The 51,441-nt window shown below is 43.9% G+C and overlaps 2 protein-coding genes across 4 annotated transcripts; one reads left to right on the top strand and one right to left on the bottom strand.

Annotated features, from left to right (window-relative positions):
- Positions 1-25,863: 25,863 nt before the first annotated feature.
- Positions 25,864-35,861, top strand: LOC128175959 (uncharacterized). Of its 2 annotated transcripts, XM_052841893.1 has the most exons (19): positions 25,864-26,257; positions 27,150-27,167; positions 28,262-28,306; positions 28,421-28,528; positions 30,977-31,015; positions 31,226-31,297; positions 31,511-31,638; positions 32,175-32,335; positions 32,632-32,722; positions 32,886-33,037; positions 33,338-33,381; positions 33,475-33,585; positions 33,705-33,791; positions 33,887-33,995; positions 34,087-34,229; positions 34,424-34,824; positions 35,047-35,144; positions 35,332-35,391; positions 35,499-35,861. In XM_052841893.1, exons 1-19 carry the CDS (start codon positions 26,078-26,080, stop codon positions 35,522-35,524), a joined length of 2,073 nt encoding a protein of 690 aa, XP_052697853.1. In that variant the 5' UTR covers positions 25,864-26,077; the 3' UTR covers positions 35,525-35,861. The 2 variants fall into 2 exon arrangements, with proteins under 2 accessions (XP_052697853.1, XP_052697854.1); XM_052841894.1 differs by lacking the exon at positions 27,150-27,167.
- A 98-nt stretch (positions 35,862-35,959) lies between these two features.
- On the bottom strand, positions 35,960-49,015 carry LOC128175958 (protein dispatched homolog 1-like). Of its 2 annotated transcripts, XM_052841892.1 has the most exons (5): positions 48,849-49,015; positions 48,161-48,312; positions 41,843-41,966; positions 40,260-40,518; positions 35,960-40,108 (listed from the first exon to the last, which is right to left on the bottom strand). In XM_052841892.1, exons 2-5 carry the CDS (start codon positions 48,163-48,165, stop codon positions 37,143-37,145), a joined length of 3,354 nt encoding a protein of 1,117 aa, XP_052697852.1. In that variant the 5' UTR covers positions 48,166-48,312; positions 48,849-49,015; the 3' UTR covers positions 35,960-37,142. The 2 variants fall into 2 exon arrangements, with proteins under 2 accessions (XP_052697852.1, XP_052697851.1); XM_052841891.1 differs by lacking the exons at positions 48,161-48,312; positions 48,849-49,015 and adding an exon at positions 45,000-46,643.
- Between the last annotated feature and the right edge of the window lie 2,426 nt (positions 49,016-51,441).

The following is a 51,441-nucleotide window of genomic DNA, read 5'->3' as shown; positions in this document are numbered from 1 at the left end:
TTTCCGGCGCGAGGGCGCTGAGTTGACCCTATCATACAGGTTCCATACGTTATTGTAGGGTCTCTATACAGGGCGCCTAGCGCCCAAACTGGGAGGTGTGCCATCAGGCCGAGACCGGATCCTCGGGGGTACGGGTGTCCCCTGACGGAATCCGGTCTCAAAAGGGGCCCAATTGACACCGATTTCCGGCGCCAGGGTGCTGAGTTGACCCTATCATACAGGTTCCATACATTATTGTAGGGTCTCTATACAGGGCGCCTAGCGCCCAAACTGGGAGGTGTGCCATCTAGCTGAGACCGGTTCTTTGGGGGTACGGGTGTTCCCTGACGGAATCCGGTCTCAAAAGAGGCGATATAAGCACCGATTTCCGGCGCGAGGGCGCTGAGTTGACCCTATCATACAGGTTCCATACGTTATTGTAGGGTCTCTATACAGGGCGCCTAGCGCCCAAACTGGGAGGTGTGCCATCAGGCCGAGACCGGATCCTCGGGGGTACGGGTGTCCCCTGACGGAATCCGGTCTCAAAAGGGGCCCAATTGACACCGATTTCCGGCGCCAGGGTGCTGAGTTGACCCTATCATACAGGTTCCATACATTATTGTAGGGTCTCTATACAGGGCGCCTAGCGCCCAAACTGGGAGGTGTGCCATCTAGCTGAGACCGGTTCTTTGGGGGTACGGGTGTTCCCTGACGGAATCCGGTCTCAAAAGAGGCGATATAAGCACCGATTTCCGGCGCGAGGGCGCTGAGTTGACCCTATCATACAGGTTCCATACGTTATTGTAGGGTCTCTATACAGGGCGCCTAGCGCCCAAACTGGGAGGTGTGCCATCAGGCCGAGACCGGATCCTCGGGGGTACGGGTGTCCCCTGACGGAATCCGGTCTCAAAAGGGGCCCAATTGACACCGATTTCCGGCGCCAGGGTGCTGAGTTGACCCTATCATACAGGTTCCATACATTATTGTAGGGTCTCTATACAGGGCGCCTAGCGCCCAAACTGGGAGGTGTGCCATCTAGCTGAGACCGGTTCTTTGGGGGTACGGGTGTTCCCTGACGGAATCCGGTCTCAAAAGAGGCGATATAAGCACCGATTTCCGGCGCGAGGGCGCTGAGTTGACCCTATCATACAGGTTCCATACGTTATTGTAGGGTCTCTATACAGGGCGCCTAGCGCCCAAACTGGGAGGTGTGCCATCTAGCTGAGACCGGTTCTTTGGGGGTACGGGTGTTCCCTGACGGAATCCGGTCTCAAAAGAGGCGATATAAGCACCGATTTCCGGCGCGAGGGCGCTGAGTTGACCCTATCATACAGGTTCCATACGTTATTGTAGGGTCTCTATACAGGGCGCCTAGCGCCCAAACTGGGAGGTGTGCCATCAGGCCGAGACCGGATCCTCGGGGGTACGGGTGTCCCCTGACGGAATCCGGTCTCAAAAGGGGCCCAATTGACACCGATTTCCGGCGCCAGGGTGCTGAGTTGACCCTATCATACAGGTTCCATACATTATTGTAGGGTCTCTATACAGGGCGCCTAGCGCCCAAACTGGGAGGTGTGCCATCTAGCTGAGACCGGTTCTTTGGGGGTACGGGTGTTCCCTGACGGAATCCGGTCTCAAAAGAGGCGATATAAGCACCGATTTCCGGCGCGAGGGCGCTGAGTTGACCCTATCATACAGGTTCCATACGTTATTGTAGGGTCTCTATACAGGGCGCCTAGCGCCCAAACTGGGAGGTGTGCCATCAGGCCGAGACCGGATCCTCGGGGGTACGGGTGTCCCCTGACGGAATCCGGTCTCAAAAGGGGCCCAATTGACACCGATTTCCGGCGCCAGGGTGCTGAGTTGACCCTATCATACAGGTTCCATACATTATTGTAGGGTCTCTATACAGGGCGCCTAGCGCCCAAACTGGGAGGTGTGCCATCTAGCTGAGACCGGTTCTTTGGGGGTACGGGTGTTCCCTGACGGAATCCGGTCTCAAAAGAGGCGATATAAGCACCGATTTCCGGCGCGAGGGCGCTGAGTTGACCCTATCATACAGGTTCCATACGTTATTGTAGGGTCTCTATACAGGGCGCCTAGCGCCCAAACTGGGAGGTGTGCCATCAGGCCGAGACCGGATCCTCGGGGGTACGGGTGTCCCCTGACGGAATCCGGTCTCAAAAGGGGCCCAATTGACACCGATTTCCGGCGCCAGGGTGCTGAGTTGACCCTATCATACAGGTTCCATACATTATTGTAGGGTCTCTATACAGGGCGCCTAGCGCCCAAACTGGGAGGTGTGCCATCTAGCTGAGACCGGTTCTTTGGGGGTACGGGTGTTCCCTGACGGAATCCGGTCTCAAAAGAGGCGATATAAGCACCGATTTCCGGCGCGAGGGCGCTGAGTTGACCCTATCATACAGGTTCCATACGTTATTGTAGGGTCTCTATACAGGGCGCCTAGCGCCCAAACTGGGAGGTGTGCCATCTAGCTGAGACCGGTTCTTTGGGGGTACGGGTGTTCCCTGACGGAATCCGGTCTCAAAAGAGGCGATATAAGCACCGATTTCCGGCGCGAGGGCGCTGAGTTGACCCTATCATACAGGTTCCATACGTTATTGTAGGGTCTCTATACAGGGCGCCTAGCGCCCAAACTGGGAGGTGTGCCATCAGGCCGAGACCGGATCCTCGGGGGTACGGGTGTCCCCTGACGGAATCCGGTCTCAAAAGGGGCCCAATTGACACCGATTTCCGGCGCCAGGGTGCTGAGTTGACCCTATCATACAGGTTCCATACATTATTGTAGGGTCTCTATACAGGGCGCCTAGCGCCCAAACTGGGAGGTGTGCCATCTAGCTGAGACCGGTTCTTTGGGGGTACGGGTGTTCCCTGACGGAATCCGGTCTCAAAAGAGGCGATATAAGCACCGATTTCCGGCGCGAGGGCGCTGAGTTGACCCTATCATACAGGTTCCATACGTTATTGTAGGGTCTCTATACAGGGCGCCTAGCGCCCAAACTGGGAGGTGTGCCATCAGGCCGAGACCGGATCCTCGGGGGTACGGGTGTCCCCTGACGGAATCCGGTCTCAAAAGGGGCCCAATTGACACCGATTTCCGGCGCCAGGGTGCTGAGTTGACCCTATCATACAGGTTCCATACATTATTGTAGGGTCTCTATACAGGGCGCCTAGCGCCCAAACTGGGAGGTGTGCCATCTAGCTGAGACCGGTTCTTTGGGGGTACGGGTGTTCCCTGACGGAATCCGGTCTCAAAAGAGGCGATATAAGCACCGATTTCCGGCGCGAGGGCGCTGAGTTGACCCTATCATACAGGTTCCATACGTTATTGTAGGGTCTCTATACAGGGCGCCTAGCGCCCAAACTGGGAGGTGTGCCATCAGGCCGAGACCGGATCCTCGGGGGTACGGGTGTCCCCTGACGGAATCCGGTCTCAAAAGGGGCCCAATTGACACCGATTTCCGGCGCCAGGGTGCTGAGTTGACCCTATCATACAGGTTCCATACATTATTGTAGGGTCTCTATACAGGGCGCCTAGCGCCCAAACTGGGAGGTGTGCCATCTAGCTGAGACCGGTTCTTTGGGGGTACGGGTGTTCCCTGACGGAATCCGGTCTCAAAAGAGGCGATATAAGCACCGATTTCCGGCGCGAGGGCGCTGAGTTGACCCTATCATACAGGTTCCATACGTTATTGTAGGGTCTCTATACAGGGCGCCTAGCGCCCAAACTGGGAGGTGTGCCATCTAGCTGAGACCGGTTCTTTGGGGGTACGGGTGTTCCCTGACGGAATCCGGTCTCAAAAGAGGCGATATAAGCACCGATTTCCGGCGCGAGGGCGCTGAGTTGACCCTATCATACAGGTTCCATACGTTATTGTAGGGTCTCTATACAGGGCGCCTAGCGCCCAAACTGGGAGGTGTGCCATCAGGCCGAGACCGGATCCTCGGGGGTACGGGTGTCCCCTGACGGAATCCGGTCTCAAAAGGGGCCCAATTGACACCGATTTCCGGCGCCAGGGTGCTGAGTTGACCCTATCATACAGGTTCCATACGTTATTGTAGGGTCTCTATACAGGGCGCCTAGCGCCCAAACTGGGAGGTGTGCCATCTAGCTGAGACCGGTTCTTTGGGGGTACGGGTGTTCCCTGACGGAATCCGGTCTCAAAAGAGGCGATATAAGCACCGATTTCCGGCGCGAGGGCGCTGAGTTGACCCTATCATACAGGTTCCATACGTTATTGTAGGGTCTCTATACAGGGCGCCTAGCGCCCAAACTGGGAGGTGTGCCATCAGGCCGAGACCGGATCCTCGGGGGTACGGGTGTCCCCTGACGGAATCCGGTCTCAAAAGGGGCCCAATTGACACCGATTTCCGGCGCCAGGGTGCTGAGTTGACCCTATCATACAGGTTCCATACATTATTGTAGGGTCTCTATACAGGGCGCCTAGCGCCCAAACTGGGAGGTGTGCCATCTAGCTGAGACCGGTTCTTTGGGGGTACGGGTGTTCCCTGACGGAATCCGGTCTCAAAAGAGGCGATATAAGCACCGATTTCCGGCGCGAGGGCGCTGAGTTGACCCTATCATACAGGTTCCATACGTTATTGTAGGGTCTCTATACAGGGCGCCTAGCGCCCAAACTGGGAGGTGTGCCATCAGGCCGAGACCGGATCCTCGGGGGTACGGGTGTCCCCTGACGGAATCCGGTCTCAAAAGGGGCCCAATTGACACCGATTTCCGGCGCCAGGGTGCTGAGTTGACCCTATCATACAGGTTCCATACATTATTGTAGGGTCTCTATACAGGGCGCCTAGCGCCCAAACTGGGAGGTGTGCCATCTAGCTGAGACCGGTTCTTTGGGGGTACGGGTGTTCCCTGACGGAATCCGGTCTCAAAAGAGGCGATATAAGCACCGATTTCCGGCGCGAGGGCGCTGAGTTGACCCTATCATACAGGTTCCATACGTTATTGTAGGGTCTCTATACAGGGCGCCTAGCGCCCAAACTGGGAGGTGTGCCATCAGGCCGAGACCGGATCCTCGGGGGTACGGGTGTCCCCTGACGGAATCCGGTCTCAAAAGGGGCCCAATTGACACCGATTTCCGGCGCCAGGGTGCTGAGTTGACCCTATCATACAGGTTCCATACATTATTGTAGGGTCTCTATACAGGGCGCCTAGCGCCCAAACTGGGAGGTGTGCCATCTAGCTGAGACCGGTTCTTTGGGGGTACGGGTGTTCCCTGACGGAATCCGGTCTCAAAAGAGGCGATATAAGCACCGATTTCCGGCGCGAGGGCGCTGAGTTGACCCTATCATACAGGTTCCATACGTTATTGTAGGGTCTCTATACAGGGCGCCTAGCGCCCAAACTGGGAGGTGTGCCATCTAGCTGAGACCGGTTCTTTGGGGGTACGGGTGTTCCCTGACGGAATCCGGTCTCAAAAGAGGCGATATAAGCACCGATTTCCGGCGCGAGGGCGCTGAGTTGACCCTATCATACAGGTTCCATACGTTATTGTAGGGTCTCTATACAGGGCGCCTAGCGCCCAAACTGGGAGGTGTGCCATCAGGCCGAGACCGGATCCTCGGGGGTACGGGTGTCCCCTGACGGAATCCGGTCTCAAAAGGGGCCCAATTGACACCGATTTCCGGCGCCAGGGTGCTGAGTTGACCCTATCATACAGGTTCCATACATTATTGTAGGGTCTCTATACAGGGCGCCTAGCGCCCAAACTGGGAGGTGTGCCATCTAGCTGAGACCGGTTCTTTGGGGGTACGGGTGTTCCCTGACGGAATCCGGTCTCAAAAGAGGCGATATAAGCACCGATTTCCGGCGCGAGGGCGCTGAGTTGACCCTATCATACAGGTTCCATACGTTATTGTAGGGTCTCTATACAGGGCGCCTAGCGCCCAAACTGGGAGGTGTGCCATCAGGCCGAGACCGGATCCTCGGGGGTACGGGTGTCCCCTGACGGAATCCGGTCTCAAAAGGGGCCCAATTGACACCGATTTCCGGCGCCAGGGTGCTGAGTTGACCCTATCATACAGGTTCCATACATTATTGTAGGGTCTCTATACAGGGCGCCTAGCGCCCAAACTGGGAGGTGTGCCATCTAGCTGAGACCGGTTCTTTGGGGGTACGGGTGTTCCCTGACGGAATCCGGTCTCAAAAGAGGCGATATAAGCACCGATTTCCGGCGCGAGGGCGCTGAGTTGACCCTATCATACAGGTTCCATACGTTATTGTAGGGTCTCTATACAGGGCGCCTAGCGCCCAAACTGGGAGGTGTGCCATCAGGCCGAGACCGGATCCTCGGGGGTACGGGTGTCCCCTGACGGAATCCGGTCTCAAAAGGGGCCCAATTGACACCGATTTCCGGCGCCAGGGTGCTGAGTTGACCCTATCATACAGGTTCCATACATTATTGTAGGGTCTCTATACAGGGCGCCTAGCGCCCAAACTGGGAGGTGTGCCATCTAGCTGAGACCGGTTCTTTGGGGGTACGGGTGTTCCCTGACGGAATCCGGTCTCAAAAGAGGCGATATAAGCACCGATTTCCGGCGCGAGGGCGCTGAGTTGACCCTATCATACAGGTTCCATACGTTATTGTAGGGTCTCTATACAGGGCGCCTAGCGCCCAAACTGGGAGGTGTGCCATCTAGCTGAGACCGGTTCTTTGGGGGTACGGGTGTTCCCTGACGGAATCCGGTCTCAAAAGAGGCGATATAAGCACCGATTTCCGGCGCGAGGGCGCTGAGTTGACCCTATCATACAGGTTCCATACGTTATTGTAGGGTCTCTATACAGGGCGCCTAGCGCCCAAACTGGGAGGTGTGCCATCAGGCCGAGACCGGATCCTCGGGGGTACGGGTGTCCCCTGACGGAATCCGGTCTCAAAAGGGGCCCAATTGACACCGATTTCCGGCGCCAGGGTGCTGAGTTGACCCTATCATACAGGTTCCATACATTATTGTAGGGTCTCTATACAGGGCGCCTAGCGCCCAAACTGGGAGGTGTGCCATCTAGCTGAGACCGGTTCTTTGGGGGTACGGGTGTTCCCTGACGGAATCCGGTCTCAAAAGAGGCGATATAAGCACCGATTTCCGGCGCGAGGGCGCTGAGTTGACCCTATCATACAGGTTCCATACGTTATTGTAGGGTCTCTATACAGGGCGCCTAGCGCCCAAACTGGGAGGTGTGCCATCAGGCCGAGACCGGATCCTCGGGGGTACGGGTGTCCCCTGACGGAATCCGGTCTCAAAAGGGGCCCAATTGACACCGATTTCCGGCGCCAGGGTGCTGAGTTGACCCTATCATACAGGTTCCATACATTATTGTAGGGTCTCTATACAGGGCGCCTAGCGCCCAAACTGGGAGGTGTGCCATCTAGCTGAGACCGGTTCTTTGGGGGTACGGGTGTTCCCTGACGGAATCCGGTCTCAAAAGAGGCGATATAAGCACCGATTTCCGGCGCGAGGGCGCTGAGTTGACCCTATCATACAGGTTCCATACGTTATTGTAGGGTCTCTATACAGGGCGCCTAGCGCCCAAACTGGGAGGTGTGCCATCAGGCCGAGACCGGATCCTCGGGGGTACGGGTGTCCCCTGACGGAATCCGGTCTCAAAAGGGGCCCAATTGACACCGATTTCCGGCGCCAGGGTGCTGAGTTGACCCTATCATACAGGTTCCATACATTATTGTAGGGTCTCTATACAGGGCGCCTAGCGCCCAAACTGGGAGGTGTGCCATCTAGCTGAGACCGGTTCTTTGGGGGTACGGGTGTTCCCTGACGGAATCCGGTCTCAAAAGAGGCGATATAAGCACCGATTTCCGGCGCGAGGGCGCTGAGTTGACCCTATCATACAGGTTCCATACGTTATTGTAGGGTCTCTATACAGGGCGCCTAGCGCCCAAACTGGGAGGTGTGCCATCTAGCTGAGACCGGTTCTTTGGGGGTACGGGTGTTCCCTGACGGAATCCGGTCTCAAAAGAGGCGATATAAGCACCGATTTCCGGCGCGAGGGCGCTGAGTTGACCCTATCATACAGGTTCCATACGTTATTGTAGGGTCTCTATACAGGGCGCCTAGCGCCCAAACTGGGAGGTGTGCCATCAGGCCGAGACCGGATCCTCGGGGGTACGGGTGTCCCCTGACGGAATCCGGTCTCAAAAGGGGCCCAATTGACACCGATTTCCGGCGCCAGGGTGCTGAGTTGACCCTATCATACAGGTTCCATACGTTATTGTAGGGTCTCTATACAGGGCGCCTAGCGCCCAAACTGGGAGGTGTGCCATCTAGCTGAGACCGGTTCTTTGGGGGTACGGGTGTTCCCTGACGGAATCCGGTCTCAAAAGAGGCGATATAAGCACCGATTTCCGGCGCGAGGGCGCTGAGTTGACCCTATCATACAGGTTCCATACGTTATTGTAGGGTCTCTATACAGGGCGCCTAGCGCCCAAACTGGGAGGTGTGCCATCAGGCCGAGACCGGATCCTCGGGGGTACGGGTGTCCCCTGACGGAATCCGGTCTCAAAAGGGGCCCAATTGACACCGATTTCCGGCGCCAGGGTGCTGAGTTGACCCTATCATACAGGTTCCATACATTATTGTAGGGTCTCTATACAGGGCGCCTAGCGCCCAAACTGGGAGGTGTGCCATCTAGCTGAGACCGGTTCTTTGGGGGTACGGGTGTTCCCTGACGGAATCCGGTCTCAAAAGAGGCGATATAAGCACCGATTTCCGGCGCGAGGGCGCTGAGTTGACCCTATCATACAGGTTCCATACGTTATTGTAGGGTCTCTATACAGGGCGCCTAGCGCCCAAACTGGGAGGTGTGCCATCAGGCCGAGACCGGATCCTCGGGGGTACGGGTGTCCCCTGACGGAATCCGGTCTCAAAAGGGGCCCAATTGACACCGATTTCCGGCGCCAGGGTGCTGAGTTGACCCTATCATACAGGTTCCATACATTATTGTAGGGTCTCTATACAGGGCGCCTAGCGCCCAAACTGGGAGGTGTGCCATCTAGCTGAGACCGGTTCTTTGGGGGTACGGGTGTTCCCTGACGGAATCCGGTCTCAAAAGAGGCGATATAAGCACCGATTTCCGGCGCGAGGGCGCTGAGTTGACCCTATCATACAGGTTCCATACGTTATTGTAGGGTCTCTATACAGGGCGCCTAGCGCCCAAACTGGGAGGTGTGCCATCAGGCCGAGACCGGATCCTCGGGGGTACGGGTGTCCCCTGACGGAATCCGGTCTCAAAAGGGGCCCAATTGACACCGATTTCCGGCGCCAGGGTGCTGAGTTGACCCTATCATACAGGTTCCATACATTATTGTAGGGTCTCTATACAGGGCGCCTAGCGCCCAAACTGGGAGGTGTGCCATCTAGCTGAGACCGGTTCTTTGGGGGTACGGGTGTTCCCTGACGGAATCCGGTCTCAAAAGAGGCGATATAAGCACCGATTTCCGGCGCGAGGGCGCTGAGTTGACCCTATCATACAGGTTCCATACGTTATTGTAGGGTCTCTATACAGGGCGCCTAGCGCCCAAACTGGGAGGTGTGCCATCTAGCTGAGACCGGTTCTTTGGGGGTACGGGTGTTCCCTGACGGAATCCGGTCTCAAAAGAGGCGATATAAGCACCGATTTCCGGCGCGAGGGCGCTGAGTTGACCCTATCATACAGGTTCCATACGTTATTGTAGGGTCTCTATACAGGGCGCCTAGCGCCCAAACTGGGAGGTGTGCCATCAGGCCGAGACCGGATCCTCGGGGGTACGGGTGTCCCCTGACGGAATCCGGTCTCAAAAGGGGCCCAATTGACACCGATTTCCGGCGCCAGGGTGCTGAGTTGACCCTATCATACAGGTTCCATACATTATTGTAGGGTCTCTATACAGGGCGCCTAGCGCCCAAACTGGGAGGTGTGCCATCTAGCTGAGACCGGTTCTTTGGGGGTACGGGTGTTCCCTGACGGAATCCGGTCTCAAAAGAGGCGATATAAGCACCGATTTCCGGCGCGAGGGCGCTGAGTTGACCCTATCATACAGGTTCCATACGTTATTGTAGGGTCTCTATACAGGGCGCCTAGCGCCCAAACTGGGAGGTGTGCCATCAGGCCGAGACCGGATCCTCGGGGGTACGGGTGTCCCCTGACGGAATCCGGTCTCAAAAGGGGCCCAATTGACACCGATTTCCGGCGCCAGGGTGCTGAGTTGACCCTATCATACAGGTTCCATACATTATTGTAGGGTCTCTATACAGGGCGCCTAGCGCCCAAACTGGGAGGTGTGCCATCTAGCTGAGACCGGTTCTTTGGGGGTACGGGTGTTCCCTGACGGAATCCGGTCTCAAAAGAGGCGATATAAGCACCGATTTCCGGCGCGAGGGCGCTGAGTTGACCCTATCATACAGGTTCCATACGTTATTGTAGGGTCTCTATACAGGGCGCCTAGCGCCCAAACTGGGAGGTGTGCCATCAGGCCGAGACCGGATCCTCGGGGGTACGGGTGTCCCCTGACGGAATCCGGTCTCAAAAGGGGCCCAATTGACACCGATTTCCGGCGCCAGGGTGCTGAGTTGACCCTATCATACAGGTTCCATACATTATTGTAGGGTCTCTATACAGGGCGCCTAGCGCCCAAACTGGGAGGTGTGCCATCTAGCTGAGACCGGTTCTTTGGGGGTACGGGTGTTCCCTGACGGAATCCGGTCTCAAAAGAGGCGATATAAGCACCGATTTCCGGCGCGAGGGCGCTGAGTTGACCCTATCATACAGGTTCCATACGTTATTGTAGGGTCTCTATACAGGGCGCCTAGCGCCCAAACTGGGAGGTGTGCCATCTAGCTGAGACCGGTTCTTTGGGGGTACGGGTGTTCCCTGACGGAATCCGGTCTCAAAAGAGGCGATATAAGCACCGATTTCCGGCGCGAGGGCGCTGAGTTGACCCTATCATACAGGTTCCATACGTTATTGTAGGGTCTCTATACAGGGCGCCTAGCGCCCAAACTGGGAGGTGTGCCATCAGGCCGAGACCGGATCCTCGGGGGTACGGGTGTCCCCTGACGGAATCCGGTCTCAAAAGGGGCCCAATTGACACCGATTTCCGGCGCCAGGGTGCTGAGTTGACCCTATCATACAGGTTCCATACATTATTGTAGGGTCTCTATACAGGGCGCCTAGCGCCCAAACTGGGAGGTGTGCCATCTAGCTGAGACCGGTTCTTTGGGGGTACGGGTGTTCCCTGACGGAATCCGGTCTCAAAAGAGGCGATATAAGCACCGATTTCCGGCGCGAGGGCGCTGAGTTGACCCTATCATACAGGTTCCATACGTTATTGTAGGGTCTCTATACAGGGCGCCTAGCGCCCAAACTGGGAGGTGTGCCATCAGGCCGAGACCGGATCCTCGGGGGTACGGGTGTCCCCTGACGGAATCCGGTCTCAAAAGGGGCCCAATTGACACCGATTTCCGGCGCCAGGGTGCTGAGTTGACCCTATCATACAGGTTCCATACATTATTGTAGGGTCTCTATACAGGGCGCCTAGCGCCCAAACTGGGAGGTGTGCCATCTAGCTGAGACCGGTTCTTTGGGGGTACGGGTGTTCCCTGACGGAATCCGGTCTCAAAAGAGGCGATATAAGCACCGATTTCCGGCGCGAGGGCGCTGAGTTGACCCTATCATACAGGTTCCATACGTTATTGTAGGGTCTCTATACAGGGCGCCTAGCGCCCAAACTGGGAGGTGTGCCATCAGGCCGAGACCGGATCCTCGGGGGTACGGGTGTCCCCTGACGGAATCCGGTCTCAAAAGGGGCCCAATTGACACCGATTTCCGGCGCCAGGGTGCTGAGTTGACCCTATCATACAGGTTCCATACATTATTGTAGGGTCTCTATACAGGGCGCCTAGCGCCCAAACTGGGAGGTGTGCCATCTAGCTGAGACCGGTTCTTTGGGGGTACGGGTGTTCCCTGACGGAATCCGGTCTCAAAAGAGGCGATATAAGCACCGATTTCCGGCGCGAGGGCGCTGAGTTGACCCTATCATACAGGTTCCATACGTTATTGTAGGGTCTCTATACAGGGCGCCTAGCGCCCAAACTGGGAGGTGTGCCATCTAGCTGAGACCGGTTCTTTGGGGGTACGGGTGTTCCCTGACGGAATCCGGTCTCAAAAGAGGCGATATAAGCACCGATTTCCGGCGCGAGGGCGCTGAGTTGACCCTATCATACAGGTTCCATACGTTATTGTAGGGTCTCTATACAGGGCGCCTAGCGCCCAAACTGGGAGGTGTGCCATCAGGCCGAGACCGGATCCTCGGGGGTACGGGTGTCCCCTGACGGAATCCGGTCTCAAAAGGGGCCCAATTGACACCGATTTCCGGCGCCAGGGTGCTGAGTTGACCCTATCATACAGGTTCCATACATTATTGTAGGGTCTCTATACAGGGCGCCTAGCGCCCAAACTGGGAGGTGTGCCATCTAGCTGAGACCGGTTCTTTGGGGGTACGGGTGTTCCCTGACGGAATCCGGTCTCAAAAGAGGCGATATAAGCACCGATTTCCGGCGCGAGGGCGCTGAGTTGACCCTATCATACAGGTTCCATACGTTATTGTAGGGTCTCTATACAGGGCGCCTAGCGCCCAAACTGGGAGGTGTGCCATCAGGCCGAGACCGGATCCTCGGGGGTACGGGTGTCCCCTGACGGAATCCGGTCTCAAAAGGGGCCCAATTGACACCGATTTCCGGCGCCAGGGTGCTGAGTTGACCCTATCATACAGGTTCCATACATTATTGTAGGGTCTCTATACAGGGCGCCTAGCGCCCAAACTGGGAGGTGTGCCATCTAGCTGAGACCGGTTCTTTGGGGGTACGGGTGTTCCCTGACGGAATCCGGTCTCAAAAGAGGCGATATAAGCACCGATTTCCGGCGCGAGGGCGCTGAGTTGACCCTATCATACAGGTTCCATACGTTATTGTAGGGTCTCTATACAGGGCGCCTAGCGCCCAAACTGGGAGGTGTGCCATCAGGCCGAGACCGGATCCTCGGGGGTACGGGTGTCCCCTGACGGAATCCGGTCTCAAAAGGGGCCCAATTGACACCGATTTCCGGCGCCAGGGTGCTGAGTTGACCCTATCATACAGGTTCCATACATTATTGTAGGGTCTCTATACAGGGCGCCTAGCGCCCAAACTGGGAGGTGTGCCATCTAGCTGAGACCGGTTCTTTGGGGGTACGGGTGTTCCCTGACGGAATCCGGTCTCAAAAGAGGCGATATAAGCACCGATTTCCGGCGCGAGGGCGCTGAGTTGACCCTATCATACAGGTTCCATACGTTATTGTAGGGTCTCTATACAGGGCGCCTAGCGCCCAAACTGGGAGGTGTGCCATCTAGCTGAGACCGGTTCTTTGGGGGTACGGGTGTTCCCTGACGGAATCCGGTCTCAAAAGAGGCGATATAAGCACCGATTTCCGGCGCGAGGGCGCTGAGTTGACCCTATCATACAGGTTCCATACGTTATTGTAGGGTCTCTATACAGGGCGCCTAGCGCCCAAACTGGGAGGTGTGCCATCAGGCCGAGACCGGATCCTCGGGGGTACGGGTGTCCCCTGACGGAATCCGGTCTCAAAAGGGGCCCAATTGACACCGATTTCCGGCGCCAGGGTGCTGAGTTGACCCTATCATACAGGTTCCATACATTATTGTAGGGTCTCTATACAGGGCGCCTAGCGCCCAAACTGGGAGGTGTGCCATCTAGCTGAGACCGGTTCTTTGGGGGTACGGGTGTTCCCTGACGGAATCCGGTCTCAAAAGAGGCGATATAAGCACCGATTTCCGGCGCGAGGGCGCTGAGTTGACCCTATCATACAGGTTCCATACGTTATTGTAGGGTCTCTATACAGGGCGCCTAGCGCCCAAACTGGGAGGTGTGCCATCAGGCCGAGACCGGATCCTCGGGGGTACGGGTGTCCCCTGACGGAATCCGGTCTCAAAAGGGGCCCAATTGACACCGATTTCCGGCGCCAGGGTGCTGAGTTGACCCTATCATACAGGTTCCATACATTATTGTAGGGTCTCTATACAGGGCGCCTAGCGCCCAAACTGGGAGGTGTGCCATCTAGCTGAGACCGGTTCTTTGGGGGTACGGGTGTTCCCTGACGGAATCCGGTCTCAAAAGAGGCGATATAAGCACCGATTTCCGGCGCGAGGGCGCTGAGTTGACCCTATCATACAGGTTCCATACGTTATTGTAGGGTCTCTATACAGGGCGCCTAGCGCCCAAACTGGGAGGTGTGCCATCAGGCCGAGACCGGATCCTCGGGGGTACGGGTGTCCCCTGACGGAATCCGGTCTCAAAAGGGGCCCAATTGACACCGATTTCCGGCGCCAGGGTGCTGAGTTGACCCTATCATACAGGTTCCATACATTATTGTAGGGTCTCTATACAGGGCGCCTAGCGCCCAAACTGGGAGGTGTGCCATCTAGCTGAGACCGGTTCTTTGGGGGTACGGGTGTTCCCTGACGGAATCCGGTCTCAAAAGAGGCGATATAAGCACCGATTTCCGGCGCGAGGGCGCTGAGTTGACCCTATCATACAGGTTCCATACGTTATTGTAGGGTCTCTATACAGGGCGCCTAGCGCCCAAACTGGGAGGTGTGCCATCTAGCTGAGACCGGTTCTTTGGGGGTACGGGTGTTCCCTGACGGAATCCGGTCTCAAAAGAGGCGATATAAGCACCGATTTCCGGCGCGAGGGCGCTGAGTTGACCCTATCATACAGGTTCCATACGTTATTGTAGGGTCTCTATACAGGGCGCCTAGCGCCCAAACTGGGAGGTGTGCCATCAGGCCGAGACCGGATCCTCGGGGGTACGGGTGTCCCCTGACGGAATCCGGTCTCAAAAGGGGCCCAATTGACACCGATTTCCGGCGCCAGGGTGCTGAGTTGACCCTATCATACAGGTTCCATACATTATTGTAGGGTCTCTATACAGGGCGCCTAGCGCCCAAACTGGGAGGTGTGCCATCTAGCTGAGACCGGTTCTTTGGGGGTACGGGTGTTCCCTGACGGAATCCGGTCTCAAAAGAGGCGATATAAGCACCGATTTCCGGCGCGAGGGCGCTGAGTTGACCCTATCATACAGGTTCCATACGTTATTGTAGGGTCTCTATACAGGGCGCCTAGCGCCCAAACTGGGAGGTGTGCCATCAGGCCGAGACCGGATCCTCGGGGGTACGGGTGTCCCCTGACGGAATCCGGTCTCAAAAGGGGCCCAATTGACACCGATTTCCGGCGCCAGGGTGCTGAGTTGACCCTATCATACAGGTTCCATACATTATTGTAGGGTCTCTATACAGGGCGCCTAGCGCCCAAACTGGGAGGTGTGCCATCTAGCTGAGACCGGTTCTTTGGGGGTACGGGTGTTCCCTGACGGAATCCGGTCTCAAAAGAGGCGATATAAGCACCGATTTCCGGCGCGAGGGCGCTGAGTTGACCCTATCATACAGGTTCCATACGTTATTGTAGGGTCTCTATACAGGGCGCCTAGCGCCCAAACTGGGAGGTGTGCCATCAGGCCGAGACCGGATCCTCGGGGGTACGGGTGTCCCCTGACGGAATCCGGTCTCAAAAGGGGCCCAATTGACACCGATTTCCGGCGCCAGGGTGCTGAGTTGACCCTATCATACAGGTTCCATACATTATTGTAGGGTCTCTATACAGGGCGCCTAGCTGTAGGATTTTTTCAGAGAAAATATAGTACGTGATGTAATGTTTGTTTATTCGGATATTAAATTATTTTTGTTGGTTTGTTTGATTGGTTATCAAAGTATGACAGTCATAGTTCTGATTGTTTAACGTTAATTTCTTTGAAATGCTTTTCTACGATTTTTACGAACTTCTTTGTTGTCCTACCAATTCCAATTTTAGAAAGGGGGTTTCCGATGTTAACAGTTTCCACATGCCTCTTTAGCTAACCACGTCAAATATTGAGCGTATCTAATGGGGATATAATCATATTGTAGAAACAAATTATTTATTCTTATACTAAGAAATGGCTTGTAGTACGAAATTTAGAGTTTTGTTTTGTAGTGTGTGAATCTTAATTCGCTATTCTATAATCGTAATAGTTACTAGTTGAATTTACTCAATATTTTGTACACGATAATATATATGTAATATAATATTATTATTGGTGGACTGAAAATAAAGAGTTCGCAGGAAACCAATAGGCGTGGTTACAGTAAGATATTTTAAAATCAGATAAATTATTCTTGTTTTTAAGTAAATATCTATCAAATCTATCAATTTATAGCTAAGGTTATAATTATATCACCATAGACGTTGGAATCTTGGGGGGGGGGGGATAAGCTGCGCCCACCCCCTACCCCACCACCCAATTCCCTCGGTTTAGGATTTGCTTTGATGATTTGAGTTTTTTTTCTATTTTTCTTGATTGATTTCTGAAAAGTCGGTCCTTCTCAAATTTGCTACCATATTACACATTTCTGTTTCTAACTGTTTTAATTGAAAGATACGTCGGTCCTATCACACAACAGGCCGTGCAGACAAATTGAACACCGCGCGTATACGCGGTATAATAATTTGTTAGCTAAGAACAAGGGACGTTATTGACGGAATTTGGCCGAATCTTGAAAGACAATGAGGTTTATACGAGTCATAGTTGAGAATTTTCTCTTTCTAATGATATATAACTTGTTTATATCTGATCATGTTTAACAACACGGATTTAATGCTAAAAGGCGGTGTTAAGAATTCATTACGTTAGTTTTGACGTTCGTTCTATACGACACGACGTCAATTACGCATCTCATTTCCGTTATATAACCGTCAATTATCCAAAAATAAATGATAGTGCGTACAATTTTTCATAAAGAAAGTTAATTCTATCGCTATTTAGAATCATTATTCTTGATGTCCAGGGAGAATGAAAAAGTCGACTTGTTTACACATGAAAGTTTATGCTGCATCATAAAACGCTCGTATTCAAGTAACAAAAGTTAGATTATTTACGCACCCCCCCCCCCCTCTCTCTCTCTCTTTCGAATTCTCTCATTTACTTATTGTATACTTAATTTTTCCGTATATTCCAGTTAGAATATTTCATCTATTGGAAAAATATATGTTTATCTTTTACTACTGAGACATATTGAATGTATTTACATCAGATACTTTAATTTTTTAACACGGCCTGGTGTGAAATAGAACCGACGATATCCAAAAAAAAAATTTCATTCAATGCTTTTATTTATGTTTGTTTGATATGACATTGTATATTGTATAAACATTATTATTACGTTTTTTGTCAGGGATATTAATAATTGATAAGAACAGCCGTAAAACATGTTACGTGTATTTAGTGCGCTTCCGTGACTGAAAATATGGTGTTAGAAAACTTAGAAAAGATATGATTTAACAATTATATTACGAAAGTACATGTACGTATCAAAACAGTAATGTCCATGCAAGTTTCATTTATTGCACAATAATAAATATTTTCAAAATGCGTGGTGACGTTTACTTGTGTTTGTGCATAATTATGCTTATCCGTCGTGTGATTAATTGAAAATTGAACATCACAGACTTTCAATGCTAGCACAAGGGGAAATATACACCGAATTTAGATAAGCATAGATGAAATAAAAATAAAATTTAAAACAAGAACAACCCACTTTTAAAATCGCACTTAAATTGATTTGAATAAAATGCCATGCATGACTGCACAAGAACGTACAGCAGTTGGCATGGCCCAAGCAGGGCACAGTTCAAGATAGGTTTGTTTCTTTTAACAATATTATCCGGAAATTCCATAAAACCGGACGTGTTGGCGACCTACTTGCAGGCCAAAACGTCGTGTATTAATTGACACATCAACAGGGCCGCTACATTTTGGTAATTCACTTTCGGAATGGAAACTTTACAGCATGCGCAAATGCACGTCGTACTTTTGGAACGCATGAAGTCTCCAATATAAGTAACCAAACAGTGCGGGACAGACTGAGACAGGGAGGATTGCATGCAAGGGGAACTTATGTAGGCTTGTTGTTGTTAGCGGCTTAGCCAGACACAGACAACATTGGTTAGCTTAGGCAAGATGTCAACTGAGGTATACACGTGCTAAGTGGGGTCGATTTCTCTTTACTGATGGGTCCAAATTCAATTTGCAGCTATCAGATGGACAGATTCGTGTGTATTGTACGAGGTGGACGTTAGAACGACGCATGTGTTAAGAAAAGAGGGCAATTTGCTGGTGGCTCAGTATTGGTATATCATTAAACAGGCCGAGGAAAACTGCCATCTTCACCAAACCTAAATGGTGCGTGGTATCAAAACAAGATTATTCAGCCAGTTCTGATGCAATATAATGTCAAACTCCACACTGCCAGAACTACACAGCAGATGATACAGGAACATAACTTCCGCTTACTTGATTGGCCACCATGAAGTCCTGATTTTAACCTTATAGAGCATGTATGGGACGATATAGACAGGAGAATTAGACAGCTTCCCCAGCCACATAATTCTGCGGAACTTGAGAGAGACTTTATACACTCTTGGAATAACCTTCCACAAAGGTTTTCATTCAATTACGTTCCACAAAGGTTTTCATTGAATTACGTATATTCTATATATGGAAGCAGATGTCTTTGTGTTATTCGTGCGAATGAGGGAGACACACGAGGTATTAGTGCTGTGACTTTTACATTCCATATTACCTACTCGTTTCTTGATTTTGTAATAAAGCCCTTAAATAAAGTCAGATTGAGGTTTTAAAAATTGTTCACTTACTTTTTATTTTTTACACTTAATAATAGATATGGTCAAAATAAAATAAAAATAAGAATAGTGTACAACAAAAACATTCTCTTTTTATTCAGGAAATATTTCTAAATAGGCTTAGTGGTCTACAATTTAATCATCAAATCTACCTGAAAATTTTAGTTATGATTTGTTTGGTTATAAACTATAATACAGTAAAAAATTCTACATATTTTAGCTTCTAATTTTGGTTGTGATACTACATGTATATCATTATACAGAGATCTTCTTCCGAAGGAGACCAATAAGGTTTAAAAATTGGCACGACCATCCAATTGCAATAAAACGCAAAGTCAAAACGAAACTTATATTGCCAAATGAATTCTATATACGTCAGCCAACTATCAGCTGCCAATTGCTTACTGCCAAATGCTTACTCCCAAATGTTTTCTTTAACACTTTACTGGGTTAAGCGCATGTGCAGACATTCATTTGAGGATGGATGGATTGATAGATTGATTAGGCTAGCGTTTATTTTATTTTACACATATTAAACACATATTAACAACCATCTGCCAACCCTAAATCACCACATTCCATATCACCTGGCTGCCATTTTACCTTAAATCACAACTAGCGAGCGAGCTAGTGCACTGCATGATCCTACTATTTTTATTATACCTGATCACGTGACCCGAAACCTATGCAAGTACGTATGAAAACCCATCACGCAATTAGTTTTTTAAATACTTAAAAGTACATTAACTCATGATTACCACTTTTAAAAGACATGAGAGATAATAGAGTATACATGTAGAATGTTTCAGATTTTGTTTCATTCTTCTCATCCAGAATGACCTTGAAAAAGTAATGGATTCATGGAATAATCATAAATAATATGTATTACGGTACGACCGTTGGGGCGAGCGCAGCAGGTGATCAAAAAATGAATTATGATAAATCAATACAAATAAAAGTAGTGACGTAAAGTAAATGAATTTGAATGCAAAAAAAAATAAACATACCTATTTTTTCCAAAAAAATTTCATAATTCATAATTCATAAGATTTTTTATTTATTTATATACTGGTAACACGCCAGTATAGAATTTATCTCATATAAAAATTAAATGTTGTTGAATAATAAAGATTTTAACATAATGTACATTGCAGTTTATTTCCTCTTTTCCGAATTTTCTATTCACACACGCCTTGCCGGTAGAGCTCGCTTCGCGCCGGCGCTGCGCGCCGGCGAGCTGCGCTCGCTTTAAAACAAAATACACTTCTAGAACGCAGTTCGCTTTTCGATCGCGAAAAGGTCAAAATTTCAAAAAGTAGAGAAGACCACCTCACCAAATGTTCATGGTAGCAGTGGTATACCACCAGTAGATGCCCCTGAAAATTTCGAGCCCCAAATATGATTCTAAATTTTGAATTGCGAATTCAATTGGTATGCTTAGCCCTTTAAAAAATGAAAAGAGATGAATATTCAAAATGGCTAACATAGGCCACCAGACCTGTTCCGTTATTAGATCGAAATATAGTCAGTACGTAAGCCCTGCACATTAGATTCACAATTATTATAGCCGTTGCAGTGTCAATTGGGCCCCTTTTGAGACCGGATTCCGTCAGGGGACACCCGTACCCCCGAGGATCCGGTCTCGGCCTGATGGCACACCTCCCAGTTTGGGCGCTAGGCGCCCTGTATAGGGACCCTACAATAACGTATGGAACCTGTATGATAGGGTCAACTCAGCGCCCTCGCGCCGGAAATCGGTGCTTATATCGCCTCTTTTGAGACCGGATTCCGTCAGGGAACACCCGTGCCCCCAAAGAACCGGTCTCAGCTAGATGGCACACCTCCCAGTTTGGGCGCTAGGCGCCCTGTATAGAGACCCTACAATAATGTATGGAACCTGTATAATAGGGTCAACTCAGCGCCCTGGCGCCGGAAATCGGTGCTTATATCGCCCCTTTTGAGACTGGATTCCGTCAGGGGACACCCGTATCCCCGAGGATCCGGTCTCGGCCAGATGGCACACCTCCTAGTTTGGGCGCTAGGCGCCCTGTATAGAGACCCTACAATAATGTATAGAACCTGTATGATAGGGTCAAATCAGCGCCCTGGCGCCGGAAATCAGTGTCAATATGGCCACTTTTGAGATCGGATTCCGTCAGGGGACACCCGTATCCCCGAGGATCCGGTCTCGGCCAGATGGCACACCTCCTAGTTTGGGCGCTAGGCGCCCTGTATAGAGGACCTACAATAATGTATAGAACCTGTATGATAGGGTCAACTCAGCACACTGGCGCCGGAAATCGGTGCTTATATCGCCCCTGTTGAGACTGGATTCCGTCAGGGGACACCCGTACCTCCGAGGATCCAGTCTCGGCCTGATGGCACACCTCCTAGTTTGGGCGCTAGGCACCCTGTATAGAGACCCTACAATAATGTATAGAACCTGTATGATAGGGTCAAATCAGCGCCCTGGCGCCGGAAATCGGTGTCAATATGGCCACTTTTGAGACCGGATTCCGTCAGGGGACACCCGTACCCCCGAGGATCCGGTCTCGGCCAGATGGCACACCTCCTAGTTTGGGCGCTAGGCGCCCTATATAGAGACCCTACAATAATGTATGGAACCTGTATAATAGGGTCAACTCAGCGCCCTGGCGCCGGAAATCGGTGCTTATATCGCCCCTGTTGAGACTGGATTCCGTCAGGGGACACCCGTACCTCCGAGGATCCGGTCTCGGCCTGATGGCACACCTCCTAGTTTGGGCGCTAGGCACCCTGTATAGAGACCCTACAATAATGTGTAGAACCTGTATGAGAGGGTCAAATCAGCGCCCTGGCGCCGGAAATCGGTGTCAATATGGCCACTTTTGAGACCTGATGCCGTCAGGGGACACCCGTACCCCCGAGGATCCGGTCTCGGCCAGATGGCACACCTCCTAGTTTGGGCGCTAGGCGCCCTATATAGAGACCCTACAATAATGTATGGAACCTGTATAATAGGGTCAACTCAGCGCCCTGGCGCCGGAAATCGGTGCTTATATCGCCCCTTTTGAGACTGGATTCCGTCAGGGGACACCCGTACCCCCGAGGATCCGGTCTCGGCCTGATGGCACACCTCCTAGTTTGGGCGCTAGGCGCCCTGTATAGAGACCCTACAATAATGTATAGAACCTGTATGATAGGGTCAACTCAGCGCCCTGGCGCCGGAAATCGGTGTCAATATGGCCACTTTTGAGACCGGATTCCGTCAGGGGACACCCGTATCCCCGAGGATCCGGTCTCGGCCAGATGGCACACCTCCTAGTTTGGGCGCTAGGCGCCCTGTATAGAGACCCTACAATAATGTATGGAACCTGTATAATAGGGTCAACTCAGCGCCCTGGCGCCGGAAATCGGTGCTTATATCGCCCCTTTTGAGACCGGATTCCGTCAGGGGACACCCGTACCCCTGAGGATCCGGTCTCGGCCTGATGGCACACCTCCTAGTTTGGGCGCTAGGCGCCCTGTATAGAGACCCTACAATAATGTATAGAACCTGTATGATAGGGTCAAATCAGCGCCCTGGCGCCGGAAATCGGTGTCAATATGGCCACTTTTGAGACCGGATTCCGTCAGGGGACACCCGTATCCCCGAGGATCCGGTCTCGGCCAGATGGCACACCTCCTAGTTTGGGCGCTAGGCGCCCTGTATAGAGACCCTACAATAATGTATGGAACCTGTATAATAGGGTCAACTCAGCGCCCTGGCGCCGGAAATCGGTGCTTATATCGCCCCTTTTGAGACTGGATTCCGTCAGGGGACACCCGTACCCCCGAGGATCCGGTCTCGGCCTGATGGCACACCTCCTAGTTTGGGCGCTAGGCGCCCTGTATAGAGACCCTACAATAATGTATAGAACCTGTATGATAGGGTCAAATCAGCGCCCTGGCGCCGGAAATCGGTGTCAATATGGCCACTTTTGAGACCGGATTCCGTCAGGGGACACCCGTATCCCCGAGGATCCGGTCTCGGCCAGATGGCACACCTCCTAGTTTGGGCGCTAGGCGCCCTGTATAGAGACCCTACAATAATGTATGGAACCTGTATGATAGGGTCATCTCAGCGCCCTGGCGCCGGAAATCGGTGCTTATATCGCCCCTTTTGAGATCGGATTCCGTCAGGGGACACCCGTACCCCCGAGGATCCGGTCTCGGCCAGATGGCACACCTCCTAGTTTGGGCGCTAGGCGCCCTATATAGAGACCCTACAATAATGTATGGAACCTGTATAATAGGGTCAACTCAGCGCCCTGGCGCCGGAAATCGGTGCTTATATCGCCCCTGTTGAGACTGGATTCCGTCAGGGGACACCCGTACCTCCGAGGATCCGGTCTCGGCCTGATGGCACACCTCCTAGTTTGGGCGCTAGGCACCCTGTATAGAGACCCTACAATAATGTGTAGAACCTGTATGAGAGGGTCAAATCAGCGCCCTGGCGCCGGAAATCGGTGTCAATATGGCCACTTTTGAGACCTGATGCCGTCAGGGGACACCCGTACCCCCGAGGATCCGGTCTCGGCCAGATGGCACACCTCCTAGTTTGGGCGCTAGGCGCCCTATATAGAGACCCTACAATAATGTATGGAACCTGTATAATAGGGTCAACTCAGCGCCCTGGCGCCGGAAATCGGTGCTTATATCGCCCCTTTTGAGACTGGATTCCGTCAGGGGACACCCGTACCCTTGAGGATCCGGTCTCGGCCTGATGGCACACCTCCTAGTTTGGGCGCTAGGCGCCCTGTATAGAGACCCTACAATAATGTATAGAACCTGTATAATAGGGTCAACTCAGCGCCCTGGCGCCGGAAATCGGTGTCAATATGGCCACTTTTGAGACCGGATTCCGTCAGGGGACACCCGTATCCCCGAGGATCCGGTCTCGGCCAGATGGCACACCTCCTAGTTTGGGCGCTAGGCGCCCTGTATAGAGACCCTACAATAATGTATGGAACCTGTATAATAGGGTCAACTCAGCGCCCTGGCGCCGGAAATCGGTGCTTATATCGCCCCTTTTGAGACTGGATTCCGTCAGGGGACACCCGTACCCCCGAGGATCCGGTCTCGGCCTGATGGCACACCTCCTAGTTTGGGCGCTAGGCGCCCTGTATAGAGACCCTACAATAATGTATAGAACCTGTATGATAGGGTCAAATCAGCGCCCTGGCGCCGGAAATCGGTGTCAATATGGCCACTTTTGAGACCGGATTCCGTCAAGGGACACCCGTATCCCCGAGGATCCGGTCTCGGCCAGATGGCACACCTCCTAGTTTGGGCGCTAGGCGCCCTGTATAGAGACCCTACAATAATGTATGGAACCTGTATAATAGGGTCAACTCAGCGCCCTGGCGCCGGAAATCGGTGCTTATATCGCCCCTGTTGAGACCGGATTCCGTCAGGGGACACCCGTACCCCCGAGGATCCGGTCTCAGCTAGATTGCACCTTTTCTAGTTTGGGTGCTATGAGCCGTTTTAAATTTCTATATAATGCAATCGGGTTCGAAAAGCTTTAATTCATAGTCGATAAAAATACATGAAAATTCGTTATTGGCAGGTAGCTTATTGGCAGCTAGCTTGACTTTAGTCTACCAAAGAATGTTACAGGAAACAGCTTTGTCGGACTAATAAAAGAGCCAGTTGGTATCGGTATTCCGGAACCTATACTTATTACGACCTTTTCACTGCTGAAATGTTTTTAAATGATATTTAAACTTTTTTTGGAAACTTATCCTAATACACAGTCTGTATCAAACATAGCATAAAGGGCAAACCTGCGACTAGGGAGTGTAAAAAAAAAATATTACAACTTTTACTCATACCTTGTATTCTCTCTCTCTCTTTTTTTAAATCAATTAAATTATATAATCATTAGTTAACAGGAATATTCATCAACGGTGATTAAGATAAGCAGGTAACTTAATTATATAGGCCTTTCGTATAAATTGTATAAAAATATTAAATTGAGACACCGACTGGTGCAAAAAATAACACAAAGCTTTAATGCAAAGCAAGTTCGTTTGTAAAGTGTCAAATGTTTTATCCCTTTATCAGGGCTCTTATATATTTGTCAAATGCCAAATGTCACAGCTGAAGATCCGCCTCAATCTTATATGATGGGCAATCAAAATATTGAAATTAAACCATAGTATTACATGTTTAATTGAAAACTAAATTAACTCACTAAAGAAAATGTAACAATACTTTAAAAATTATACATAAAAGTTTTAAATGTAAAAAAGTTTATAAAAACAATAAAAATTAAATGTGCACAAGAGTGGTCTAACTATAAGAGATTGTTTTCCCTTGGACTTAAATGTCACATTTTCATTGGTTTAAACATAGCACGTGATTGCCTCATATATCTCTATATTTGTTCTGTGAGAAATAATATTAGGCAATATGGCCGTCATTGGTCGACGCTTCGCTTACTCATTTCGACATTTCATAGTATTTTATACATAAACTGCATGCTGTAAGTTCTTAAAGTATTTGGAGTTGTTGCCCTTTGAAATTCTTTAAAATTAGAGTAGTTGCCCTTAGAATATTGACGTCACATTGTTTTGTCTGGAGCAGAACAAAATGGCAGCGACGAAATTTGCTCAAATCTCTGCAGAGGAAAGGGAGAAAACATTTGAAATTAAATAGCAACAAAACATTGTAAGTAAACATGGGTAAAGCAAAGATTTTGAAAGAGTATTTGAAAGGTGAGATGAAAATTTTGAAGAGTTTAAATGAGTTAAATTGGACGAGATGTAAGGCATCTTGTACATGGCTTTGCGTAGATCATCGGTATTTGTGAATAAATATGTCGCTTGATAGTCCTCGAGAAAACAAAACACTTATTAGGTTAGTTACTGACTCACTACGGAAATATATTGGGTTGATCAATCTCATAGAAGGCTCGGCTTCGCCTCGCCATCTATGAGATTGATCAACCCAATATATTTCCGTAGTGAGTCAGTAACTGACCTAATAAGTAATATTAGGGGGATTTTAATTACCGCGCGCTGGATTAGGAGGTCGTCGTTATGGTGACGCAAGACAATAGCGTGAGGTCATAATAGGAACTTAGTCATTCCTGAGTACCAATTGTTGTTACTTTTTTTCGTCACATTTTTTAACAAACTTTGGAAACAATATGTAAATTATTATTTTTTCCAGCGGAAAGTGATCTCGTTTTAATACTTTATTTCGCGTTGTCATACATTGTACGTGTCGGAATAATTGAAGACTATCCGGGGATATGCTTGAAACTCCAGATGAAAGACGGAGACGTCTATACGGACCCTCCCGGAATCTCCGAGTGCAGGAAATCCGGGAGAGGTTGTCCAAGAGTTGTGTTTTGAAGGATGGGGAGTATAACTTGACCGCGAACAAACTAAGCGATGGGATCTTCGACAGCAGTTATAGTCGTGATTTCTTGGTGAGTTCATGCTTTATTTGACTGATTCAAAAACCATTTCATGATATTAAAATAATGAAAAACGAACGTGCTTGTACAATAAAAATATAATGACGAGGTGCTTACAAAATTTAATCTGCTAGAGAAGCTTACATAACTATAATTAATCAAAGTCAAATCATTAATTACAAAAAGTGTAAATGATTTAATTGGAATGGAATTTTATTGTGAAAATTCGTGTCATTTAACATGATCGATGTTGGTGTTTTTGTTTAATGCATGATCGAAATTTTGAACATATCATTTTGACGTATCTCAATTATGCATATATAGGTTTATATACTAGCATACAAATATAATCCTTAGGTTTTATAGAATTATCCGCAGAGTAAGGGGTCCGCAAATGAATTCTTTAATCAGTTTAAAATACATTCATTGATTCGAACTGGACTTGAAAAAGGGATATAGATTAAATGCGGCTGGTGTGAAACACAATCTTATCGTAAGAAACATGACTGGCTTAGTGGCAGAAAAAACACCGAAACAAAGGACAGTTTTTCCGGAACATTGGATATCGATCAAATACCATAGATTGTCTACCCCAAGTCGTTGAATGATCCGACTCCACCAAGACTTTAAAAAAGGCAGGGATCGGTTTTTGTAGACTTATTTATTTTCAATGCACGGCCATTTACACCCCCCCCCCCCCCCACCACCACCACCTCTTCCCTCGAAAAAAAATCTGTTAAGCAAAACAATATAGACCATATAGACTACCATATCCAATTTTCTTGCGTCTGTCAACTTTTACTTTTAACATTTGAGAGTAAAAGAGATGTAACTCCCAGTCAGAGTTCTAGCTAATTTATTTACACTCTTAAAAAAGCCAAAATAATTGATCAATGTTTTACAGAAAAAGAATCCAGATATGGTATGTTGCACAGTGTTTTGAATTCGTATTTGCTTTGGGAGCACGTGAACAGTCTGTTTGCATGCAAAGACTGATGTACCACAGAGCAGTCTACATTGTATCTACAAATATCAATATACTTACACTGTATCAATATACTTGCATTCAATTTCGCCGCGTGTGAATGACACACAATTATAAAGAACAAGTTTCATATTATATAGGTGTTAGAATGAGAATGGGGAAAGGGAGGGAGGGTAAGCATAGCATTTCCCCTACGAAATCCCTCATCAATATCACCATAATATGAATACATCTATATACATATACATTGTAGTTTAGAATTGAGTTTTACTAAAACCAATACATTTAGTTACAACCCTGTTTAGAATATGAATATGTTCACAGGAAAACTAAAGTTTTTACAGTTTTAAGATATTTATTGGCATGTACAAATGGCACTTTCAAATTCGGACAATATAAACTACAGTATTAAGCATACACCTAAAACTACAGTATTAAGCATACACCTAACACGCTTCGTGTGCCTGCACACAGTTTGCTCAGACACTGGTACCCATGTAAATACGGTATATTTTGTCGTGTCCCGTGGTGTAATTTTCTTGGAATTTTTATTTTGAATTATTAGACCGATTGATTGTTTCGATACACGCAAATTGTGACAGTATTCTGTGATTGAACAGTTTATATATCAGTACGTTCATTGATATTACAACTACTCTAAATTCGTCGGTGGTAATGGTTAAATCAGTCGAACAAACATTTATTTTGCTCGACTTTTTATTGGTACTAAATAAGTACAAAACTGTTTTAATAAATGTATTATAAAAAAAACTGTAATAATTAAACTTTAAACACGAAAAACAAGTTACATTTACAGTTATATGTGGTCGCACACAATCCCTTTGATTCAATTTATTTGTAGGATGTATACAATTCTACGACAATGTTCATAATTACAGTTTATGTAACCTAAACGACAACGTCTAAATACTCGAGTAGGTATATATACGGTTGTGATTTCGCTTAGTAAGCTACTTCTATATCTATAAAGTTTTGTAAAAGTTTATATCACTTTCTGGGGTTTTCTTCAGGGCGCCTCCCTAGATCCATCCTCACTACAAGCACAACATGGCCAGGTAGGTCCTGCATGGATCTAATGACATAATAGCTGACAAAGCAAAATAAATTAGAAAGAAAAGCTTTATTTAAAGATTATGTATGCAACTGATTGATTTCTTTCCCTTGTAAAGCTGGACCATCATTTTCACCTGGGAAATGACAGCGGTGGTCTGGTGCCCAATGAAACGTACCAACAGAGTACCACCAAGGCCGACTTCACAGAGCAGTCCTATAGCAAGGTACACAGATACAAAAACACACAACATTCCTATAGCAAGGTAAACATATACAAAAACACACAACATTCCTGTAGCAATGTAAACAGATAAACACACACAACATTCCTATAGCAAGGTACATAGATACACACACACAACATTCCTATATCAAGTAAACAGATACACACACACACAACATTCCAATAGCAAGATAAACAGATACACAAACACACAACATTCCTATAGCAAGGTAAACAGTTACACAAACACACAACATTCCTATAGCAAGGTAAACATATACACAAACACACAACATTCCTATAGCAAGGTACACATATACACAAACAGATACAACATTTCTATAGCAAGGTAAACATATACACACACACACACACAACATTCCTATATCAAGGTAAACAGATACACACACACACACAACATTCCAATAGCAAGATAAACAGATACACAAACACAAAACATTCTTATAGCAAGGTACACAGATACACAAACACATACAACAGTCCTATAGCAAGGTAAACATATACACAAACACACAACATTCCTATAGCAAGGTACACATATACACAAACATATACAACATTTCTATAGCAAGGTAAACATATACACACACACACACACAACATTCCTATATCAAGGTAAACAGATACACACACACACAACATTCCAATAGCAAGATAAACAGATACACAAACACAAAACATTCCTATAGCAAGGTACACAGATACACAAACACATACAACAGTCCTATAGCAAGGTACACAGATACACAAAAACACACAACATTCCTATAGCAAGGTACACATATACACAAACACACAACAGTCCTATAGCAAGGTAAACAGATACACAAACACACAACATTCCTATTGCAAAGTACACAGATACACAAACACACAACAGTCCTATAGCAAATATCTCAGATACACAAACACACGACATTTCTATAGCAAGGTACATAGATACACAAACACACGACATTTCTATGGCAATGTACACAGATACACAAATACACAACATTCCTATAGCAGGGCAAACAGATACACACACACAACAGTCCTATAGCAAGGTACACAGATACACAAACACACGACATTCCTATAGCAAGGTACACAGATACACAAACACACAACATTCCTATAGCAAGGTACACATATACACAAACACACAACAGTCCTATAGCAAATATCTCAGATACACAAACACACGACATTTCTATAGCAAGGTACACATATACACAAACACACAACATTCCTATAGCAAGGTACACATATACACAAACACACAACAGTCCTATAGCAAGGTACACAGATACACAAACACACAACAGTCCTATAGCAAGGTACACAGATACACAAACACACGACATTCCTATAGCAAGGTACACAGATACACAAACACACAACATTCCTATAGCAAGGTACACATATACACAAACACACAACATTCCTATAGCAAGGTACACATATACACAAACAGATACAACATTTCTATAGCAAGGTAAACCGACAGACACATACAACAGTCCTACAGCAAGGTAAACGGACAGACATATACAACAGTCCTAAAGCAAAGTAAACGGACAGACACATACAACAGTCCTAAAGCAAGGTAAACGGACAGACACATACAACAGTCCTAAAGCACGGTAAACGGACAGACACATACAACAGTCCAAAAGCAAGATAAACAGACAGACATATACAACAACCCTATAGCAAGGTAAACAGACAGACACATACAACATTCTTATAGCAAGGTAAACAGACACATACAACAGTCCAAAAGCAAGGTAAACAGACAGACACATACAACAGTCCTAAAGCAAGGTAAACCGACAGACACATACAACAGTCCTAAAGCAAGGTAAACGAACGGACTGTCACTTTGGTAGACTGACGGGCGGATATATAGACGGACAGCAGACAAACAGACAGACAGACCTAAGAGATCGTGAATTACCTGAAACTTGATGCTTTGGATATTGTACAACATTAACCAAAAATTGTAACGAATTTAAAATAAACCTTTAAAAGCTTTATAACCATATGAGACGGTTTTATAGGAGTCGACTGGAATTGGGTTAATGATGTTGCGTAGGCAGTGAAGTTTTTCCACGTGTTGACGGGCGCTGATATATTGCCTTGTCACATTGCAAGTTACTTTCGAATGTCATTGACTCCCACAGTCACACGTGACGCCTGCTGTGTTAAGTTTGAGCACTTAATCCACAGCGTTATGTAACATCTTTCAAGGGTTCTAGTGAAGAACTGGCGGTCCCGAGGGACAACCACTAAACACTGGTCTCCAGATCAGCGACGTTTATTAGCTCATCGATAACACTCAAATACAACAGCAACATTAAAATAAAAAGATTTATAACTTTATAACGACAGTTGAGGTCAAATTATTGTGTCTGAATTTTCTTACTTGTAACGTTTTTATTTACAGCCCAAAACTTTACAGGACCCTGGAATCATTAACTGGCCGGTAAGTGAAAAAACAAAACCCAGACTTGATTAAACAAATACAAGAAAAACAAATTAAACCAAAAAAAAAAAACGCAACAAAAATTAATTCATCTACCTGGTTTGATTAATTTCATTTGGTATAATCCACGAACAATTCCTAATCCAAAATAGATGATGACAGTATTAATTAGATATAGATGTCATGAACACGTCTTTTCTGATTTTTAAGGATATGGCGCCACGGTACATGGTCAGCAGAAAGATGGCGGACTCCGAGTACAAGTCATCGTATATACCGGATGTATGTTTTTGTACTGGGTATACTTTTGGCAATATGTGCTCTATGATGTAAAAAAAAAATTAAACAGTATATATAATTTAGCGATCTTCCACACTTACTACAAAAACCAAATGATAGGCTAAAGAATATTTTAACAAAGGATATTATACATGTAATTAAAAAAAAACGAAGAGTGATCCGCTTAATTAGTTGACCGTGATCGGTTCGTTACAGATACGAGATAACCCGGTGGCCCCACTGTACCCCCGCGTCAATACGGCCATCATGAAGCTGCCTCTGGACCCTGAGAAGTTTTGGAGACAGAGAGGAACCAACATCAAGTTAGGCAGCGACGCCCCACAGTAAGTCAAAAACCTAGGAATACACTAACGGACAGAACAAACCCAAAGCTAACTGTATTTCTTTGTGTTTTTGCAGGCTGCTAAGACTTCGTGCTATTTTATAGGCTGATGAAACTGTTGTTTTATAGGCTGTTGCATGAGACCTGTCATTTTGCAGACTATTTAGACCATGTTATTTTACAAGCTTTTTATCTACTATTTTACAGACTGTTGAGACTCTGTGTTATTTTACAGGCTTTTGAGACTCTGTGTTATTTTACAGGCTTTTGAGACTGTGTTATTTTACAGGCTGTTGAGACTCTGTGTTATTTTACAGGCTGTTGAGATTCCGTATTATATTACAGGCTGTTGAGATTCTGTGTTATTTTACAGGCTTTTGAGACTCTGTTATTTTACAAGCTGTTGAGATTTCGTGTTATATTACAGGCTGTTGAGATTCCGTGTTATTTTACAGGCTGTTGAGACTCTGTTATTTTACAGGCTGTTGAGATTTCGTGTTATATTACAGGCTGTTGAGACTCTGTGTTATTTTACAGGCTGTTCAGTGAACACCAGAGAGTATACGGCGTGGGCCGAGAGGGGGCCCCTGACGGGTTTATCAGGGAGAAGGGCGACATGGGCAGGGAGGTCAGCAAGAAGATGAAGGACATGTCCAAATTTTCCCACGTGTTCAGGACCGGTGATTACAATGGAATAGGTAAACATGAGTACTGCACCTTCATTTGGTTCTGTATTACAGAAGTTAGCGGTTTCTAGAATGTAATCCTTAATAGTTCAACTATATAAAACAGACAACCAATTATTTAGCTAATTCTCAACTTTCTTTTAATGTTCCTTTTTTAAAAATAAAGATAACTGCATTATGTAATTATATATATACAAGTATACAGCGTATGAATAAAAGAAAGACGCAACTTGATTTCAACTTTAAAACGTTGACGACATGTAGGGCGATTTTGAGCGATGGTGTGATTTGCTGAAATTATTTTGCAGTTGGGAGTTTTCAGACGACGGTTAATGATGAGTTCGGGCCCCGAACCCTGCCGCCGGCTGAGCACGCCGCTCGAGCCATCAAGGCTTCACAGTAAGGATGTATCCATATGTTCTGTTCTTGATGAAAATCAATGAATGTCACCAAAATAATCCAAGTCTTGATTCAGAAATAAACACAATAACACATTAGTCTATAAAAAATAATGATCCGAGTGAGCCGGGGCATTTATGTTGTGTTATTTTGTCCTTGACAGGATGAGGTTGGATAAAAAGAAGGGAAAAGAGGATTCCGAAGACAGTGGCGTGGAGAGTTCTACGTCATCAGGTTCTCTTCCTGACGACAACACACGTGTCAATCACCTAGCGGCGCATGCCCGGCAGACGACAGTTCCAAAAGTCTTTAAAGGTTTTTAACCTTTCTTAAATACCTCTCTTCAATGCTTCAAAAATAAAATTACAACTCAGCGACGAAAATAATCTTAAGGTTTTTGATCTCACCAAAAGCCATTTGCACTACCACAGACTGATGAAAATTCTAATTCGTGATCTGCCACTTAAACTGTATGTAGTGCTGCGTATAACAAACAGACTTCAATACATCAGCAGGCAGTAAAATCGGGTTTACAATAAATAATTCACAGAGTTTTTCTTAACAAGAGTAATTATCTCTTCACTTTGCAACAGGCCGTTTTGTTTCTCGTTTCAGATGCTTTTGACGAGCGTAGTTACCAGACGGCGGCACACTTTCAGGTAAAACAAAAACATTTCCTTGGTAACCTTTGGAAATCTGAGATTTATTGAAAACCTGAACACAGCCAACGAAAACAATGCCTTTATTTGCAGTTTGGATCCGACCCCAGTACCATTCATACCGTTTACGGCAAAGACTTTGCCCCAGGATCCATGGCCGCCCGAGGACCTCCACAGAAATGTCTGGTACCAGACGCAGGGAGAGTAAGTCCTTAATCAATCTAATAAACCATAAGAAGTAAATTAGATATAATTTAAACAAAATTCTATTTGATGTACATGTGGTCGCCGAGTAATTACGTTGACCCGTCTTCGTGTTGCAGTTACTCCAGAACGACCCTGCCTATGCCCCAATGATGTCCACGTCCAACCAGACGGACTACAGCTACACGCCTGCGGCGCCCACTCTGGTTTGTCACAAATAAAGATTTTATTCAAATCTTTTCTCATCACAACTCATATGTAATACCCCAATAAAATAAGTTATTATTTTTCATTAACCAAGAATGCAGAAGGGAAAACTCAAATGGAGGTGAACATAGAGAAGCGTCATACGGACAACGTCATCTTCAGCTTCGACAGGTCACGTCACGCGGCGGATCGCCAAACCTCACGTGAGTACAAAGTAACTGAATAGAAGATGAACTGTTGTGATATTTCCCCGATACTTACATGCACTAACCGTGCGTTGACTCCTCCCTCCAGTGGCCCATACCGACTACCGGGGACCACCAGCCGGCTATCGACCCATGGAGCCAATGGCCAGACCGGAAGTGGAGTTCGATTACCTGACTCCTAATGACGCTCTCCCGTATCCTCCCGCCGAGAACCGCACATCTGAAGCCAAGGTAAACAGCCAAGCTCTGACCTTGAAGTAAAATAACGTAAAATAATTCAAACCTTGTCTTTTATTGGCTTTCTATTACACTTTTTTCCGATCACAGTTTATCTGCGTGAAAATTTTTTACAAAATTAAAAATATTACATGCGTAGTGAAAGAATTATAGAACTATCTTCCCTGAATGTTGTTTTTTTTAAACAGAACAACTTCATAGGAACGTTCATGTCCGGTGATCACGCCGTGGACCGCCGTCACGCCAAAAACTCGCTATGTAAAACCCGCCTGGAGGACGGCCGGAGCACCCACTTCATCGTGGGCTACAACCCCATGGAGTTCTCCTCGGAAACGCAAATGAAATTCAAAGGAGACAAAAAGAACGATGCAAACGTTCTACCGGCCGGAAAGACGGAGAGGAACGCCGCCGTGAAGTTCAAGCACGTGTCTATGAGCGAGAACACACTGGACCTGAAGGCAGCAGACCCGTTTACCGTCAACAAACAGGAGAGTCTGAACGCACGCGCCGCGCACCGGGATCCGCCCGTGGAACACGCCTTCACCACGTCTGTAATGAAAGCCGATTACCCCGCCCTGCACCAGAGAGGGTGAGAACTTCTTTTTTTTGTTTTTTTTTTAAAAATACATACAATTATTCCAGTGCCTAATTTCAAGTGTTTATTGAAGTTTATTTACATATCCACATACATTACCAATGCATGCATTATCTATACGTAAAACTACAGCGAACGTTGCTAGGTTGACGACAAAAGGCGTTGGGAAGTTGTTGACGGCAAGCGGTTAGTTATACTTTAGCTGGTCTGTTTCAGGGTGACGGACGCTCAGCTGAGGATGATCCAGGACACAGACCAGAAGCTGGGGCAGGAGATCGCTTCTTCCCACCTTTTCCACACCGACAACTCCGGAAGTAAGTATCTGATCAAGCTAACTCATTGTCAATCCCACTGACATTGCATATTTATACCAAATGTCGGTATCCGCACACGCTGAACCTTTTTTTAACGTCTAGCTTGTGGTTTATTATCGGAATATAACTTACTTAATGTATTTATAATTTCAAAATAATATATAATTATTTTTCATCAATCTTTCAGGGAACAACTTTATAACTACAGCTATGGATGACTTTATAAAACCCGAAACCATGACGGGAGGTACTCAATGTTCTACTTTTTGTTGTCATTTTCTTCTGATCAATCAGTAAAAACTAGATCCCAATAATGCTGGTACAGATGTTAAAACGATCTTTTCTCCATTACAGGTCGCAAGTTGCTTGCTGCTCGCTAAGCATCGAGTCGGTGTCCTACTGTTGATGTCTTATCGGTAGTTAAACAGTGCGATAGTACTCAAACTATTAATTCACATCAGTATTATATTTTTTATGCAGAGCCAGAGGTCTCGCAGCTACTCTTACACGAAATAATTAGGTTTATTGTGTGAACAGTATTCCAATTGAACTTTTTAATTTATAATTCCATATATTTGAATGTTTAATTTCTATCTTTTTACAACTTTTTAAATTTTATTTTACAATTTTATTTGTTATCCGTATAAACAGTTTATGTAACCAAGCACATCAGAAAATCTGTGAAATGCTTGGAAATATAAAACTGATTTTAGTTTCTGAATGCGTTTTGTTGTTCATTAAATATTTATATGTTGATTAAAAATGAAAAAGTCAATAAACATAACTCTACTTGAGCAAGAACTACATACGCTAAATACATGAGGTAGCACGTTTATTTTATCTTTCGATATAAAAAAAAACAAACTATAAATGGAATCAGATTATTTCTGTGGTGAAAACCACTTCTAAGCAAGGTTAACGATGAAGATCTCAGCTTCTACAATCGGCAAGATTGGGCAACAAAAAACAAAACTTGCAGGAAGTAAACAAAAATATTTGTATACTAGTATAAGAATATGATTTACTTACATCAAAACATGTTCCGATACGCATATCATAGAATGGATTATATAGTGATTTAATTATGTCATATTTAAGGTACTTCACTACACTTTCAACTAGTTTCTCAAATCAGCAGAAAATTACTTGATTATGATAGAAAGCATGATGGATAAGAAGTATATATGTCAAATAGGCGAAAAAATGTGGAATTTTGGATAAAAATGATATTTTAAAAAATTTCATTCAGTAAACATGAACAAAAGCCACAGGCGGTTTCGAACTCATGATCTGCGGTTCACAAGCCTGATGCTATGACCATATACATCTGAATTGAGTGATACAATCAGTTTAGCAAAACATTTAAATCTCCATCTTGTGACGTAGTGTCTTAAAAAGTACAAGTCTAGGTGTAGTGAATACCTTAAACATTTCCGTTTACATGGGGTCAACGATATACTATTTCTCTACTCGACCGACATTTAACTAAAATATCATATATAAAAATTACTTCCATATTTCTGTGACAATTATAGAACTTATAAATAACAAAGAGTCTTAACTTGAGGTCAACTACCTTCTAATACTCGTGGTTCTTTCTAAAACATATAAACCGAGGATTAATTTGTATAAAAATCTTACAAACACTGCGATTTTCATACAGATCCAATGGTACAAACACTTTGCCACTTTAACCTAATAGAGTATTTCAAAAAACAAAATATGTCTACAACAATCTATAAACTCCTCTAAACTATACGTAAAAAACTATAATTCTAAGATATATTCTAACATTTAACTCTTCGGAAAAGATGAGTTATTGGTATTTTTCTGGGTATAAATGCATTGTCAAAGAAAACATAAAATTTTAGATACTAATCAAGTGTAAAAAAGGAATGTAGTTGTCGTCAAAACCAACAAAATATCACAATTCAACAAGAGGTTTAAAATTCTATCGTCTGAAAACTTAGCTTCTCGACCATGCGCTTCTGACATGTGCTAAGTTAAACTTTCTTTAAAATGAATTTCGATCGGGATCATTTTCATAGAACCTTTTGTATCGCAAATGCCCGAATCTGGAGTCTTTGGTTCCTCAAACACAGAATCATCTGTCCGCGAGGTTTCTGTGTCATCCTTAACTTCAGCTACAGTTTTTGTGACTGTGTTGCCTTCTGAAAACTTGACTTGTCCTTCTCTCCGCCCGGTGTGGTCGGACTCCGGACTGTCACTACGAGTGCGCGCTTGTATGTAATGCCCTCGGGAGCGAGATCTCCGGTGCTGAAAAAGGGACGGCTTTGGAGTGTTCGAAGGGATTTCCATGTCTTGAGACGGCTCGCTGAAGCTACTTGACGCTGGGTAATAACTCGAAGTGGACTCGGTGGTCAGATACACCGTCTTATCAACGTGCTTCTTCTCAGACCGCGAGCAGATGTTGACAGAAGGACAGGGCCAGTGGAACTGTCCAAACCCGCCATTAGGTCCCATCACACACAGCAGAGACTGGAAAAAGAATAAAGCATACACAAAACTGGTGGCAATCACTATCATCAAGAAAGTTCCGAACTTCTGGTAAGCCAACACGGTCGACGGCATCATGAGTGCGCCCGCTAGGAATGTTGTTGTAGCTGCCATTGTAATAACCCCACCCAGGGTGCTGGTGGTAGAGACCACGCGCATTTCGTTGCTGAGATCAGGGGAGTTTCTGAATGAGACCCCAACGTGTAAAGTAAAATCTATAGAAAGCCCCACTGCTACTGTTATCACGACAGACTCCAGGATGTTGAGTTCCCATCCCAACAGAGTCAGAGCGGCGATGGTGACGAACATAACGAAAGCAATGCTCACAATGGCGAATATACTGATTAAGACGTTGAGGGTCGTCAGAAAGGTGACGACAATCACGATGATAAGCGAGATCCCCAAAGCTATGGGGGTCTCCTCGCCGAGGCTCTTCTGAAGACTGTAAAATTCTAATTCGCTGACAAACCATCCATTTCGAATTTCAGAGGGAGCAGACTTTAGTTTCTCGCTTAGAAATTGTTCGACTTGAGCGTAAAAATTGGACATTTCCTGGAAAGATGTTGTAAAGTGAAAGTTGCTGTAGAATTCCACGATCAAGGCACTGAATCTTCCCTCTATAAACCTGGGACCCGGCGAGTAGGAGTTGTAGACAACGGTCCCCGAGTTGATCAGGGATGGAATGTACACAGCGGCGCACTGCGTCATGTCCTCTGACTTAATCACGCTCGTACTGTAATTACAACATGGTCTACGAATACCGAACTCGTTGGAACATGGCTGTTGCATGAACATGCTAAAGAATTCATGAAAGCAGTTCGTCTGTTCGATGCCACCAATGTGTTTGTAAAAACGGGTTAAGCGTAAATCCCGACAGAAATTGAGCATCCATACTTGAGCTTCGGGAGTAGTGGGGTCAAAACTTTCGTCCATAACAATGTCTCCCTTATCACTGGGGTCCAGACTGGACCCAGTGTCGGCCGCTTGGATTCCCCACACGAACCGCAGGGGCATTATCTCTTGATTTCGTTGGTGTCTTTCAAACCAAAAGTGATTGCTGAGACCAAAGTCGTATTTTTCCATCAGATGGTCTGATGAAAACACTTGGAATTTCTCTGATGATGGAAGTCTTAGTTTTGGATAGAAAAATATAACAACAATTCCTAGAATTCCTAGAACACCGAATAGTACTAACCATAGGTAACGAGCACGGACGATAACAAACGGAAGAAGTTTATCAAAGAGGACCCTGCACCAGTCGGACACCTTGTGATATGTTTGCTGTGGCATTTTACACACATAATAGCACACGTTTTTCCTTTGAGAAAGTTCGGGGTCGTAAAGTTTTTCACAGTTGCACCATTTTTCATAAATAACAATGGATGCCGGCATCCACGTAACAACAAGAAAAAAGTTACACAAAACAGCAGTTCCTGCGTAGATACTGAAACATCGGATGGAAGTGATGGAACTAAAAGCATTGCTGTACAGAGCGGCAGCAGTAGTTAGACTTGTCACAAACATGGATACACTCCCATTACGAAGTGTGTCCAACACTATTTTTTCGAGAGTCCCATTATTTCGTTCAGATTTGGCCATTTGCCAGACCTTACAATATATAAATACGTCATCTGCACCAAGTGCAAGAATTATAATAATGGCAACGAGATTCATATATGGAAAGAAGGGTATGGCAAACACCATCGTGTATAAAAAATACGCCATTACTAGCGACCAAAACATCATAAAAAACGTCATTATTGTAACAAAAATTGACAAACTATATACCCATACAACCAAAAATATTAGAACCCCAGATATCAGTAGCCATATACTATCTGCAATTAATTGCTGGTTGAATAATGTATCCTTGATTCCAAAATTAGCACCAGAAACGCGGACATCACTACCAAAATCTCTGGGCCACGATTCGATGTGTTCAAAAAGTTCTACAGAGTCCACGCCACCCACCACAGGGAGAAACGTCACAGCATATGTCAGAAATGGCACTTGGCCATCCTTGTTGGGGTGTACAAAGTTCACATCCGCTATGTGGTGAAGAATGTTGTACACTGACTGGAATTTCACACACTTTTCGGGAACACCTGAGCAATAATGGCGAGATCGGCGTGTGTGACATTGAGTTAATGTCATGTTGTAGTAATGTCCAGCACAAGTTGTCAACAAATCCTGCACTGCTTTGACATCCTCCTCAGTAATGGAGGAACAGTTGCTCTTTCCAGACAGCAGAGCAACATAGTTGCCTAGAGACCAGCTTAGGCAACACTGCTTGCTGTTTTTAGTCTGACAGTTACTGGAGAATGTGGAATGCGAACGAATATGGTTGTCCTCAATACGGCACATCTGTTGGAGTTTGGAAGCCGTAAACAGATTGCTGCCATCAGCACTGGTAAAGACAATCCTTGCAAAGAGTGGAAAGTAGCTTCCTGAAAATTCAAAAATATAAAATTGTTTTTTAAGATTTTCAGTTTAAAAAGATAATGATAATTGTTTTGACTAATAATAATATGAACATTTGAAGTATTAAACCAATTGCTCTCATAAATTTTCCTATAAAAAAAACCATTTGTCATTTACCTGGAATTTCACAGAAAAAAGAATCTTGGAAGTGACGAGAACTGCTTTCATCAATAGAACGCTTGACCGGCTGTCCCATCGATTGTTCCCCTAATTGTGGTACCTTGGTCTGGTTTTCTGTGCTGTATTGGATGGTCTCCCCCTCGAAGCCCCACTTCTGACCCGCTGGACTGAGGGAGAGCTTCCCATCAAGGTTCTGCACCAAGTTGTTATAAGCAATGATTTTGTTTGCTATTTCAGTTCCTCTGGGTTCAAATCCCTAAGGTAACAAGTTTATACACTTAAGGTCAAGATCTAGTAAATTAAAAGGTGCCTACAGGTTTATGAAATTCAGAACATAGATTCTTTCTATGATGTTTCATAACAATAGCTTTGTTTGATAGGGCGTATCTGGATTAAAATATTTGGTGAACACATTTAAAAATCATGTTTTTAACAGTCAATATATATAATATGAAGGAAATACCGGTAAGTAAAAAATCTCAGGGTATTGTCCATTTTAGACTAATAAAATAAATCTAGAATGCATACAGTCTCTTCTAAAACAACATCAAAGAAGCTCTTGACCTCCTCTTTAAAATGATGTCAAATTGAATATAGGTACCAGAATTACTTTTCTCATGATTTAATATAGAATGTAAAGAAACTGTTTCATTTTCTACATAATTCCTTAAATATCATTAAGTACAGAGAAAAAAATTAACAAATCAATTATGACATCATAACGGTTTAGCCATCAAAAAGACTCTGGTATAATTTACTAGATAATGAACTTAACTAGAACATGAGGTAAAACTTGTTTAGTATGAATATATAACAAAATAACAGATGAAAATAAAAATTAATTCAATTCTTTGAAACACAAATGGCATCGTTCTGAAATGTTGAAAAATTTTAACATTTGTTTAGGAACTTGCTCTTTCATTTCATACCTGACTTATGAATAAATTTAACTGCTTTGGGTGAGTTATACACTGTATACACATTTTTTTTGGGGGGGGGGGGGGGGGGCAAGTCAACTTTCTGGCTTTATTGAGCTATTTTAGAGTGTTGAGCATAGAGAAATAATTCATTTTAAGAAGTTATGTATAAAGGTTAATCAAATCATTGTCACTGATTTTGTTACATTTTGCCAGGATAATCATCCGAAAACTTTAGTGAGAAGACAATTTCAAAATTATAATCCAGTAATGCATTGATGCCTGTCCTTATGATCTTGGCCCAAACCTGACTAGTCAAATGGTCACTCATCACAAGATGGTGTAGCTTTTAATTAAAGAAATGAAAAAAGGGAAGGTAAAGCCAAAATAAAATTATTGTTTGTTTTGAATTGCCCCCCGCCTCATTGAAATACCCCCGCTGATGAAATTTTATAAGCAAATGATAAAGAACTTATTTAATATGGAGATTTTTATTTTTTACCATTTTGAAATCACCAGTAGTGAAACTTCAAGCTTGAAAAATCAAAAAAAAATCCCTTCCTCCCTCCTGGGTCTAAAAACCTCCTGGCAGCAATTCAAAACAAACATTTTTTTAAGGATGGCCTAAAATAAATATACATTCTAAGATCACTGAGCTCTTACTGCTTTGGGATCCTGGAAGTTTGGAAGTTGCACCACAGTCAGACACAACACCAGACACAGGACGGCTAGGCACAGGATGCTGACGACGATCACATAGGGATAGTGTGCTATCAGCCGGGCATATCTGTGGACGACAAGGCAGTGGTAAAATGGTAGTGGTAATGTATGTGTACATATAGTGATATCAAATGCATGTGGTCATATCACATATACCAAGGCTCATCACACTTAGTCTAGACACTCTAGATATCAAATACATGTGGAGATATCATGTACACATAATGATATCATGCTAATTGGTATCTGACAGAAATGTCACATACACTATAGTTGTATCACTTTCACTTAGTCAAGATATCAAATATACATGAAGATATCAATCAGCATGGTGATATCACTCCTACTGGTATACAAAGACACATGGTGATATCACAAACACACAGTGATGTCAGACTTAATGATATCAAAAACACATTTTTTGTGGCAATATATATCACAAAGTATAAGTTGAATAAATTTTCAAAATCTTGAAAATTTTAAATCAGTGCACATTGAATTTTTAATCATGATATCAATGATGAGTTATCAGCAAAAACTCTTTCTTTTACCATCAAATACAATTATACTAAATGAGGAATTAAGTTAGCCTTATACAAGTAATTGTTCCATATTCTGAATGATTTCATGTTTACATACATGTATGCATGCATGCTGTATTATATCCATAACTCCCCCCTCTGAATCACAGAGAAGCAGCTGTATCGTTATTAAAGTCTGTGATCGTGGATTTATTGACTGGTGGCTGGGATCAATCTGGCCACCAGCTTTCTCTGATGTCATCTCTCACGGCCCCCACCAACAGTCAATCCATTCAATCCACACTCTGATCCTCTCATCCAATCTATATTTAGCCTGAGTAGTGTCTATTTTAGGATGACTGCTGCCGAGCTATTATTTTTTTTAAAACATTAAGGGGGTTGGAGCAGTGTCTGTTGTTTGACCCCTGACCTGTGATTCACTCACATCACGTAAAGCGCTCACACATGGGGAGGATCAAACTCCAATGGCACATAAACAAGTACAGATGAAAAATTCACTACCATTGGCATAGTTATAGCTTTTCAGTCAATTTTAAGATTTTTTTACGTGTTTTATTTTCTACTTTTTTTTAATTTACACTTAATTGTACTCAAAGTATACATTTACATTGTAAGTATTGATCAAGATGTTGAGTGAAATAAAAATTCTAAGATTTTAGCATTATAAATATATTCCAAAATATAAAGTCCATTCAAAATATTCAGAAGGGATTCCTATAACATAATTTGATCTATACAAATGTACTGTTCATTAAGACATTCATGTACATGCATAACCATGAAAAGGGTTATGTAGCTAACATAAATTCTTTCTCATCATTTTAAGGTAATTCACGTATTTAAGGGTTCATTGTAGACATTTGGGAGCAGGATAAAAATACCTTGAAATGCATCAATTGTATTTCAAAAATCCTGGCACTCTCTGAAACCAGATGATTCCAGTTAAAGTCAAAAGAGACAAATTAATCTATATATATTTAATGATGGCAGAATTAAAACATTCAGATCACAAATCAAGTAGATTTTGTTCACTTAAAGTTAATATGAGATATATATATACAACAAAGGGAAGTCAGGTGAAAGCTCAACTGTAGTCCAGGGTCAAGATGTCAATTACTTCAATACAAAAGCTACCAAGCTAAGAAATTATTTTACATTAGCATCTTTTAACTTGATAGTTGATACCATCAAATGACAGTTGATATAATGTTCATTTTCATTTTAATGGGCCTTACCTGTATCCTCCAAGGTATCACTTTACATAAGAACTCAATATTTACAATCAAGTTAATCATTTATATCCATTGTCCCTGAATACCCTCAAATAATATGTCCAACAGACTCAGTCTCTGTAAGTCAATCCTCAACTAGTATCGAGTTTGATGCAAAATAAGTATATAAGTCAAAATTAAATTAATTGTAAACATGAACGATACCCAGGGCAGATTTGAACTCATCTTTTGCAGTTCACAAGCCCGATACTTTAACCAGCTATGATGATATTCAACCAAATCAATTAATTGATAGAAACAATTTAACAAAACATTTAAAATGTCATTTTGTGACACTGTATTTGAAAAGTACAATTCTTAATGTAGTGAGGTACCTTAATTGTATGTTTTAATTTTCATAAGATGATGACTCTGTCTGGTTTTTAATTCGTTAATAGTTGACATGTCTCAATTTAAATCTCTCCCCCATTGTCCATCAAACAGTATCAAATTTATGGATCCTGCTATCTTATTTTGATTAATGAAAACACCATTTAGTTACCTTTTATCTCTAGTACAAAATTATGTTTCCTTCATACTTATATGCCCAAAATGTATATTGAATTACTGATTCAACTCTTGTTATGCTAACTGTGACATATTTCATCATTTCCAATACTTTAAACTGTAAATCAATTATCAATTTTATAACTTTCATACATCATAGTACCTGACGGAACAATTTCTACTGATTAATGAATAAAATATCAAACAAAATAAAATCCATTAAATCACTCATTTCTTATGTGTCCTAATTTTAAAAGGTTATCACTTAAATAGTCAAAAACATAAATAATCAATATTTTCCCCCCAAAATCATATTATCCTGGTCAACATAATTACATGCAGCCCTCCATGGATATGTTCATAAATAATATTTAATGTCCTATATATAGCATGTAAAATATATAGCATGTAAAATATCAATTACTTAAAATATATAAAAATTTAATTCCTTTTCAAAATTATATATCAAGTTCAAATCTGAGCTAAAAAAAAATTCTGTACATGTCATGCACAACACATGCCTTGTTGATTAATACCAGAGCAGAGCAGCATTGCATGGTCACTTTATGTATGAATAATGCTGTCTTATCAAATGTTAAATGGATTTGACCCAGTAATTTATTTTTTTCAAATTACATTCTAGCCTAACTAATTGAATAATTTTTAGGATATCATTGATAATTAAATCTTATTTAACGGTATTTATTTCAGAAAATAAACCACACACAGTGAGCTAATCCCCAAAACACCAGATTCCAGAGAAGTCAATGGATCTCTTACCTTGACATTCTGATGTAGAAGTCCACAGAATAAAATTCACAGAAACATGTCACCAAGAGCATTAGAATTATAACCCTAGGAAAAGGTCCTTCACTGTCAGCTTAATATTGAAATCCATAGAGTAAAATTCACAAAGACATGTCACCAAGAGCAATAGAATAAGTTGAGGGAAAGGTCCTTCACTGTCGGCTTAATATTCAAATGTACGTACTGTTCCGCACATTAGCGACTCTCGTGGCGTGGACAGGAAGCTAGGACTACTTGATGGTTAACGTTTAACATATCCTTCCAAATAACCACAAAAGCCTCCAGTATTCTCCAGCTATAAACACTTAATACAAAAAGGTTTCCACCTTTGTGTGCATTTTTTCAAAATAAAAACCTTGCAGGATGAAATTCTCCGTCTTAAGAACATGTGGGTTTCATCAGGTGTCCAATCAAATCATAGAACTATCCAAATTAATGAGGAGCATTAAGCCATCAATGGAGGAGCAAGCCATCAGTGGATCTTTCCCATTGTTAATCACTTTAGCAATAATTTATGCATAACTTGCACACATATTACACATCAGGGAGTCGGGAATCACCCACCATAATTTGTCAGGACAGGGCTACAGCTTCATAAAAAGTCATGGGGAAGCACAAAATCAAACCCCCTTTGCTAGTTCAACAGGATGATCTGATCTAAATCTCCTCAGTTCCATACAGAAGGTGGTAACAGGTAATTGCTGGTAGTTAGGGCTAATTCCGTCTCCACAGGAATCGGAGGAGAAGCTGCCCCGCTAATTCCTTAAAACTGCAAGCCTCTCCTCAACATAGAACCCAAAAGTCAGAGTTAAAAGTCAGGATTACTCGTTAACTCTCCACAGTAGGGGAATTATTTTGGTAACTGTTTCAACCTGCTCATAAGGTGTGTAAAATAAATCAAAGGGATTCCCTGTTAGTGCTACAACAATAGCAACAAAATGTGCTTTTAATAGGATAAAAGATTCAGTTCACATCGACTGCCGACTGCAAAATTACACAGACATCTTCACTCAGTTAACACTACGCGAAATCTTGTAAAAATCTTATCTTACAAGAAAAAAATATTATATCCAACGAAAGTAAAAAAAAAACCTTTCATCCCTTTTTTTCGCCTCTGACTCAGGTATCTATAAATAATAAGGGGTGGAACAATACAGTTTCCTCTCCCATTAGTTTACCACTAAAGTATGCACCTTTTAATGCATCAGATGATTCGGAAGTCTACTCCTTAAAATTTTAATTTACAAAACTGTGACATGCTCCCACAATTATTGGTGAAAATGTCTCCAAGCTCAGATGAATATTAAAATAAGAGTATATTTAGAATCAATTTGCAACAGCGTAATTGCTGGAACTCCCAGGGGGCTGCTTCTAATGGTTGGTGCAGGGAAACCTACACGGAGTCTCCCTGTCAATCATCATGCTTAATGACTGGCCCCTAGCTGCTCCACTAAATAACCAGTTAAAACCAGAATCATGGACATTTCAAGAAATGACAGCAGCAAACGCTTTTTTTTCTTTCTAAAAACATGCATGCCTGTAGATTGTTAATTTAGCAAGAAAAGTAAAATTCAGCAAGTATGCAGTAAATTCAATTCAAATATACATATTTAATACATGTATATGTTTCACTCTTTATACTGTTTTTTTTTTTTGCTTTCTCTTGAAAGACATTTCATAAAAGCTCCTCAAAATTCAAGTAAAGAAAAAACATTTCTCTAAATCTCACTCACTAAGCCAAGCACAGGCGACTATCTTTCTATATATAGACAAAAGTTACAGTAAAGCAATGCATGCGCTCTACAATTGAGGATGATCAACTCAGAATCTTTATATTTAGCTGTAGTACCTCAGATAGAGTCAATGACCTCTGTCTCATTGGTTTCAGTGCATTTTCAAGTAAAGCAAGCTGATTTCACTTTCAGTCAAAAATCATAAGGCTACAATATTGACCAGTGCTTTGGTACATGAAGGCTGCACTGTATTCTAACAATACCCACTAAATAAAAACAAGTCATCATGGTCAAAGCAATCTGCATATATCATGTTGACCAATTTAAGAGACAAAATTATCACATACAGTTGAACTTTGATATCTTGAACACTGATATCTCGAATATAATGGTTATGTCGAAGTGATTTGTAAGACCCAAGCACTTATCTTTTATGTACAATGTACTTTACCCTAGATATCTCGAATACTCGGATATATCGAAGTTATTAAACAGTCCCATCTAGTTTGAGTTAACGAACTTTGACAGTGGTATATGACATATGAGACAACCATCTGACTTCACTTGCTAGTTACTATTTTATTTCATAATTTACTTATGATACAGTGAATTGTCTAACAAATTTTCACAATTCAGACTGAATTCATAACAGTTAATGTATCATGGACTTTGTTTCTAAACATTAGTTCAAACAGGTGTATAATTTTGACAGGAAAATATTTGTAGTCATCACCTATTAATTCCTCTCATGAGAATAATTAAGTTGGTATACATTTGGTTGTATTGCATCTTTGAAGAAAAATTTAATTTATAGAGAATTATCGATAATACATGTATTACTTGATGATATATTTTTAAAAAGTTCTTTGTACTACAATAGTCAACATGTACACAACTGACCTTGACATTTCTATCAAATATCATAAAAGACTGAAAAAAAGATGTTCAATGACATTCAGTTTTAAATTAATTTCATTCAATTTTATTCAAATATTATTGAAATCATTGGTTAAGACACTAATATAACTTATACAACAAAATAATATTGAAAAAGAGTGTAGTGAAAATTTCCTTATAGGTATAAGTAAACAATATTTTATGGAAGGTTGTATGCATTACTTAAAGCAATTAGAAGAAAAATGAGTAGAGCGAGACTATTACTGTCAGTAATCCACATAATGTCCCCAGTGTTCAGTGATTACTCTCACGGCTTGTTTATGATAAGTTTGATATTTCATAAAGTGATAAAATTTTTGTTAATATATCAGATCGGATCTGAAAAAGAGCAAAAAATATTCAGTTGTTTTGCCCTGAACTTCCATAAATTCATCCATCCGTGAAATCACTTTTGCATAAACTCTCGTATAAATTCAAAAGGTCAAGTTCACCCAGAAGCTTTACCTCATGTTGATCCTGGCTAGGCAGCTGGTCAGTAAGTGCCTTCAGGTGTCGCCCGACTAAGGGCAGCCGAGTCCTGCAGATAACCAACCATTGTTGAACTGGTACATATTTTTCTAAGCATTCTATAAGGATGCATGATGAGTCACCTTTTTCTAATAGAAAACAAACAAAAAAAATGTACTCAAATATGTTTTAAAATTATTGAACAATAATGATTTTTGTTTAATTTATATGAAGCATAACCTTATAACAGTAAAACAAAAACATCTTGGACATTTTACAGATTTGATAGCTAACAACAGAACTATTGGAATAATTTCATTTTCCCATCAAATCCAGTGTTATTTTTTCTTCATTACACGCAGGTGTTTCGGAGGAACTTGGTCAAAAATAAATCATGTTTCACTAATAAGTTGCTACTTGTCATTTTATTAATGAAAAATCTGCACTTCATAATGCATCTGAAGAAAATGAAATTCCATCCAAGAAACGGATCAGATTATATAGACATTGAATGGGATGCATTCCTTACCACTCAGCTTGACCTCTTCTAACCTCGTTGTGGTTGTTATATTGGAGGGGTTTAGAAAGGAACGGTATCTGATTTTTATCAAGGATGTTTCGTGATTCTATCATTTTATACACTGCTTGTCTGATCCATTACATCTGAATTGAAATCTATAATTACCTGAAAATCGCTAGTGGGCACAGGAAGTGAATCACGGCTAATCCATGAAAAATGTGTGCTATATTAGTTTGGATTGTCACTTAGGTTCAGGTGATCCGTCACTGTGCAACATCAGCATACACGGCCGATCCCAGGGGATGGAGGGGGGGGGGCTGTAACAGAAACACTCAGTTAATGATTACCTCACCAAGTCATTCATTGTGCAAAAAAACGGAAACATATAAACATTATAATGCATCAGAGCCCAGTCTGATCAATAAGTATGGTCCTATAACATCTGTCCCGGCCCTATATCTCATTACTGCAGGTGCAATTATATCCTCATGTCCTTTTAATCTACCTCTCAGATAAAAGCTGTCAAGACATCTACTCTAACATCAGTCCAACAAGCCATGACCTAAAATTACCTGAATTAAAGACCAACAATCCTCTCATTACATTACAAGCACCTTCCAGTAAGTCCTCAAAATTAAACAGGAAAAATGAAAAAAAAAAAACAAAGCTTAACAAGGTTCGGACTTCATCACTGTCATTTGACAGTCTTGTCAAGATCCTAATCACCACCATTAGTCGATAGAGCTGGTATTGCTGGGAATGATTATAATAGATCAAGAAAACTGTCAGTATTTTTGGATTTTGATGAAAGGCTTTCAGCAGAACCTTGTCAGAAGTGATTATTAATCATGACTTTCAGCCAAAACCATCAGCGTTAATCAGGCTTTAATCCGGATAAGCACTGGTAGTGTCACCATCTCTCCCTGACAAGGCAAGGTCTTCAAAGGATCAGGGCTAAAGGCAGACAAGACTACATGGATGATGGAGCCCCTGGTAAGGACTTAACAACAACGTAAGCTCCATTAATTCACAGGCCATGGCTACTGATGCTGATGTTCTCAGGGAAATCATAACTTGGGCACATTCCTCTAGAAAACTTTAAAACATGATTTCCTATTATCAGGAATATTGCTTATGATCACAGAACGTCTTATATTAATTCAACATGGTATTACCAAATACTTCCCAAAAACTTAAATGTAAAACACAATACAGGCATATCAGTATACAGTCAAATCTTGATATTTGAACCTACATGGGAACTGGAATTCACTTCAGTTATCCAAGGATTCGAGACATAGCGGTAAAAGACTCATAAAGTGGTTGAGACTTCCAAACCACTTTATCATAAACATGGCAAACTGAGATACTGATGTTCACTGAGATACTGATGTTCACGATACCAAAGTACACTACCATGAGATTTTTTCCCATGAAATTTTTATATAAATTAAATTGTTTATAAGTCTCTTAATTAACATACCACAATTTCTATTACACACCATTTGTAGTATGTCAATATTCTCTTTCTACGTAATCCTCATTCTCCTTAAAATCAGTCCCCCAATTTGTGTGAACATGAATTGAAATATTTATTTGATTTTTCTTTGTTTACCATGTTCTCTTATATCTTCTTGTGAAAGGGCTAACTAAGGTATAAGGTGGAGTGCCAGTTGCCCTGAATCCTAAAGTTTATATACGTAATATTATTGTTTAAAAAATTACCACTTATCCAATCAAGTATTAATGATGACTCGGAATTCTTAATGATGACTCAGAATTCTGTAACAAAACAGGCCAGTTAAATGCAATAAATAAACTTAGAGTATTGGGGATAATTTTGACAAAAACAAGGGCAGATCAGATCAACGACAGTGAAATCTTTCTAAAGTTGTACTCGGAGATTGTGTAATGGTAGGTGAGATGACAATGATCCTGATCTGGGACCCCATGGGCCATCAAATATAGACAACACCGCTCAGTATAGCCCCAATATAGCAGCACCTATTCATGAGTGCAAATAAACCTAGCATCCAGCATTGTTCTTGAAGCACAAAGACTGGTACTTCAATTATACCTGGAATATATCCCTGGGGATCCTCTATTGATGAGGTGGGAGGAAAGGTGGGTGCAGTGTGTGGGCCGACCGACTTCTGCACCGCCTTGTCACAGAGCAATAACTCGCCCAGTCTCCACTGACAATCTGTGAGAGAGGCCATAAACTTATATGTCATATAGATTTAATGTACTCTTACTGTGGAGACAATATCAATATTCTGTGTCTGTCATGAAATTTCTTAACATCAATGACGATTCCATTTGATGTGACCATTAAAGTACTAATTCCTATCACCAACTGTTAACTTTATGTCTACGCTTCCAACAATATCACATAAACAGAACTAAAAGATTTCACTTTTCAGGTTTTATCAAAAAGTGAACATCTTAATGTTTGTATATTAAAGGTAGCATTTGAGACTGGCAAATGCAGACAAATAAACAGTTATATTTATTTGTGATTTCAAATAAATATGCTTTGGCAATGTCATCAATGTGTGCATGACTGAACATTTGAATTGTGCATGAGACAGCTAGCCCCTTAAGACATTAATAACACTTCATCCAGTGTCCTTGGTTTAGAAAGTGCTGGGTAGACATTCATATCAATAAAATGATTAGGACCTGTCACAAGTTTCTTTTTGAAATCTGGGAGCACATGGGACATTCACACCCTAGGCTTGTGGAGACACAGCTGGCC

This window comes from Crassostrea angulata, chromosome 3 (assembly GCF_025612915.1).
Source record: "Crassostrea angulata isolate pt1a10 chromosome 3, ASM2561291v2, whole genome shotgun sequence".
Lineage (NCBI taxonomy): Eukaryota > Metazoa > Mollusca > Bivalvia > Ostreida > Ostreidae > Magallana > Magallana angulata.
The sequence above is the reverse complement of the archived record's forward strand: the minus strand, read 5'-3'. Positions and strand labels throughout refer to the sequence as shown.

Excerpts from the sequence above, each read along its gene's own strand:
- LOC128175959 (XM_052841893.1), top strand. The coding sequence starts at position 26,078 with ATGCTTGAAACTCCAGATGAAAGACGGAGACGTCTATACGGACCCTCC. Across the intron at positions 31,639-32,174 it reads TTAGGCAGCGACGCCCCACA|GCTGTTCAGTGAACACCAGA; the intron begins GTAAGTCAAAAA and ends GTTATTTTACAG. Across the intron at positions 33,382-33,474 it reads AGACGGCGGCACACTTTCAG|TTTGGATCCGACCCCAGTAC; the intron begins GTAAAACAAAAA and ends CTTTATTTGCAG.
- LOC128175958 (XM_052841891.1), bottom strand. The coding sequence starts at position 45,061 with ATGCTCTTGGTGACATGTTTCTGTGAATTTTATTCTGTGGACTTCTAC. Across the intron at positions 40,519-41,842 it reads ACTTCCAGGATCCCAAAGCA|GGATTTGAACCCAGAGGAAC; the intron begins GTAAGAGCTCAG and ends TTGTTACCTTAG. Across the intron at positions 40,109-40,259 it reads TTTTTTCTGTGAAATTCCAG|GAAGCTACTTTCCACTCTTT; the intron begins GTAAATGACAAA and ends TTGAATTTTCAG.